A 72,089-nucleotide genomic window follows, 5' to 3' on the forward strand; every position below is an offset into this window, starting at 1 on the left:
TTTTGGCTAACTTCTGTAGCTTTTCTTGGTCATGTTATTACCGGCGATGGTATCAAGGTTGATGGCCAAAAGATTGAAGTTGTGATGACTTGGCCGAGGCCCTTGAATCCGACAGAGGTTCGTAGCTTTTTAGGCTTGGCAGGGTATTACCGAAGGTTTGTGGAGGGATTTTCCTCTATCTCTGCACCATTGACGAAACTGACACATAAGGGAGCTAAGTTTCAGTGGACTGAGGCATGTGAACAAAGTTTTCAGGACCTAAAGAAAAGGCTTACTACGGCACTTGTCTTGACTCTTCCGGATGGCACCGAGGGTTATGTTGTATATTGTGATGCCTCGAGAATTGGCCTAGGTTGTGTTCTTATGCAGCATGGTAAGGTTATCGCGTACGCCTCCAGACAGTTGCGAAAACATGAACAGAACTATCCTACGCACGATCTTGAGTTAGCCGCAGTTGTATTTGCCCTAAAGATTTGGCGGCATTATCTATATGGGGTTCATATTGATGTTTTCACCGACCACCAGAGCCTTCAGTATTTATTTAAACAGAGGGAGTTGAACCTACGACAAAGAAGATGGCTAGAATTACTAAAGGACTATGATGTTGATATTTTATATCATCCCGGCAAAGCTAATATTGTTGCTGATGCCCTTAGCTGGAAGTCCATGTGTAGTCTAAGCCATGTTGAAGCTGATAAGGTCAAGATGACCAAATATCTATGCCAGCTAGCTAGTTTGCAAGTGCGTTTGGTAGATACAGAGGGTGGACGCATTCTCGTTCAGAATACGGCAAAATCTTCTTTTGTTACTGAAGTGAAAGAGCGACAACACGAGGATCCTGAGTTTATAAAACTGAGGGAAAGTATTCCACAGCAGCGACAAACTTTATTTGAGCTAACTGGAGATGGAGTCCTTAGATACCAGGGCCGCTTATGTGTACCGTCAGTAGGAGAGCTCCGTGCCAAGATTCTTTCGGAGGCCCATTATTCTAGATATGCAGTTCATCCCGGAGCGACAAAGATGTATCGGGACCTTCGACAGATCTATTGGTGGAATGGAATGAAAAAAGATATCGCGGAGATGGTAGCCCAATGTCCCAACTGCCAGCAATTTAAAGCCGAACATCAGAGGCCTGGAGGCCTAACTCAGTGTATTGAGCTTCCATTATGGAAATGGGACATGATAAATATGGACTTCATCACTGGTTTGCCTCGCACTCCACGGAGGTATGATTCTATTTGGGTAATTATTGATAGGCTTACAAAATCTGCTCATTTCTTGCCAGTCAGGACGACATATTCAGCCGAGGATTATGCCAAGCTTTACATTCAAGAGATTGTTTGCCTTCACGCAGGGCCATTATCTATTATCTCTGATCGAGGGGCTCAATTTACAGCATATTTTTTGAAATCTTTTCAGAATGGTCTAGGCACGCAGGTAAATCTTAGCACCGCTTTTCATCCGCAAACTGATGGACAGGCAGAGCATACTATTCAGACAGTTGAGGATATGTTACGTGCCTGCGTGCTAGATTTTAAAGGAAGTTGGGATGATCATCTACCTCTTATTGAGTTCGCTTATAATAATAGCTTCCAAGCTAGTATTCAGATGGCTCCTTACGAAGCACTATACGAGCGGAAGTGTAGGTCGCCGATCGGTTGGTTCGAGGTCGGGGAAGCAGAGTTGCTAGGTCCTAACTTAGTCCAGCAAGCAATGGAAAAGGTAAAACTTATTAGAGACCGACTGCGTACAGCACAAAGTCGGCAAAAGTCTTATGCAGATGTTCGACGACGAGACTTAGAGTTTGATGTAGAAGATTGGGTTTTCCTGAAAGTATCACCTATGAAGGGCGTCATGCGATTTGGAAAGAAGGGGAAGCTCAGCCCCAGGTATGTTGGACCGTATAAGATTATTCGGAGGATTGGTAGGGTGGCGAACGAGCTTGATTTGCCTTTAGAATTGGAAGCAGTCCATCCTGTGTTTCATGTATCTATGTTGCGGAAGTGCATTGAAGATCCTTCACGTATTACGCCCATTGAGGATATTCACATTGCTGAAGACTTATCTTATGCATAGGTACCAGCAGTTATTTTAGATCGGCAGGTAAGGAAGCTTCGAACTAAAGAAGTGGCTTCTGTGAAAGTGTTATGGCGAAATAACAATATCGAGAAAATGACCTGGGAAGCTGAGGAGGAAATGAGGAAGAAGTACCCCCACCTATTTACGACTTAAGGTGAGTCGCATTTAAATAATTGCCAATTATTTCTTTACAGCAACTTAATTGGATTTTAAATGACTTGAAAGTGCAATTTAAATTTTTTTTATTGCGAGATAGCTATACGAAGCCTAGTAGTTGGAATCTTTAGAATTTGATTTATGCTTGCAAATGTAACAAATATAGCCTCGTAAATAACGTATTTGCGGACAAGAAATGAAACCAAGGAATTGACTTGACCTATTCGCGGACGAATGTTCTTAAGGGGGGGAGACTGTGAGACCCCGGGTGTTTCTCTCTTCTCTTACGTAATATATGTAACGTGGCGTGGTTATATTAGGTATATATGATTGGGTATAGCACATTGGGAGAATAAGACTGAAAATGTGTGGTAATATCAAGGAACTAAACTAAAGCTTTAAGTCAAAGGAATCCCTTAAACAAAGGTTCATGGTTAAAGAAATGGCTCGGGTAGCACCCCGCGCGTTCGGAAGGTTTAAGTTAACTTGCACCTGTGGGATAAGACTAAGAGTGTATAATATGCTAAGAATAATGTGTTATGAGGTATTATAATATCACACTGGTCACATGTTAAGTTTTGGAGTCAAGCAAGTTGCGAAATAAAGGTCGGCAAAAGTTATCGTAAATTTCTCTAATAAATTTTCTAAACTTTGGGTCAAATGTATCAGATCATTTCTTCTAATATATAAAGAGTTATGGGAGTCACAATCTATTAAATCGAAGTTCTACGAGTCTAGTTTGCAACCAAAGAAATATCACATCAAACCGACATTGGAGTAAAAAGTTATGACTGTTTTACCGCGGACTGTCCGGGCTGAAATCGGGTCGCGAACCGGGTCGGGTCAAACAAGTGGTATAAGTCGGAAAATCCGACTTTTAAGATCCCAAAACATTTCATCTTCGTCCCAAAACAGTGAGAAAGCTTAAGAGAGGGTTTCATGGTGTTCTTGAGTGATTAAGGTGCATTTGTAACGATTTCTATCGTTAAAGTTTGCCCCCGTGCCTAGAAGCGCAATCTCTACGCTTTGCAATCGTTTTCCCCTTCTATTAGCTGTGTTTGGAGCTATTTTTGGAAGATAGGAAATTGTTGTTCTTGTTGGTTCTTCAGGATTTATACTTGGTTTGCCAAGGTAATCATCTTGGGACTCTTTTATGATCGTTTTTACAAAGTTCTACGGGCGTTTCGTCAAATTAGGGTCATATGGAAAATCTGCCGATTTAAACTCATTTATGAACTATTTATAAGTGCATATAAGCTGCATATATATAGTGGTTTCGAAGCTTAGGACGTAAGAAACAACTTTTGTGAAGGAACTACAGGCATTCGGACGTTCGTTGGAGAGGTATGTTAAGGCTAAGCTTCGTCCTTCCTTTTAGCACAAATTTTGAAAAATTCCTAAGACGCCAAATGTGATATTTTACTATTCTGTTGCTAGAAAGACCTTCTATGAAAGGCATTGGTGTCGTAGCTGAAGTATTTTCATGATGCTATTAGGTTGATATTTCACTCGCTCGATTAAAAAGGGTATTCGACATCTATATATGCCATTTTGTCGGCTTTCTTAAATATATGTCCATATATATGAATTCTTATTCGTCTTTGGGTTGTGTGACTTAAAAATAAAGGCATTTAGTATTTGCGATCAGTCCTTCTTCCTTGTTAAAGTATATTTTAAAATCTCTAAAGTGACATGTCGATTTCAAAATTCTCAAATATAATTTTTATGTTTAAACTACTAAAACATTTGATTTTTTTTTGAAATACTTTCTTTTACTAATTATCAAGAAATCAGGTATAAGGACTAAGTGAAGCACCTTAAGCTTTTTATGAACATATTCAGAGTTAAGTTATCTTTCTAAAAGTCGAGTTAAGTTTTCAAACTTATTAAAAAAAGATATGAGGTTCCACGAGACATTTGTATGCGATACGAAGGTGATTATGAAATTATGAGAATAAGAGTACCAATGAGCCAAGGTTGGCTAAGTTCTTGTTATGGCCTATTATGTGCATTCAAAGTTCATATCATACATGACATATTATACATGGACTTCGAGCTATAATCGGAGGTAAGGGGCCTATTTGCCCGAAAGACTATATATATTGTACAGATGGCCACAGGTTGGCAATATGATACCGGTTAGCTACCGGGAGAGACCGCCATTGCTAGCATTTGGTTGGGTATGTCATGCATTTACATCAATATATATGTATTCACGACATACGATTACACGAGCATACCATGCATATTTTATTACTATGAGGTCGGATGTCGGCCATGGAGGCTATCAGAGTTTCAGTGTCAGGTGGTATCTTTATTACCTTTTTACATCAGCTATGTATGATTCTACTTTCTGCCTTACATACCAGTATATTTTTATTCGTACTGATGTCCCATTGCCTGGGGACACTGCATTTTGTTTCGTGCGTGCAGGTCCAAGTAGGGACTCTGATCGACCCCTCTGCTAGGATTTCGAGGTTCAGCTGTGAGTTGGTAAGCTCCACTTCTTCCTGGAGCTTTCATAGGATGTTTACTTTTGTTGTACAGTTTGGGTATAGTTGGGGCCTTATCCCGACAGTGTTTATGACACTCTTAGAGGCTATTGTGGACACAATATTCTGGGTTTCTTTTTTTTTTGCTGCTTTCAGTCTCCAGGCTTGGCATTTTTGTCGGGTCCAAACACACTCACGCAAGTATACGTGGTCGTCAAGTAATAAAGTAGTGAATAAAGTATCGTTCCCACGAAGACTTATGATTAACTTTTGACTAATTCAAACTCGAATAGCTTATTGATTCAAGATATTTCTAACAAAATATATAATTTTCTAAATTACTACCTAAAGACTATCAAATAATGAATTGCTAAGAATTAAACACAACACTTAAATAGTTTTGAATAACAATCAATAGGATATAATATTCCAGGGTCACGGGTCATCTAACATTCATGTTGCATTCTTAGTTTAAAATAACTAAATGATTTATCTGAATTGTTGATTCACAGGGTTAATTTCACTCGTAAGAATCTGTCGAGTTCTTACTCGCCTATTCAAGTTAACTTAATACCTATATGTCTATGGAATTAAGTTTAACAAGAACGCATTTACAATTCCTGTATTGCAACCGAGTAAGGCAATTAGGTATATGTCTATCCTAATCGCGAATCCGTTCCCCGATGCCCGGGTTTGAGAACTTACTCTATTTACTTCTATATGCAATCTAGGGTTCCCACTTTCGAGTTCAACTCTAGATTCGTAGATAGTATTTCACTGTTAACTACTCAGCAAAATAATTAAAAACAGAATTAAATAAACAACCCAATATGATAAACCCAACGTCGTCAAATTAAACTTCAAACATCAACATTCATGTATACCCATGACCCTAGAACAATAGGGTTCTTAGCCACTCATATTCAGGCAATCATCCAAAATTTCATAAGAGTGCATAAGAATCAATAAAAGAAAGAGAGAATAAGAACTCAAGACGAATTCCGTGGTTTTAGAACTTGGTTATAGCTTCTCCCCCTTCTCTGATCTCTCCCCCCTAAAAAAAGCGTTTTTTAAGCTTATATATTGCGTCCAAAAGTCATGGGCTAGAGTTCTCCTAACCCTAGTCCAAATCGGCTTCAGGGGTTGATGCTAAGGTGGATGCGACGCATCCACCTCGTCCTCCATTTCTTAACTTTGCATGTGAGGGTGGACGCGACGCATCCACCTTCTCTTCTACTTCCCAGTTTTGCATGCGAGGGTGGATGCGACGCATCCACCCTTCTCTTCTACTTCCCAGTCTCGGATGCTATGGCGGACGCTATGGGCCGACTTCACTGCTAAGGGTGCACGAAAGATGATGTTTTTCTAGGTTGGATGCGACGCATCCAACCCTTCTTCCTCTGGCTAGACCACCTTTTCTTCATATTTTGCACTCTAAACACCTTAAATCGTCACACATAACTTAATTAGTCATAAAACTAATAATTAAACCATGTTGTGAATTTTAAAGATCAATTAGCATCAAGAAGCGGTTAAAACATGGGTAAAGTAATATCAACACATATCGAAATATGCCAAACATCACTACCCCACACTTAAACCTTTGTTCGTCCTCGAACAAACCATCCTATAGTAGACGAAACAAAATTAAGCTCTTATCATTCAAAGCACACTGCACCTATGACCGTGGTTATTTGCAACAATTAGGCTCTAGGCTATGCATCACATACCCTTCCCTTTACTTATGCCCTTCTTCAAAAATATTCAAACAAGTCAGCATGCTCATAACAATCCTAGCCTCAAAAACCGACTCATTGTCACAATGTACTCGTGGCTTGAACACCCAACATCCTAGAGAAGTCTAATAATGTTACCTATCCCTCTTGAAACCATGTGCCCTCACAAAAACAAAGAAAGTCAAATCAATCCACACATTCGAATCTCATGCTCATATATCAACGAAAATCGCTCACTCTCACAAAAGAAATCACATGCATGTAATTGGTACCATAAGCTTGCCCTTAATGTAAATCTCTACTAATGTAAGCTCGCTCGATCTAAAATCAATTAGGACTTTTTCATGGTTGTAATGTGGGCTAAGGGACGGGTAGGATATATTTTAGGAATAGTGACTCAACCTCCTAAGCACTTTAACACATCACCAAATAACTTAAGCGCAAATTCTTCAACCCCACTTCAATTTCACAAATAATATCACCCTCAATAATATTTTCTCTTTCTTTAAGCATTACTTTAATTCATACCCACTAGCAAGAACAAAACAACAATTTATTCATCTATATTTATTCCAAATTATTATTATTATTATTATTTTTTCGCTAGTGGTGTATTATTTTACAAAACAAGTGCACCTTTCTTCCTTTCATTGGTTTCACTCAAAGGCCACCCCACACTTAGTTCCTTCTTACTTCTTTTAGCGCTCATCTAACAATTAAAGTGCTTTAAGAGGTAAAAGGATCAAAACAATGTCAATTCCAAATAAAAAGGGTATAGGTTTGTAATGTGGGTACCAAATAAAAGTCAATAGGCTCAAATTGGTTAACTAGGGATAAATTTTATTTATGATAAGTACTAAGCTCAAAAAGATCAAAGAAAGCCTAAAATCATTTTTCAAACCGAGCATCACCTAAAATTTCGCTTCAACTCACATACCGGGCAAGTTCTAGACACAAGTACAATACATGGACTACACAAAAAATCTCACCACACATGGCACATGACTCATTAAGGACAGTCACATTCCGACTCTCAAACAATGCAAGTATTCACGAAGCCACGAGATATTAAACATTAAGCGCAAAGTGAACATAAGTCATGTAAACGAGACATAGGTATCACAAACATGCTATCCAATACATGAAGGCTTCATGATCAATTTCAAAACATAGGAGAGGCCCTACATATGCCAAAGCCTGACTATGCTACTATCAAATAAGTCAGTAGCCCCCTCGGAATCTCATATTTCTTCCTCCATTTATTTTCTAACTCTAATCTATTCTAAAAGAAAAAGTTTCTACCCGGTTCAAAATACATCCCATGGAAAAGAACCGATGCACAAAGAAAAACCACAGGGGATTATTACTACCTACAAAGATACTATATAATTTTTTTTATTTATTTTTTTTTATATTTTTATTTTTATTTTTTTTATTTTTCTTTTTTAAATTTTTTTTTTTTTTTTTTTAACTTCAAGAATAAACTGAGAGTTACTCCATATAGATGAATTTACTGCTATTATATGCCATTAATCCAGTGAATATTTTAGTACATTCATCCATACAACAAAATATGAATAACCCTTTTTTTTTTTAACTTCAAGAATAAACTGAGAGTTACTCCATATAGATGAATTTACTGCTATTATATGCCATTAATCCAGTGAATATTTTAGTACATTCATCCATACAACAAAATATGAATAGCCCCCCACCCCACACTTAGGACTGTGCGTTGTCCCCAATGCACACAAACAAGGTAAAGTAGGGTGAGAAGAACTCCCTCAAGTCAAGGTGGAGGGCTCATCCGCAGTCTGTGGAAGAGCATCTGCATCCATAGCATTCATCATGACCCCCTCCGGCCTTTCAACATCATCCTCACGCATAGGGAGAGCTGTCATTGTCCTATCATCAACAACTGGAGCTGATTCTGTAGCAGGTGTTACAGCGACCTCAGTAGGCCTGTTGTGTGGAGCCTCAGTGACTATAGGAGGAACAGGAGTGGATGGTCTGGCAGTGGATGATGCAATCAGCTGTGAGATGTCTGTACCTGCACATTGAACCAGAGCTCTGAGGAGTAATGATATCTCCCTCATCATCGTGGCCTGCTCGGTCTGAACTCGGCTTAGATCCGCATGAGTCTGTCTCAACTCATCCCTGGTGGCACTCAACTCGACACGAGTCGCTATCAGCTCAGCCCTGTTCTCTTGCATATCTGCTTGCATCTGCTCAAATAATTGATGAATGGTGAGCTTAGAAGACCTTCCCTTATTCGGCTCTAGAACATGAGTGACATCGTATGGTCCTGGAGCTTTAGCCTCAATGTCGTCATTCTCCTTGTCCCATAGTACTCCCATCTCTGTCAAGAAAGCCGATAGGGTATTAGCAAAGAACAGCCTCCACTTGTAATTCATCCTGGTGCACTGCATTTGATCATGCATGATGGCTCCTAAGTTGAGCGGTATCCCCTCTAATAAAGCATATAATACTAGTGCGCGGTGACGAGGGACATCAGTTTTGTGTTGGCATGGCATCAGGCGGTTACATATGAAATTTAGAGCCACACGTGCTAACGCACTCATGAATTCCTTGGCTATAGAATGGTACTCCATACTCCCATGCTTCCATTCTGCATCCTTCCTGGTAGGGCATAGGACAGACTTAATGTGTGCATAATCTGGTGTTTTGCATATGGAGTCAAACCTATCTGTAAGTGTGTGTGGCACCCTTAAGAAGTTATTCAGAGCTTCAGCTGACACATTAATATCTACCCCTCTTACTCGCACAATGTTGCCCCTGGCGTGACGCCAATTGGCGTAAAGCTCTCTAACAATGGTGAGGTTGGCTTTGCCGTGACCTTTCAAGATGGGTCCCCATTGTTGCACCTCTCGAATTGATTTTAGAAACTCTGAGTACTTTTTCTTAAGTGTTCTGATGTTGATCGGCTTTTCCGGAATATACTTCTTTGAAACCAGTATCTTCTTATAGGCTCGGAATGCCTTCTCATTAACAAAGTTTTTCTCCCAAGCAACTCGGTCTATGGGTTCACCCTCATCTTCATCACTCATGTTGACATGTAGGAGGTCATTATCCGAATCGGATTCGGACTCAGATTCTGTAGTAATCTTCTCCTTCCCTTTATCAGTCGGATCACTCTTTTTGGAGGCTTTTCTTTGGTATGTCACAGGCTCTCTTATCTCTATTCCTTTGCTTGGTGTAATACCCTTCTTCACTGTCCTCCTGACTAATGTTTCCTCTTCCTCTTGCTCTGAATCATCACTTAACTGCCTAGGCAGCAGTTCCATTTCCTTCTCCGTCCGCTTCCTTTTTTTCTGTGGATTTGGGCCGCCTGCTGCCCTTCCGGTAGGCTTTTTGGGCGGTTGCTTGTTACCATCTTTGTCTTGTTGCTTGGACGGTTTACTCGTTGCTGTCATTTTACGAATCTAAGTACCTGCAATGCAAAGAAATCAACAATTAGCATATGAAACAGCGAAGTTCAGCTTTAAAGCAGTTGCAACAACTTGCACTTCCAATTATTCGTAAAGTCATGCCATTCAATACTTCATGGAATTATAGCTCATGGCTTTCAGCAAGTATGTGATTACTCTCTTCAATTTTTACAAATAAGCATTGCGCTATATAGATATCGTTATGCCCAACATGAGGTCTATCCTAGCGACGCTCACTAACCACGGTCAATTTCACATAGCACCTCACTCGACCCCACACCTATTCTCAAGCATATACCAATGTTGCTCGGTTACTCAGACTTCACCGACGCCTAAATTTTCCTCATGGACAATTCGTCGAACATGTGATATGCAACAAGTGTGCCTAGTTCATTCTATCAGTTGGGTAATGCGACTACCCTCCCAAAATTTGACGAGATGAAGGGAATTATAGTTTATCATCTCGCAACCATTACAACTACCAAGAACGATAGCCCTAAACCCCAGGCTTTGTCAGTTCCTTTCTTAATTACATATGTGATATTTGAAATTGCAAAACCTACTTGTTGCTACCATTGAGAGAGGGAAGAGAGAAGAATTAGGAGAGAAGCCAAAGAAAGAACGAAGAAGATGATGCGTACCTGTCGCGTTTGTATGCTTCGCAAGTTGAATTAAAGAGATTTGTATGCGTTTGTATGCGTCGCAAGTTCGATTAACGAATTTGTATGCGTTTGTATGCCTGACTTTTTTTTTTTCTTAAGATGTGTTAAATTATATAGTACTTACCTGTGCGTGCGAGCTTAGACGCGACGCATCCCCTCTTCTTCCGTCAAAATTTGTTGGACGCGACACGGACGCGATAGGCAGACTTCACTGCCTTGAGCAATTGGCCCGTCTTTTTTTTTCATGCTGAGGGGGATGCGACGCATCCACCTCGTTTTCTCATATCTGGACAATTTTTTTTTTTTTTTTATACATACAAGATCTAATTCCTACAAAACAATGAACTAACTAACTTGGGTGGCCTCCCAAGAAGCGCCTGATTTAACGTCGCGGCACGACGCAACATGTTCTTCATGCCTCCACTAAATCCATCGTGGTCTTGTGACGTGCAATGTCACCACCCCAATAGTGTTTTACTCTTTGGCCATTTACCAAGAATGTCGCATTGGACCCCTTATCACACAATTCTATCGCACCATGAGGTTTCACACTAACCACTTCAAACGGACCCGACCATCGAGATTTAAGCTTTCCTAGAAAAAGCTTTAGCCTTGAATTAAACAGTAGAATTTCTTGACTTGGTTCAAACTCACGATGTTGGATATGCTTATCATGCCATCTTTTGGTCTTCTCTTTATACAATTTGGCATTTTCATACGCATGCAATCGAAACTCATCAAGCTCGTTGAGTTGTAGCAATCTCTTCTCACCGGCCAAGTCCATCTCCATATTTAGCTTTTTAATCGCCCAATATGCTTTGTGTTCAAGCTCGACGGGCAGATGGCAGGCCTTCCCATAAACCAACCTGTACGGAGAAGTACCTATTGGGGTCTTGTATGCAGTGCGATATGCCCATAATGCGTCATCCAGCTTCCCGGCCCAGTCCTTTCTATTCATACTTACTGTCTTTTCCAAAATCTGCTTTACCTCTCTGTTGGAAACTTCTACTTGACCACTCGTTTGGGGATGATAGGCAGTGGAAACTTTGTGCTTAACTCCGTATTTTGCAAGAATATTATTCAGCAATTTGTTACAAAAGTGAGTTCCCCCGTCGCTTATCAACACTCTTGGAGTCCCAAAACGTGTGAAGATGTGCTTCTTTACAAAGCTTACCACTACCTTTGCGTCATTAGTAGGAAGAGCAATGGCCTCCACCCACTTAGAAACATAGTCGACCGCCACCAAGATGTATCTGTGCCCGTTAGAATATGGGAATGGTCCCATGAAATCAATCCCCCAAACATCAAAAAGTTCTACTGCCAGAATATTTTGCAAGGGCATCTCGTGCTTCCTTGTGATAGTTCCGGTTCTTTGGCATCTATCACAATTTTTAACGAAGGCATGTGCATCCTTAAACAATTTTGGCCAATAAAAACCTGATTGTAGCACTTTTTGGGCGGTTCTATCCCCGCCGTGATGACCTCCATATGGCGAAGCATGGCAGTCATGCAGTATAGCCTTCATCTCTTCCTCAGGAACACACCTTCTCACCAACTGATCTGCACACTGCCTATATAAGAATGGCTCATCCCACATGTAGAACCTTACATCATGTAAGAATCTTCTTCTATTGTCAGGTGTCCATTCTAGTGGCGTCACCCCACTTGCAATAAAATTCACATAATCTGCATACCATGGGGCTTCACCTGAGGTGACTGCTAATATTTGCTCATCCGGAAATGTTTCTTTGATTGACCCTCCTTCAGCTACATGGTCCCGACTTTCTAATTTGGACAAATGATCGGCCACTTGATTTTCTGTCCCTTTTCGATCTCGGATCTCTAAGTCAAATTCTTGCAAGAGGAGGACCCAACGAATCAGCCTCGGCTTGGCGTCTTTCTTTTCAAATAAGTATCTGATAGCTGAATGATCTGTGTAGACGATGACTTTGGTTCCCACTAGATAGGATCTGAACTTGTCAAACGCCCACACCACTGCAAGCAACTCCTTTTCAGTAACTGTATAATTCATCTGAGCTGGATTCATAGTTTTGCTTGCATAATAAATGGAGTGAAAGATTTTATCCCTCCTTTGCCCCAACACCGCTCCGATTGCTATGTCACTTGCATCGCACATCAACTCAAATGGTTGTGCCCAATCGGGGCCAATGATAATTGGTGCAGTCACCAATCTTCCCTTCAGCTCCTCAAATGCTTTCAGACATGCATTATCAAACTTGAAGGTAACATCTTTCTCTAGAAGCCTGCACAAAGGAGAAGAAATTTTTGAAAAATCTTTAATGAAACGACGATAAAAACCTGCATGACCCAAGAAACTGCAAATGCCTTTGATGGATGTCGGTGGGGGCAATTTTTCAATCATCTCCACCTTTGCTTTATCCACCTGTAGACCATCTTTTGAAACCTTGTGCCCCAAAACTATACCTTCACGTACCATGAAATGGCACTTTTCCCAGTTTAGCACCAAGTTCGTCTCTTCACACCTAGCTAGCACTTTATCAAGGTTCATCAAACAACTATCAAAAGAACATCCAAACACAGAAAAATCGTCCATGAATACTTCTACAAATCTTTCAACCATGTCAGTAAAAATAGCCATCATACACCTTTGAAAAGTCGCAGGTGCATTACAAAGACCGAAGGGCATTCTCTTGAACGCATACGTGCCATAAGGACATGTAAATGTAGTTTTCTCTTGGTCTTCTGGGCTATAGCAATCTGATTATACCCCGAATAACCGTCCAGGAAACAGTAGTATTCCTGGCCAGCTAATCTATCAAGCATTTGGTCAATAAAGGGAAGGGGAAAGTGGTCTTTCCGGGTGGCATTGTTCAGTTTTCTATAATCTATGCAAATTCTCCATCCAGTGACAGTTCTTGTAGGAATTAAGTCATTATTTTCATTAACTACTACGGTTATCCCCCTTTCTTCGGCACACATTGAACGGGGCTTACCCATTTACTATCAGAGATTGGAAATACAATACCTGCATCAAGCCACTTAATCACTTCTTTTCTTACCACTTCTTTCATGATTGGATTTAGTCGGCGTTGGAGCTCTACACTTGGCTTGTGTCCGTCCTCCATGAGGATTTTGTGCATGCAGAAAGCTGGACTAATGCCTTTAATGTCAGACATTGTCCACCCAATTGCTCGCTTGTGCTCACGTAGCACCCTTAATAGCTTTTCTTCCTGTAATTTAGACAAGTGAGAAGAAATAATGACAGGTAAAGTGTCAGAACTTCCTAAATAAGCATATTGAAGGTGAGGGGGTAGGGGTTTAAGTTCCAATTTTGGAGCTTTTTCAATTGACGGCTTTGGTGGGGGGCCACTTGGCCTATTCAGGGGCTCAAACGGGATTATTCCTTGCATGTAAGCACATGATGCATCTAGGATATGCATCATCTCCTCAACCTCATCATCCATCTCCAAGCTATCAAACATCATGATTGCTTTTTCTAGATAATCGTCTAGATATACACTCGTGTCAAGAAGTTTCTCATCCACCTCCACAACAGATATCATAGAGAGCTCCTCATAGTGGCGGGGAAGTTGGATTGCTTTGTAGACATTGAAGACTGCTTCCTCGTTGTCCACCCTCATAATCATTTTCCCTTCTCTCACTTTAATTATTGCATCACCAGTAGCCAAGAGAGGTCGTCCCAATATGATTGGAACTTGTTCATCAGCCTAGAAGTCTAGAATAATGAAGTCAGCTGGGAAGATGAATTTTCCAATTTGCGGCAGCACATCTTCAATCACTCCTTCGGGGTAGGCTATGGACCTATCAGCTAATTGCAACATCACAGTGGTTGGTCTCGGAGCTCCCAGACCCAATTGCTTAAACAAGGATAAAGGCATCAGATTTATGCTTGCACCCAAATCACAAAGAGCACGTCCCACGTCAATATTACCGATTCGCACTGGAATGGTGAAGCTGCCAGGATCCTTAAGCTTTTGGGGAAGCTTGTTTTGGACCCTTGATGTGCACTCCTCAGTAAGTGCAACCGTCTCGAACTCAGTCAATTTCCTCTTGTGAGCCACTATGTCTTTTATGTACTTAGCATACTTTGGAATTTCACGAAGTACATCCACTAATGGAATATTTAATTGAACCTGACTCAACATAGAGAGAAATTTGTTGAACATGCGATCGTCATTCTTTTTCTGCAATCTTTGGGGGAAAGGTGGTGGTGGCCTTGTAACCTCCATTCGCTCTGAACTTGCATCATTTTCCTTTGACTCTTGTATTGCCTTAGGTGTCAGCTCCCCCTCAGGTATAGGTTTTTCCTTTATCTTCTTTGGCACTTCCTCTAGTTCCCTCCCGTTTCTAAGTGTAACTGCATTAACTTGAGGGTTCTTCTCTGTATCACTGGGAAGTGAGCCTGTAGGTCTAGTATTTTGGTTTGCTGCTAACTGCCCCATTTGCCTCTCAAGATTTCTGAAATCGGTCCTGAGCTGTTGATTGTCTAGCAACAACTTTTTCAGCAAGTCATTCGTACTTTCTTCCATTTGTTGGGGTGGCTTCTGAGGTTGAGTAAAATTTCCTTGAGGCTTATACTGATTCTGATTCTGTTGATTTCCGCCCCATGAGAAGTTAGGATGATTCCTCCAGTTTGGGTTGTAAGTGTTCCCATATTGTGCATGTTGATTCATAGAACCTCTATTTTGTTGCCCCACATAGTATATAGATTCAGGATTCGTGGGGCACATGTCAATCATATGACTGTCTCCGCATAGTTCGCAACAAATAGACATCTGCTGTACATGTTGCATTTGTTGTGTTGTCATTCTATTCATCTGATTTGCCAATTTTGCTATATCGGCTCTCATGGCAGAAAAGTCATCAAGCTCAATCAACCCGGCTGCCTTCTGTTTAATTCCCCTTCTTGAATCCCCCTCTCCTTGCCAATTATGGTCATTAGCAGTGAAGTTATTTAGCAAGAGTTGTATTTCACTATACGGCCTTGCCATGCAACTACCCCCACAAGCTGAGTCAAGATTCATCTTTGATGCTTCATCTAACCCATCAACAAAAGTGTGACCCAATACCTCATCAGTTTGACAATGATGCGGGCAGTCTCTGAGTAGTTTCTTGTATCTTTCCCAAGCTTGACGAAGTGTCTCGCCATCCCGTTGTTGGAACCCAAGAATTTGGCTCCTCAGCGACTTTGTCTTCTTAGTTGGGAAAAACTTGATCAGGAATTTCCTTGCTAGATCATCCCTAGTGTGGATAGAGTTCGCGGGCTCCTTTTGCAACCATTCCTTAGCTTCCCCCAACAGTGAAAAAGGAAATAGTGTCAGCCTGACATAGTCCTTGGAAACGTTCGGATAATTGTAAGTGTCCGTAATTTCCAAGAAGTTCTGAATATGCCTCTGCGGGTCCTCATGAGATAGACCCACATATTGTCCTATGGACTGAATCAGCTGTACCATGTACTGTTTGAGTTCAAAATGCCCAGTGATATCAGGCTTCACAATAGCCTGAGTCATATTCGCAAGATTGGGCCTTGCGGCTTCAATCACCGGACGCTCTTCATTGCCTGCCATCTCTATTGGCTGTGGTTGAACTGCGATGTCCAACTCTCTTTCTATTGTCGTTCTAGCTTCGAGTTCCCTTCTCACTCTATGTAGTGTTCGTTCGATTTCTGGATCAAGAGGAATGAGGTTGTTTGCACTTCTACTCCTCTGCATTCGAGAGAAGATCCTGCGTTGACACAAACAAGGCAAACTGAAAATTAAAACTTGAAAAAATATCTAATAAAAGCTTAACTTAGTCACGTAGCTAATTTCTAAGTCCCCGGCAACGGCGCCAAAAACTTGTCGGGTCCAAACACACTCACGCAAGTATACGTGGTCGTCAAGTAATAAAGTAGTGAATAAAGTATCGTTCCCACGAAGACTTATGATTAACTTTTGACTAATTCAAACTCGAATAGCTTATTGATTCAAGATATTTCTAACAAAATATATAATTTTCTAAATTACTACCTAAAGACTATCAAATAATGAATTGCTAAGAATTAAACACAACACTTAAATAGTTTTGAATAACAATCAATAGGATATAATATTCCAGGGTCACGGGTCATCTAACATTCATGTTGCATTCTTAGTTTAAAATAACTAAATGATTTATCTGAATTGTTGATTCACAGGGTTAATTTCACTCGTAAGAATCTGTCGAGTTCTTACTCGCCTATTCAAGTTAACTTAATACCTATATGTCTATGGAATTAAGTTTAACAAGAACGCATTTACAATTCCTGTATTGCAACCGAGTAAGGCAATTAGGTATATGTCTATCCTAATCGCGAATCCGTTCCCCGATGCCCGGGTTTGAGAACTTACTCTATTTACTTCTATATGCAATCTAGGGTTCCCACTTTCGAGTTCAACTCTAGATTCGTAGATAGTATTTCACTGTTAACTACTCAGCAAAATAATTAAAAACAGAATTAAATAAACAACCCAATATGATAAACCCAACGTCGTCAAATTAAACTTCAAACATCAACATTCATGTATACCCATGACCCTAGAACAATAGGGTTCTTAGCCACTCATATTCAGGCAATCATCCAAAATTTCATAAGAGTGCATAAGAATCAATAAAAGAAAGAGAGAATAAGAACTCAAGACGAATTCCGTGGTTTTAGAACTTGGTTATAGCTTCTCCCCCTTCTCTGATCTATCCGCCCCTAAAAAAAAACATTTTTTAAGCTTATATATTGCGTCCAAAAGTCGTGGGCTAGAGTTCTCCTAACCCTAGTCCAAATCGGCTTCAGGGGTTGATGCTAAGGTGGATGCGACGCATCCACCTCGTCCTCCATTTCTTAACTTTGCATGTGAGGGTGGACGCGACGCATCCACCTTCTCTTCTACTTCCCAGTTTTGCATGCGAGGGTGGATGCGACGCATCCACCCTTCTCTTCTACTTCCCAGTCTCGGATGCTATGGCGGACGCTATGGGCCGACTTTACTGTTAAGGGTGCACGAAAGATGATGTTTTTCTAAGTTGGATGCGACGCATCCAACCCTTCTTCCTCTGGCTAGACCACCTTTTCTTCATATTTTGCACTCCAAACACCTTAAATCGTCACACATAACTTAATTAGTCATAAAACCAATAATTAAACCATGTTGGGAATTTTAAAGATCAAATAACATCAAGAAGTGGTTAAAATATAGGTAAAGTAACATCAACACATATCGAAATATGCCAAACATCATGTATATATAGGTATGTAGGCATGTATGTCTTCAGTCGCGGCCTCGTCAGCCAGCTAGTATTTTATTATTTTGGCTTGTCTACCTATGTTTATATGGCTTATTGTTATTCATGTCATAACCTTACGGTCCAGGCTTAGTATTTCAGATGTTGTGCTGCCCGATCTGTTGGGCCCCCAGTCTAGTTAGCTAGTATGTTTAGTGGCTAACTCGATCGAATACAGTATCGAGTGCCAGTCGTGCCTCCCTTAGTTTGGGGCGTGACATCTGTCCTTCATAAAATCCCACATGTCGTCCACTCTCCTGGCGCGGAGAGTCTGAGCCAGTAACTCTCCCATCTTTGATGGATGGATGTAGTCTTTTAGTAAAAGGCCAAATCTTCAAGTTGCAGTCTTTAATGCCAAGTCAAGTTGAATTTGTCTTGGCTGCTACGCCTTCAGTTTGAAGTATTCAAAGTCTGCCAAGTCTTTAAGTCCGTCGGTTTTCAAGCTCGTCGGTCTTCAAGTTGAAATGTTCAAGCCCCACTAAGTCTTCAAGTTCGTCAATTTTTCAAGTTGAAGTTTGCAAGTCTTTCGGTCTTCAAGTTGAAGTATTCAAGCATTCACCGGTCTTCAAGTTGAAGTATTTAATCCCTCTAAGTCTTCGAGCTGAAGTCTTTGAGTTGAAGTCTTCAAGTCCGTCGGCCTTCATATTTATCGGTCTTCAAGTTGAAGTATTCAAGCCTTCTAAGTCTTCAAGTTGAAGTTTTTAAGCCTGCTAATTTTTCAAGTTGAAGGTTAAAAGTCCACCGCTCTTCAAGATAAAGCATCGAAGTTGCCAAGTTTTCAAGCCAGTTAAATCTTCAAGTTTATTGGTCTTCAAGTTGAAGTTTGCAAAGTCCGCCAAATCTTCAATGTTTGCCAAGTGTTCATGTCGAAGTAGTCAAGTCCATCGAGCCTTCGGGTTGAAACTTTTTAATTTTCTAATTTTAAGGTGGATGTTTAAGTCCCTTTGCACCTTAGGTTGGCCTTTTCGCAGATTTGTCCTTAAAAGGAACTATAATTTTCCAAACTTAAGATGAACTTTTAAGTCCATTTGTACCTTAAGTTGGTCTCTTTGTGGGTTTGCCCTTAAAAGAATCTGTAATTTTTCAAACTTAAGATAGACATTTAAGTTCCTTTATACCTTTAGCCAATCTTGTTGTGGGTTGATCCTTCTATATAGTGATGAGAATTTGTCCTTCTATGTGGTGATGTGGATTTGTCCGTCTATATGGTGATATTGATTTTGTCCGCCTATATGATGATGTTGATTTGTTCGTCTATATGGTGTAAGGGATTTGTACTCCTATATGTTGCAGGGATTTATCCTCCTATATGTTGTGATGGATTTGATCATTCAATATTTTGTCATAGAATTGAACTTTTCTTTTCTCTTACCTGAGAAAAAACAAATCGCAGAAGAAAAGAAAAGAAAATTACCTCGAGCACTAGCACCGGTCGCCGAAACTAAGATTTTAAAAAAACGACTTGAAGATGTTGAAAATTGATACCCCTTTGACGTGCGCATGGGGTTTATATAAGTTCCGGAAGTTGGCGCAGAAGAGTCTTTTACCGGTGTGGGATCAACAAAAAAAGCGGCTAACAACTAGTTTCCATCACAAATTGAGATGCTATAATTTGATTCCTACTCAAACTAGGAAAATGCCAGCTGTGCATATTGGGTTTGGAATTTGACGATGGCAGTCTAAGAATGACAGACACGTCTCAAAATACATCTCGGATGAAGACGTTAATAGCAATTAGGATTCATTTCAATGTGATCACTGGATTTCCAAGCGTTTCTTCTTTATATGTTAAGTGCAGCAAATTATTTATGTGTTTCCTTATTGGAGACAATAATGGTGTATGCTTGCATCACTTCATTGGTATTTCACGTTTGAATTTGGACATTGGAAAAGATGAAGTGCATTGTCTTTAGTGGCATTGTCTTTATTTTCATTATAACATTCACAATTGATTTTGGATTTTATATGGGCATGTGGGATCCTGCATTAACCAAGTTGGGAAGTTTATCCAACTTTGCAATTACATTAACCTTAAATAAAATAAGTTTGAAAATTATGGAAAGCTTGAGAATTGATAACTTTCTTCTGTATGATAAGCAACTTGCAATTTGCACAAGCGTGTAAGTGTGGATACTTCAAGCCCGTCTTTCAAAGTTAATGCGTGTAAGTGTGGATACTTCAAGCCCGTCTTTCAAAGTTAATAAGTTGATATTTTGACAAATCTTGAAGTATGGGCTTTTATAGATATTTAAATTTTATTGGATTTAAATCTATAAAATTATTTGGACTGTACTTTAAATTCAAGGTATATTAGTCCAAATAAATATTACGGGCTAATATAGTTAGATTAATTATATTAGTCAAACACATATGTGTTAAATAAATGGGTCCAAATCTGCTGGGCTAGCCCATTCGATTGGGCTACAAATGATGAGCCCACTTTATTAGGCCCAATATGACATTTTCTTAGAGACCCAGTTTAGTATCATGTGTCAAATGGCATGGCACGCCAAGTCAAACGGAAGAGCCAATAGGATTATGCCACGTCTCAAAATGACAAGGCATGCGAAGTCACATTAAAAATCGCACCACGTGTGCAAGTGACATGTTCTGGCCAATCAAATACGGCCTTGTCACACTTCAATTTGATTGGTCGGAAAGAGTTTATTCTTATCATAACTCTTCCCTCCCACAACTATAAATATGGGTCTTCATAACCCAGAAAAGACACCAGAAGTAGGGGTGTTCATGATTCGGTTTGGGTCAGTTTTTTCCTAAAAAGAAACCAAACCAAGTAAGTCGATTTTTCAAATATTGGAACCAAACCAATTGAGTCGGATTTTTATCGATTCGGTTTTTGTCGATTTTTTGAGTTTTTCGGTTATTTATCGGGGATTTTTCTTAAATGTGAGACATGCACTACCAAACGCATATTCCGACGACTATATTTTTAATGTAACACTATCAAATCAATTGCTCTTTGAGAAATCTATCATTTTCAAGATATATTAATGATAATTGAATCAAATGGTGATGAATAATTTAAGCACTCAATTAAAAATTAATTATTTTTAACATGAAATAAATTCTTGTGCTTAGTAAAAGAAAACTACCAATCAAACTAGAATGTAAAGGCAAAGAATTAGATTATTATAATAGCAAAGAACTAGACGAAAAATACAAATGACTAATATGTACCATAAAATTTTAAAAATTTTATATAAAAATATACATATATGTAGGTGTAATAATAAATTTAAATAGCTACTTTTATAGTCGGTTTGGTTCGATTTTTTCAGTTATTTTTTGATTAAAACCAAAACCAAACCAAATTTGATCGGTTTTTAAAATTCAAAACCAAAACCAAACCAAACCTAAAAAGTATCGATTTTTTGGTTGGTTTGGTTCGATTTTGGGTTTGGTTCGGATTTTCGGGTTTGCATGAACACGTCTAGAAGTTATAACAATAAGTAAGAAAGAGCTCGTGGATCAAACGCTGCAAATTCCTCGACAAGATCAAGCAATCAAGCTCAAAAACGAAGAACAAATCAAGTTCAAGCTCAAGAACGAAGAACAAATCAAGATTCAAGGAGTACGAGTTCAAATCAAAGTTCGTGCTAGTTGAATTCAAGATCATCGTTTGTGGCAACAACTACATATTCAAGATCAAGCTCAAAGACCCTTGGATTTATTTATTATTGGGAAGAAGAATCAGAGATTGTATGCTCAAATTATTTGAAGTCAAATACTACAATTGTTATAATATTTTCAGTCTTGATTTTATTTTCTTGATGCAATTTATTGTCTACACTAGTTATTACTAATTCATGTTGTCTGAGTTTGGCATGTTTTTTTGTTGTGTACACTCGGGAAAGAATGCACTATCAGAAACTAAAAAATTGAAGTAGTTATTCAATCTTGTGGCGTTGGAATATTTTCATGCATGTTTATAGCCATCTCATATTCTTCAACTGATTTGGAAGACGAAGATAGAAAATTAAAGTGAGAGGAAAAGATGGTTGATTGGGAGAAAAAGAGAGAAAAGATGTATATGATCATCTTGACAATTATTAAAAAACAAAATTACCCTATACCGTGAAATGCTTTATACATCGGGTTGCTTTTTACACATAAAAAAAAAAAAACCTTGACGAAATATTGGAGTAGTTAGATCTACCAAGTAATGTGGTGAAGCGATTTTCTCAAAATATTTGCTTTTTTGTCCATTTAGTGTTATCTAAACTCAATGTTCATTTTCTAAATGGAAAATTTCAGAAGTTCATTTTAAAACAATTTTTAAAATTTTTTATATGTAATTTAAAAGGTCAAATATGGCTAAAATCTTTTCTCTAAATCTTAAAATTTTATATTCTCAGTTTTCTCTGAAATCTGGCTGGCCATAACAGGCCACCGAATTTCAAAGTTAAGGTATTTGACCAAATTTTTTGAAGGAAAAAAAGTGCTTTTGAGTAGAAGCAGAAGCAGTTTCTGAGAAGCATAAAAAAGTAATTTCTCCTCAGAAGCACTTTTTTGAAAAGTATTTTTGAGAAAAATACACTAATAGCCTGTTTGGCCAAGTTTCTTTTGAGCCAAAAGTACTTTTTTATTTTTGTCACAAGTATTTTTTTCTAAAATTAAGGTGTTTGGTCAAACTTTTGAAAGGAAAAAAGTAATTTTGAGGAGAAGTAGAAAAAAGTAACTTCGCTCCAAAAGCACTTTTTAAAAAAGTACTTTCGAAAAAAATCAGTTTTTTAAAGCTTGGTTAAACACTAATTGCTGCTCAGAAGTGCTTTCCAAATTAATTAGCCAAACACAAACTGCTTCTCACCAAAAGTACAAGTACTTTTGGGAAAAAACACTTCTCAAAATAAGCTAATTTTTGCAGCTTGGCCAAACGGGCTATTAGAAACACTTTTTAAAAGCTTGGTCAAACACTAATTGTTGCTCAAAAGTACTTTTCAAATTGATTAGCTAAACACAAACTGATTTTCACCAAACGTACTTTTTTGAAAAGCACTTTTGGAAAAAATATTTCTCAAAATAAGTAGATTATAGAAGCTTGGCCAAACATGTAGTCTTGTATATATGCTATTTTTGTTATGACATACAAGGGCGTATGCACCATATTGTACGTGGTGTCATGGGACACCGCTTCGTGAAATTTTTTACTAGATATGTATAAGAAAAATAAAAATATTGAGGATAAATATAAGATATGACACCGCTTATCGGTATAGTGATTTGTTCATTAGTCCACTTCTTTAAATTGTAACACCGCTTATAAAATATCTTGGATGCGCCACCGACAAAATACCAAAGCTCGAAGTAAGATCTAGTGTAGAATATTCAATGCTTTGGAGCAAATAAGATACATAAATTTGGAAACAAATAAAAGAACTTGTTGCATAAATATTGATGTAGAGTAAGTCATTGAAGAGGACTATATAAAAACTCACTAAGTTCATCCCTCATACTGTAAAATCAAGTAATTATAAATAAATCTTTATGATAAGCATTAAGTGTTAAATTAACAAAAATAATAACTAACCTCCTATTACAAATTAAGCTACACCATTTTACACAATCTATATGTATAACTTATAAATTTTTACAAAAATTGCAGGTGCTCATTTTGGTTCACTTTTTTCTTTTTACGGCTTGTTTGGATGGTTGTTACGTATTGTATTGTATCGTATTGTTACTTTAAATACGATGTATGTTTTGATTGTTACTTAAATTTTATTGTATCGTATCGTTAAATTCGTCGTTATGTAACGACAAAATTTGTCACTTTATGTAACGATCGATTTGGTGTAGTTATGGTGTTACCTTGTCTTTTTCTCTCATCTCACCCTTTATTATTATTAAATAATTTTATTTTATCATTTACCGTACCTTTTAATATAATAAATTTATCCCGTATCATAATTTTTTTTATAATATTGCAAGTTTATTCTTCATATTGCTAGTGCATGATATCATAAAATGACGATAAACAATACAATCTATCTAAAAATTATATTTATCAAATGATACAATACAATACAATACGATACGATACATTATGAAATGATATTTAACAACCATCCAAACAAGCTATAGAAAAAGAAAAAGAAAAGAAGAGAGAGGCAATCACATTTTCTTTGTTCTTCTTAATTAATTTCTCTCCTATTTCTCATCAAACTTAAAGCTGCGTCTAAAAGATAAACAAGAAATTCATTTATTAATCAGCCATAGTTTGGACTGCCTGCCTATAGTTAGCAAGTCAGGATTAAGGGAGAAACCGGCAACATCTGTAGAGGTGTTTGCCTGATTATGGTGTATTTTCTGCCTCTATGTTATAGCGAGAACAGGTATTACTCTTCTGCTTTTCCACTTGATAGAATGTTGAAAGAATATTGAAATGTGTTTCATGAATTGCAATTTCTATATAAAGTATTTTCATCTCTCCCACGAAATAAGTATCTGCTAGTTATTTTCCCATTCTATGCCTGTTCCCTGTTCGATGTTATTCCAGAATGAATACATCAAATGTTTTCTGCTATTTCATGCATTTTGCTATATCATGTGTCCAGTTGCTGCAGACTTTTTACCCCTCATAACCCGCTACCCCTTCTGCAGGTGGAAAATTCAAGCATTATAAGCATTCTGAGGCTAAGGCTAAGCTGTTTATCTGAAGTAAGAAAATAAAGAACATCTTTTCGGTATTAGTTCCTGTTGTAACGTAGCCTTGCAGGTTTTGTCAGTGTCCAGATTAAACGCACCTCTACTAATTTTGCTTACGCTTAGAAGTTAGAACTAAAATAAGAAGAACTCGGATAGGGTGATCTGGTGATGGCAGCTTCAAAGCTGCATTTGTCTGTTCGTCCCATTTGTCGTTCTTTTGTATCTTCAGCAAAACTGCTTGAAGAATCCATTAAAGCAGTGGTGGAAGCAAAAAGATATGAACATATTCCTGATATTTTGAGCTCCTCTAAAGGGTCTTACCACAATCCAAATCCCTTTTCATTTTTATCCACCTTTCCTGAGAACACAAGAATCCAAATTGTTGACGAAATTTTACAATCTTTTATTCCAGTCAGGCCTCGTTCTCGCTCTCGAATTGCATATTCCTCTCTCCTTTCCTACACCCTCCAAAGCTCAAATCCTCTCCCACTCGCTCTTGCCATTATCCAGTGTACCCTTCGCTCTGGCTGCCTTCCTGTACCTCAAACTCACCTCCTACTCTCCACTGCCTGGCTTGAACATCGGAGTAAATCTCATTCTGTTTCAAGCATATTGTTGGAAATGCAGGATATAGGATATAGCCCTGATTGTGGCACTTGCAATTACATCATTTCATCGCTTTGCAAGGTTGATCAGATAGATGAAGCAGTTAATGTATTGAAGGGCATGGCCCGGGCTGGTTGTATCCCAGATTTGGATAGTTACGGTGCTTTAATTGACAACTTATCCGAGCTAAGAATGACGCCTGCTATCATAGAGATGGTGAATGAAATGGTTGTGAGGTTTGGCTTGAGCCCGAGAAAAGACACTTTGGTGAAAGCATTGGCAGCAATACGAGCTAACAAAGAGATATGGAGAGCGATTGAAGTAATTGAGTTCTTACAAAATGAGGGTGTCCATGTTGGGTTCGAGTGCTACGAGTTAGTCCTTGAAGGGTGCTTAGAGAACCGCCAGTTTGTTTTAGCTGGAAAATTTGTGATAGAAATGACCAAGAGAGGGTTCATACCGTACATAAGGTCAAGGCAAAAGGTTGTTGAAGGCCTGGCAAATATTGGTGAATGGGAACTTGCCAATGCTGTGAGGCAGAGATTTGCAGAACTAAGGTCATAGTTTAGTGCATACATGTGAAACAATAAGCTTTATAAAAAAGGGCAGCCCGGTGCACTAAGCTCCCGGTATGCGCAGGGTCCAGGGAAGGGCCGGACCACATAAGTCTATTGTACGCAGCCTTTCCATGCATTTCTGCAAGAGGCTGTTTTCAAGACTCGAACCCAAACAATAAGCTTTATAGAAAGGCAGAAAGAACCTGTGTTGGTGGGGATAGCAAATACTAGGTGGAATAATCGAGGTGCACCCGAGCTTCCAGACACCACCATTATATGTAATAAAAGAAATGGACCTACATCATTTTCCAGATTGAAGGAGCATGTGGTTATACTAGTATGAATGCGATTTCGGAACCTCGATTAAGAGTCTTCTCACAACCCATGTACTGTTTATCACTTTTTTGTTTATTAATTAGTTTACGAAACTCAGAGCTTTTTATGCATTTTCATATGCTTTAGACGGCAAAACACTTTCTGCCTCTGTGGGAGTATTATTCATTGGCATCTCCTACCTTATCTAAGTAAAACTTGGTTCAATTGTTAATGAAAAACACAAAATTTAGTTGAATTCTGTTACAAACACCTATATCCTGTATATAGTTTTGGGAAAATTGTACTTAATTACATATTATGAATGTTTGTATGTATGCCCCTGTCTTTAGAGTAGAAAATTAGAATTTGCTTTATTTTGTTTTTTGTTTACTTGTCTAATTATGATGAATCCTTTGAATGTCATCCTTTGAAGTCTACTTGATAAATAAAACCATGAAATTGGAATGTCTGCATGTCCCTTTCCAGCATTTCCCCAATATAGAAATAGTTTGATAAAAGTAGAGACAGTGTTAATACACTGGGAATTAAAAACAAAAAGGATATAGAAGAATTGATTTGAAACTCAAAGTTACTTATTCGATTCTTATTTTCAAGAATATTCCATTTGCTATTGTAATTATAATATTCAAATTCTTTCTAACGGAAGTTACATATTCTAACAATTTCTTATAGTGCTAATGTCCAAAGAATTTAGGCAGTATCCAATTAGGGTGTGTTATTTTTAGGAATCCATGACAAAGACCCTTTTTGCTATAATTAAAAGGGAAATAATTAATTCGAAAAAAAGAAGAAGAGAATAAGCTTTTATCACATGGAAAGTTAACTAGCATAAGAGTATCAACTTTGATGGTTCTTTAAGCATCCTCCATTGGACTTGGGAGCATATTTATTTGCTAGCTTGACTAGCTAAAAAGTTATCATTGAACTTCTAATATGGTGTCTTGACACTTTCTTTACTTACCAAGTAAAGTTTAATGACATAATCTTTAATTATTTCTTTAATGTTTAAAATTAAAGTTTCAAGAGTTTTTAAATGTTGAAGTTAAGACCTTGTAACAAATTAAATCCAAGAAAAAAAACGAGGAAAATATATACACTCTTTGAGTGTGCTAATTTTAAAAATGACCTAAAATTGGATTAAGAAAATAGCTAAATGCTTCTCATTGTAATTGGAGAACATAATAGGAAATTACCACAATTTGATGTGATGGTCTAATCCCAAATTGGTAATTCTGGTGAAAAGAAGTTTTAGAGGTGAAGTACGCAATAATAATCATTTAGTATAAGAAGCTTCTAATTTAATTTTCGCCATTGACATTTCCTTCTAAGAGCTGCTACTCATCTTAGGTGAAGTAAAGTTTGAACATAACCACCGACTAACCGACACTTATCGTTTGGTAATATCGATGGAAGATATTAGAAAGAGATATTTTTAATATATTAGATATTATCAATATTAGCAAATTAGTTATTTGTAGCTAATAAAATATTATTTTTTTGCTTTCTTTTGAGACATTTTAAGGAGTTTAAATTTCAGTTTTGGGATAATTTGGTAGAGTTTAAGGTGACTTGAATTGAAATTCGAAGTAGAAGATGAACATGGAAAAAAATGATATGTGTATCACATATGTATCATATTTGTATCAAATGTGTATCACATGTATATCCATATATACCTGTTTGTGAGATACATGCGTGATACATTTTTGATATATGTGTCGCATAATAATTTTTTGAACTCGATTTTAACTACAAATTTTGATACCAAATCGGTCCAAATCACCTCCAATCTTCCTCAAATTTTATATATTGACTCATCTATATGTTTTTAATGAATTTCAACCATACCCATTGAAAAAGAACCCTTTTTGCTTAAGTAAGTTAGTACAACCATACCCATAAATATTATTTTTTGTATTTCATCATCTTGTTTGCTAACTCGTCCATGAAATTTCTTTTCTGCCTTGCATCTAATGTTGCTGGTCACGCTTAAAAATATGGAAGAAGATCTTTTCGTATAATTTTTGGAGAGGAAGAATCCTTATTTATTTGGGTTTTTAATTTTTGTATGTGTTTGGTTAGTTTTGGTAAGTCTATGATAGCTAGAGGTTGGTAAGTTATGACTTATTTGTGACACTTTCGTAAGATTTCCTTTTTAATATACTAGACATCTTAAATTCAAAAATTCAACTAAATGCGGGATAAAATAATTCGCATCTAATCTCGGGATTATTACCCATTATCCCACGTATCAAACGATCTCATATAGTTAGAGGCGGATCCAGGATTTGAGGCTTATGGGTTCCTACCATAATTTCAAATTAATATGCAATAATAACTGGGTTCACAGTTAAATATTTATAAATATTTAGTAATTTTTTAAATATAAATACAGGGTCTACGCAAGAGTTACTGGGTTCTCGAAAATCCGCATTCAATGTTCTAGGTCCGCCCCTGCATATAGTTTAGTAATATTGATGAAAGTTTGTAATATATTAGGCATGCCTCTAATTCTTGCGATATTGTTTTTCTTTTTCAATGATCCTTCAATATAATCGAAAAATAGTTTTAAAGGAAAAAGGTTCTCCGTAAATTCAAGTTTAGCTTCTTTCGACAATTTATAATGTGGTGTTAATAATTTTTATTTTGAAAAACCGAGCTTAGGAAAAAGCTAAACATGCCCTTTCTCCACATACCATTAAAATAAAGATATTAGCATATCTTTAGTTTACAGCAAAAAGAAGAAAATAAAGGGAAATAAACAAGTGTAAAGTACCTATCATGTAGTCATGAGCATAAACAGAATTTTAATTAAAAACGAATGTAAGACATTTGAGATTGTCTATTTGAAGAATGAACGGTAGCTCGCAGATTTATTTTCTTATTTTAGGCTCCGATTCTCGTACAATCACCTTTATTTCCCCAACCAACAAACCACTTCCAAAATTAATAAACAAACACTCCTATTTAAAAATACACTCTTTTTTAGTTTATGCCAAGAATGATGTATATGGTTTTAAAAAAACATTAGAAAATATTGTACTTAATTTAAAATTTGAGGTAGATTCATGATTTAAACTTGATAAGTTTGATTTTTTTAACTCATTATAATTTTAAAATTTGATTCGGATTTAATATTTATTAAATTTTAATAATTTTTTACATATTATATATATATTAAAAATACTAATCCGGATAAACTCGTTGCCTAAGAGTTGCATCCGCCACTAATCATGATATATAAAACAGGACTCTCATTTTACATCACTCAATAACTTATTTTCTACTATTGTTTTATAAATTCAAAAAATGTCTACTGCAAAATTATAGATTAGTCAATTTACCAAAAAAGAATTAGAAAAAAAAAAAAAAAAAAAAAGAGGGGAGAGAGAGAGTAAACAAATGGACGCAACATGTGGAATATAAGAAAGAAAAAGGGAAGAGAGTTACCATTCAAAATTGGTTCCTCCAATTCTTCAGCTACTACTCATTTCTTTTGGGCTATAAATAAATCAGAAACACGCTCGCGAGCTATTCCCATCACATTCCCTCCATATTTCTGCCTCTCCTGATCTCTATTTTTCAAGCTTCTTCTTCTTCTTCTTCTTCTTCTTCTACCTTCGGTAAGCTTCAGATCTCGCTTTCACCTATCCACCCTTTCCCGATCTATGCTTTGATTGATTTAATTACTCATTCATCTGGTGAATTTCAAGCTTGCATTGCTTAGTTTTCGCTGTTTTTTCCTATACTTTATTTAAGTTAATTACGTGTTTTTTTGGCTCTGATCCGCGTGGATTTTCGTTTGTGTACACTTGATTTGAGCATTGGTTGTTTTATCTAGCTTAATGTTCTTCGTTTCGGAAGTCTTGAGATTAGCTTTTGTATTTTGGCGCTATTTTTGCTTTGATCTAAGTAGGAATTTGGTCTTTTACCCTTCTAATTATGATTTTTGGTTTTACTTGAATTGATCTCTTGCAATTTGCGTGTGCTTGATTTTGCTCTGACTGTTTTATTTAGCTCGATGTTGAAAGTTTTGATTTTTGTCTGAAAATTTTGCTCCTTTTTCAATTTTTTTGGCTTTGATCTGGGTAGGATTTGGTTGTTATGTCAGTAATGGTTTGGGTTTAATTGAATTGATCTCTTTGAATTTCAATGGTGGAGTGTATCCAACAAATTTTGGTGACTCTTGTTCTAGGATAGTGCTATGCCATTTTATCGAGGCTTGTAAAACATTTAGGCTGGTATTTGCGAATCTGTGAGAGCGAGAATAAACTCATGCTAAAGCGAGTGCATGTACCAAAGCATGCTTAAAGCTTCAAGCTTTACAATGTTACATTTTGTGGAGACATTGTGGCTGACTGCAAAAGCTTCTCTTTTTCTCTTTGTCAATTGGATCTTGTTTTAATTAGCCGCTGTAGTATCTGAAAGCCTATTAATGTGAGCACGTTCTATTTTTCTTTTGTGATCCGGCACTGGAATATATTAATTGATGTTGGCCAAAGATTCCAGCACCCGATCTCTAACTCTTATTGTGATAAGAGAAATGAAAGCAGGCTAATCTTGCATTTCTAGTTCCTCCGACATAACCCCCCCTCCTTTTTTTTTTTTAGGGTCAGTATCATCTTTCTTTGCTACCTTTTCCTTTGTTTTGTGAGGTCCTATTCACTTACTTCAAACATAGAAGAATGTACATATAACATTACTCTTCTTTCTGCAGACAATTTAGTAAGACCAGTAACCAGACATCCATGGGGACTGTTGTCGATTCTTCTAACCAGGTAGGTTTCTTCACAAAGAATATTCGTACTACCTTGATTATTGGTGTTAGCTCACATTGTGGATAAGTTCTGATTCTGAAATTATCTAAGCATCTGGAATCTGAATAAAGTGAAATTCTTTCTTTACTAGCATACATTATTGGAGGGATGCTTGACATTTAAGCTATAACTATCTTCTGTATTGTCTACCTGGAGTTCAAAAAAAAAAAAACTACTATATTAGTAAAAGCTGTCATAAAAAATATGAGATTTAGAGGCTTTAAATAGTATAGTTGTGTCCATTTCTGGTGTCTTACAATATATGGGGCTACAGCAATTGCACTGTGAATTTAGATACCGATTTTCTAGATTTGCAGCATGCATGCAGCAACACCGACGCCAAGAAAGAGCGGAAATAAGGGTCCAATTCCCATTCCTTCTCTGAAGTTTTAAAATTTTGTAAAGAGTTCTCATATACTTATATGGATTTTTGTCGATAGGAATTACCACCTCCATTCTTCGTAAATAGTATAATTATCCATGAATTCTGCTCTTGCATAGTATCATGCAGATGCCACCTGCTCCTTAGATTGATATTCTTTTTTCCAATGATGAATTGCAGGGAGCAGGAAGCCTGCCAACCAACAAGAAGGTCTCTGTTATTTTTGTTCTAGGTGAGTTTTTCAACATCAACATCACATGATCTTATGGCATCCCCGATACATCACCTCATAGTATGGCAAAAGTATTTTGCCTATATGTAGTTGATGTGAGGATTAGAGGTGGAACTCATTGGACAATCGTATCTTTGCCATTGTAGCAGTTATCCGATCAGCATGTTGACTTAGTGTTACCTCTAATACCAATTAATATGCAACCTTTAGGTTTTAACTATTAGGCGGTAAGAGCCACAAGTGTATAACTCCTTTTGTTCAAACCACCATAATCCATTTATTATATTAATTCACAAATGGCTGTACGACCATTAGGATCCTTTGGGCTTTTACCTCCAGTTTTGATCAAAATGAAACAGGAAGCTATATTGAAGGATGGTTGTAAAAGCCATATCAGATTGACTGGTTGGAATAGTTACTACTCTAGTTTAGGTTGTGATTATAGAATTGATATTCGGACGTAATGGGCTTCATTTTTGTGATTATTTACATACAAGTTAACAGAAGGAGGGTTTTGTAATTATTTGACACGTGAGGGTTACGGAAGAAAACCTGTAAGGAAGCTATATCCAGTTCACCCTAAAATTTAATACTCTTTGCTAGTTGCTCCACTTCTTCTTTATCTTCTCGCTCGAGAAATAATTTGTCTGTGAATTATGAATAAAATTTTATTAGGAAATTACCCAGGGGGACGCAACCTGTATGGATTTGTGGATCCAATACACATCCTCATTGGACATAGCATATTTGTTGATGCTATCTGCACCCTTGATATGGGATTTTTATCTTGAGCTAAGATTTGTTTTCCCTATTAACATGGACAGGTGGCCCAGGCAGTGGTAAGGGCACCCAGTGTGCTAATATTGTTGAAAACTTTGGGTACACCCATCTAAGTGCTGGTGATCTTCTCCGAGCAGAAATAAAATCTGGTTCAGAGAATGGGTAGGATATCTGTGTTTTGATTGTGTTGCTTTATCTTTCTCCGTACTTTTTACCCTTTGTAGTTTCAACCAGCATTTTGTATAGTAGATCAATAGCCGTTTGTTAAGTTGCATTATCCTTTTGTTTTTAGTTCAATAGCTGGTTCAAGCAATGTTTATTGCACACAAAGGATTACTCCTCGGCACCATGGTTTAAATGTGGTGCATAGAGTTTAAACTGTCATAGTTTTGTTTGTATTTCGTCATATTCCGAGGATTGCTCATTGTATCAGCATTGTAAACTGTTCATTTCACATATGTACAGGACGATGATTTCAAACATGATTAAAGAAGGGAAAATTGTACCATCAGAGGTAACAATTAAGCTTCTCCAACGAGCAATTCAGGAAAATGGGAACGACAAATTTCTTATTGATGGTTTCCCTCGCAATGAGGAGAACCGTGCAGCTTTTGAGTCAGTTGTGAGTTCCTCAATACACCCTCTTTTAGCTGCATCTTGATAATTCTCCTATTCAGTTGAGAGTTGTTAAACTTTGACTATCACACTTCTAATGTCTTCCAGACTGGAATTGAGCCTGAGTTTGTGCTCTTCTTTGATTGTCCTGAAGAAGAGATGGAGAGACGCCTTTTGGGTCGGAACCAGGTTAGACATATAATTTCTTGGTAGAAGACCTCTCCTCATGTTTACAATTCTTTGAACTTTTATGTTATTCTTGTTTCTTCTTTGTTAATTTTCTTTTCTAGCTTTTTTTTTGTTTGGTCTTCTCATGAACTTTGATTTCTTTCTATAGGGAAGAGAAGATGATAATATTGATACAATAAGGAAGCGATTCAAGGTTTTCCTGGAATCTAGTTTACCTGTTATTGAATATTACAACTCCAAGGGGAAGGTTCGAAAGGTACTGTTTTATTTTTCAGTGTCTTTACTGCCTTCCAGCACACACACACACACACACACACACAGAGAGAGAGAGAGAGAGAGAGAGAGAGAGAGACCCTGCATATTAAACTGATGATGACATCTTTTTTTCTTCAGATTGATGCTGCAAAACCTGTTGGAGAAGTATTTGAAGCAGTTAAAGCTGTTTTTGCCCCAGCTGTTGAGAAGGTAAAGTACTAACATGATGGTATACCAAAAGTTACAAGGATGTTAAGACCTTCAACTTGCATGGAAAAGGATATCCAGTGTACATGACGTAATTTGGGAAGTAAATGTCCTGTGATGCAAATACTAGGGCTTAAGCCGAACTAGATATTTTTAACGTTATGAGATCAGTGTGAACTAACACAGGTAGTGATAATCATATGAACTTGTTTAACTGATGCTGGGGATTACTGTTAATTATATATGATTCTTGTCATACAAATGTTCAAACATTTTCTGCAGTGTTTTGATTATGTGGAGCATTATTTGATTTATAATGATTTGTGGTTAAGTTTGCTCATAAACTTTGCCTTATCTAGGACGAATCTCTCCATATATAATCGAGTAAGCTCATAATATGAGCAGATTTTCAGTTTATTTGTCCAAAATAATTAAATTTTGGTTCTGCATTATCTTTGGAATTTTATACAGATCCTTTATCTATGTTACAGGTTGCTGCCTAGGAGTATATTGGTAGAGCGGCATCATGCTTACGTATTAATGGTAATTGAGAACTCTAAAGTTGGACTTTATTGTGTTACTTGTTTATCACCGCTTTTTCCTTACTTAGATATCTAGAGCTTTGCATGGGTTGCAATGTATGATCTGTTTCTAATCTGAATTGATTTTATTGTTGACTAACCTTCTCTTATTACAATGTTCCGTTTTCTCCAGGTATACCAGTATTGTTTGCATTTTGGTGCTTGCTATAAGGCGATGTATCTTTATAGATTCTACTTTTATACAAGTTTATGGCAAAAATTTCTTTTTCTTTCTTCCTATTTTTTGTTCTTATGAAGGAAACAAATGCTGTATTATTTGGCTTATTGCCTCTGTATTATCATTGTCGAGACTGAATTTTTATAAATAAGATTATGAGTTTCTCTCTCTCTCTCTCTCACACGCACACGCATATGCACATATTTGGGCCTTTCGCGAACAATTAAGAATTGAGACTTAACGTGTGGTAATTAATGACAGACAGATCTAACACAACACAAAATGCTTTTACATCATCCCACTCCCCCGCTAGAAATAATAAGAAATGTTTTTCTTTTATACAGGAGAACATATTGTAGCGTCTGGTGTAGAAAAAATGGGTTTTTTTCATGGAAGAATTGTTCTTAGAATATAAAATTTTAGTTTTGGGAAAACAAAAACTACTGTTTTTTTAGCTTTCTAGAACGACGAAGTTCTTAAAACTCAGTAACATTAATTGGCTAACTGGACGTGCACCATTCTCATTTGCTCAAATATAATGCTATTAGTCCCTATAAAGGTCAAATCCGCGAGACCTCTGGTACCACAATAATAGAACAATCTTTTGGCAAATAACTCTATCACATGCTATAAAGACGAGCTCTGAAGAATACAGAAGACGTATGGGTCTAACAGTTGGGAATAACTGATACTAAAAAAACCTAATATAGCTAGTTGCAAGTAACAAACACAAAAGGTGAAATATTAAACAAATATGATGCCATTTTCTTGGATAGTGTCGAGAATAATCCCAAGTCTACCTTCAATTCGTTCATTCCTTCCGGGCTCATATGCAATGGCGTAGACATCAGCTTCTTTTGATCGCTCTGCAATCAACTTGCCTATCACCCTGGCAGCATTGTTGTCAATAAGGGAAGGCAATGTGTTCCTTAAGTCTTTCGCGTTTGTGGTAGCTACAGAGATCACCTTGCTGGTTCCTCGATGCATGACTTTTGCATGGATAAATCGTTTTGAAAAGAAAATGTTTAGTAAAAAAGGTCTCAAATACATATCCGTCCTTTGTTTCCATGATTTCCTGTTGGGCCTTTTTGCAGCTTCACTCCGAGATCTTCTTGTCCATGCAGCCTCAATGACAAATTTCTACCAAAAAAGGAAAAACAAGTACAATCTCATATACGCATGAAACATCTATTCATGCTGCACTTTCATATACCTCACATTTTGATCGGAACTCATCTCTTGTTAGTACAAGTATATTATCCAACCAACAATAACAAAAAATCCAGTGCAATTCCACAAGTGGGGTCTGGGGAGGGTAGTGTGTACGCAGACATTACCTCTACCTTGAGAAGATAGAGAGGTTGTTTCCAATAGAGAATTATGTTTTTCACAGATAAGAAGCTTCACAACTTCAAACATTCTTGCCTTATCATATCTTTATTTAAACAAAACGAAAAAGCAAGAATCTTGACTGCGAACCATGAATGATTCAAAAAGATATGTGCTTGACTAGTCGCAGAAAAATATCAAGTAGCCATGTTCTAGGTTATTAGGTAAGCAATGATGAAACACCATTGAATACATTTCCGAAGTCCATTACAGATTTTTTAAATAGCCAGATAAAGAATATTCAAATTTCCCTCACTATCGTATACTCAAATCTTAGAAGTTACTTCCCAAAAATCAACGCATCTGTTTAAAAATTAAGTAATAAAGAGAATAGAGGCAATAATGTGTTGCCTCCCTTTTCTCCAAATCCATCCAATACAGAGAACAAAGGTAAGTCTTCCATACTCTATTAAGAATGTGACAGCCGAACCATTCCTATAAAGTTAATGTGGTTTTAGGTTTTTCATTCCCCATGCTTGATTATTGGGGAGAGAATTGTTTGTTTGTATGATCCAAATGCATGAGAATCAGCACATCTGTTCAAAAATTAAGTAATAAAGAAAAGAATGGCACATGAATCCGAACCAAGTACAATATAAGTACAATGAAGAGATTTAATACTGGGAAAGGAAACCTTTGCATGTTAATACTGCTTTCCGGAGTATATTTGCAGGTAAAGATGACAGAAATATAATGCCAAACAAGTTAAAGGTGAGATAGTGAACAACACTACCATAAGGTTTCCACAAATTGTCTCTATCCTAAAGCAATTTCAACAAAATTAAGTTGCCAATTCTGAAACTCAAAGTATGAGAATCTTTTACGTTAACAGCTAAATCAAATGCAAATGCAATACCAATATAACGAATTAACCTTATGTCAAGATACATTAAAGAAGCGGTAAGCACTAAGCTACAATTTAAAAGGGTCTTAATAGATGAGGCAGATATATATATATATTCCACGGTGAGGAACTTCATAAACACTATATTCAGACTGTTAAGAGTGCAAATAGCTGATGCTGAAAAGAAGGAAGATATTTAGCAACTGTTCAATAAGCCCTCATTCGACCACCTTCTTTTTCCCCTTCCACAAGGGAGGTGCTAAACTTAGAAACCATAAGGGGCTCAATGTCTAATTTGCTCGGAACAAACATTAAATATCTCTCCTTTTGCTTCAATTCTTCTCAAATTGACAATGCAGAAATGTGTCAAAAGTCCTAAATTTCATAAAAATCCAATCGGTCAAAAGGAACAGTGTCACCTCATCTGAATTTTAAACTGAACAATCATATGCCTACTCCTCAGCTAAGCTCCAAAAGACCAAAAGAGGAGGGGGGTGCAATCAGGATAAGGTCAATAATATTCACATTTCAATGCAACCTATTTAATAATATGGAATTCAAAATTTTATTTCTCAAGCAGTTTGATTTTTTTGCTGTTTAAAGAAAATCATGAAATGTGTATACATATTGATTCTAATTAGAGCAAGAAATTGATAGAATTAATTACAGGACCAAGAAAATCTCTAACAAAATAAATACTAGAAGAAAATAGAATAAACCAAGAATCATATAGAGGAAAGAAAAGGCTAAAAATTGCAAAATAAGATGAAGAAGATACCTGGCGGAGAGAGAGATTAGAAGGGCATGGAATGGAAATGGAAGAAGCAGAAAGTTTGAGTTGGGGAAAAGAAGAAGACCATGAAAGGGAATTAGGTTTCTCTCTACAGTCAGATGGAAGCAATTCGGAGGAAAGGGAGAAACAGAGAGATGCTACTGAAGAAGAAAGGGAAGTAGTAGCCATTGTATGTTTGTTGGTCTGAACAAGAATGACAGTTCTAATTCTTCAAAGGGACTCAAATTGTTCCAGGAGGATAGGCCTATTCCTGTCGAAAGAACAAAATCAAAAAACCAGAAAGGATAGCATAATTATTACTCTACTTAACTGGAAATATAGGTAATTTCATTGATTAGCATATAGTATTACGTAAAGATCTTGGTATCATTATGCTTTTTTTCTTTAAAAGTCTATTTCAGTTGATTTTATGCAAATAATTCAAAGTACAACATGTTGGAGGTTATATGGGCCTCTCCAGTGGCCTACAAGGCCCAACTAAACCTGCATAGGCCCAAATATGCTGCTACTGGGCTCCTCTATTGGACCTTGGTCCTTTACCCTTTCTTGATGGGGCAAGTACATTTTCAGAGATGCTATTTAGAAATTAGCCAGCACTTATTTTGTCCTGAAATTTTAAATTAAAAATGTTAACTTAGGACAATTCAGGACACTTTTGTCCCATAAAATTGAAATTCAGGACGCACTGAATAATTCCTAAATAACAGCCCTTTAGAGTGGCTACCTGGTGCCATTTCTACTTTCTTGATGGACGTTGGTGCTTTGCAGTTTGCACAATACACAAGTCTGAGGACAAATCTATTTTCTTTTTCTTTTTGGGCTTTTAATACATTTGGTTGTTCATTCATCGCTAACAAGTCACTGGAAGCTTGCTATATAGCTGCCAGTCAATATACATATGTTATACACTTGTGGCATTGGCGGTGTGGCACATAAAAGTTGGAAAGAGTACATAACTAGGCTTGCCTTTCTATACTTTAGAGATTTGAGTAAAATGTTCCATTTCGATCAATATTCTGACTTTGGTGGAGTACCTATTCCTGATAAATTCAGGTCATTAAGTGGTTTAGATTCAAGAGAATTAAGTGAAATGATCATGACTGGGATTTCAATATTGTCCATGATCTACAACATTAATCTAGTCTAGTATTAAGGAGACTAAAAAACTTCTTTTTGTCCAGACAGAAAAATCATATCATCATGAGATTAATAAACCAAATAAGAGCAGTGAAGAATGTATCAAAGCAAAGATTGGATGCAAGTTCTAGCAATTGTCGAATATATCTTCTGAGTAAGTAGGGCAGAAGCAGTTATATACTGCACGAAAGCTTCTTAATGAGTGTGACAGGCTTGTTCCAAAACAGGAAATCTCATACAGAGATTGGTATACTGTTTATCTCAAGCAATTATTCACAGTATTTATTGGAAACCAAATGATTATCATATACCGAGATTAATTCATTGATGTTAAAGCCCTATATGATTGCAGCACAAGATTTTGAGCTAGATCCCGAGGAAGTCATGGATGTCTTCACGCGATTCATCCTCACGAGAATGATAGCACAACCAGAGAAGCTGAACTCTTTGATGAGAGTGATCAAAGGTATTAATCCTCTAGTAATATATGGTCGTGTTAGGACCGAAAAAATCAAGTGTCATGCGTAAGCTAGCAAAACAAACCTTGAATGACGATAAATCAGACAACAAACAAGAAATATCATATTTGGCAAGAAAATCAGGACAACACCTAACATGCCGTTCATGGTGTGGAAGCAAACCATAATTCCCCTGTATTCGTGAGTTGATTTCTTCTACGGTACGTTTTTCGACTCGTTAGAGGATTGCATGAAGCACGGCGAAGGAAACAGGATGGCGAGCAGGGGCGGCCCAAGGGTCAAGCCACTAAAGCAAAGGCTTTAGGTCCCCAAATTTTTCTTTTATTTTTCTACTCGTATTTGTATTGAGACCCCAACTAATCTAGATTCGTACCGCGTAAGGCCTAGTAAAAGGGAGAATACGTTTTAACATGATTTTTTTTAACCACATGACTCGAACCCAATACAGGGGATGTAACCGTTAGGGTCTAAATATATTGGGTATGGTAAAATAAAAAATAAAATATTTTATAAAAAGTCAAGATAACTTTTAATTTAGTAGTGATGTAACCGTTTGAGCAAAAAATGCAGAAAGAGAATCACTCCCCCTAAACCCTTGTCGCTAATATAAAACTTTTCATTATTGAAATTTTACGAGTGACATCACTAGTGAGATATCTATATGAATTTGGTTCTATTATCTAAGATCAACAATATCTTAGGAGAGACTAAATTATTTGTAAAAGAAACTATTAACAACTGATGTTAGGCCAAAATTCTATACTTTTAGCACATTACTCGCCCTATATTTTGTTGGTTTAAGTGAGTTATTGTGCGACAATTGCGCTAAATTGTGTTGTTCTATGTGTAGGAACATCGGAATGAATCATCGATGTTATGATAATTTATTTTTTTTCTTTTGAAAGGCCCCAAATTAAAAATTGACTTTAGGCCACCGATCTTCTTGGGCCGCCCTGATGGCGAGAGAATTAGAACGTTTGAGCCAGGGGAAAAGGAGTATTATGCAATCTGAGGATAAGGAAATGGCCACCAGAAACGTAAAATTGATGTGTGGAAGATGTTTTTTTGGCGTTATTTAGTATGGAGGAAGTCATCAATGTATCAGGCGGACCATAACTGCCTGCTCATTGGATGGAAAGGAACCCCTCCTCTATGCCCTTTTTGCTTAGAAATTTTCTTGATATGCACTTAGTTACCTATATTATGAATGTTATACTACCTCTTATACTTGTAAAATTAAAGACTTTGAGCAACTAAGTCAAAACCTAATGTTATTGATGGAGTAGTCTAAGACCATTTAAAATCCTTTAAAAATCGTTGTGCTACCAACAAGGGACAAATGTAGCCTTGCTTTATAGCTTTCCTCGAACGTGTAACTTAATTGGTTCTTGAGACTATAGAAAGAGGAGATCAACAAAGTACATATTAAATTCAAAAGGCTAACGAGTGGATCTAGAGCGATATTAGTAGCTCAATAAACTGAATTATTTGCGTGTATGAGAGAGAGAAAACACCCCAGTAATTCGATAAGTCATAATATTTGTGCGATTATAAAAGCTTTTTAAACTCGAGGTCTTTTATAATTCATAGTATTCGCATTGCTATAAATACTTAACATTAAAAATAATGGGAATATGCCAATTTTTTGGAACGGAATAATAAAAAGATAGTGGCAAAAAAAATTGAAATGGATGGGGTACTAAAATTTGAACACATTATTTTAAAGGTGTCATTGGTTCAATAGTATGAACTTGAAGGTTACCACCAAATAATATGGCGAGATGGATGGGATTGTTATATCCTTCCCTTTAACCATAGATTTTGAGTTAAAACGCTGATTCAATTTCTACTTCTAAATATGAAGAAGTTACAAATTTATTTTTCTTCCCACAATAGTAAAATATTAAAATAACTTACATTATTTTTAAATATTCCTATATTTTAATTTAAAAGCTATTAGGAGTAACTAATATCAAAATTTTCAATTACCATTTATTTGTTTCTTTTACGTGATAAATAAATTTAATTTGTTATATAAGTGTAATAACATAGTAGAAAAAAGAAAACAAAAATATCATACTATTGGAAACTTTTTAAATTTGAGGTTGATAATTTAGAATTTTAGATCATATTCTGCCAAATTGAATGAGGACAAAGGTGAGAAATGTCTATGCATTAATATTGGTTGAGCAACTTGGACAAGTGATTTATAAGACAGATAGATCGGCTAGTAAAAAACTATAGTCAATTCGACAGATATATCCACTTATACTTTGTTCTGAAACACAGACACAGAGCACTTGAGAAATTCCTAATCAAAAGGCCATGTACTTTCACTTTGATCTATTAACCACAGTTACAGCTGCCGCCACAACCGTTTTCTTGATTTGCACTATCAAATTACAGTGGTTCCGCCCTGACAATCACTTGCCGCCGCCGTTCGCCGTCGAGGATGACGGTTGCGACGGAGGCAGATGCTGTGCGGTGTGCCTCAACGACGTGATCGGTGGCGAGAGTTGCCGGAAACTGCCGAAATGCGGCCATATTTTTCACGTTGGGTGTGTGGAACGCTTGGCTACAGTGCAATTTGACATGCCCACTTTGCAGAAGGCAAGTTACTGATCAGCAAGGAGAAAACACCATTTTCTCTTTTCTAATTTCCCTTTGTAAAGACTTTCTGCTTAAGATTTGTAGTCCTTTTACTGAAGAACTTATGATGGTTTTGATCGAGAGCGTAATTTTGCCCCGTCCTTGAATATATTTTTCTTTTTTTGGGTTTTTAATTATCAAGGGATCGATGATTAAAATTTTCTTCTCATTTTTTCTTGCCTAGTTTTCATAGGTTAAGGAGATTTTTTATTTTTGTTTAACTATGTTTCAAATTTAGCATTGTAATTTAACTATATTCATAGGAGAAATTTATTTTCTTTAATTCGTGAAAAGAAAGATTGTGAAGTTTTGGGTTCTTTTGCTTTTACGTTCTTTTTTTTCGTAAAAATTGCATGGGGCGCCCTATTTGGTCGCCCTTTTTTAACCTATACCCGTTTTGTTTTTCTGTTGGCATCCGTACCCGTTTTTTTTGTTAAAAGCCTTTTAAAAAACTGATTTTGCCCTTTTTTATTAAAAGACTACTTTCTCTCCAAATATACGCCATTCTACTGTCTCTGCCTCTCTTCTCCCGTTATTCGCGTTTTTTGATTTGTTTCTTTCTGAAATCAAACGATTTTCGATTCTTCTTCATTTTTCAACTGTTTGTTCCCCAATAACATTACGTTTAATCACAGGTACATTGCATTAACTTTTGGGTTTTATTTTAGTATTATTTTTACGATTTAATTTCTATTTTTTTATTTATAGTCATCTTAGTTGAATCGTTTCTCTTTTCTTCTTTTTTTATGATAAAATAGTCTCTTAGATTTTACTTTGATTAGTGCATTAGTTTTCTAGGTTTTACTTATACGATTGTGTTTTTAGGTTTTTTGAACGTGTGTTTGTGTTTTTGATAAAAATTCTATAAATTCTTTAGTGATTTTTGGATACTTTGATATTTTTATCAATTTTGAGAGTAAAATAGATGATGCTATTAAAGTATGAAGTTAATAATACTTCAATGATAACTTAATTCTAGGAGCTGAAGTTTTGTTTTGTGTTTTATGTTTTTGTTATATTATTTTATGAACTTTAACATTATTTGGAGTTGAATTTGTGTTCTGTATTTGTAACTTCAGCATTTCTAGGAGCTGAAGTTTTATTTTTGTGTTTGCTGAACTTCGAGTTTTTGCTGAAGTTTTTATTTTGTAAATGTTGAACTTCAGCATTATAGTCCTGAAATTTTTGTTTTTGTGTTTGCTGAACTTCGAGTTTATGCTGAAGTTTTTATTTTGTAATTGGTGAACTTTCAGCATTCTAGGAGCTGAAATTTTATTTTATATTTGCTGAACTTCAGCATTCTAGGAGCCATGCCAAGACTATTACAGTTTTTGCTGAAGTTTTTATTTTGTAACTGTTGAACTTCAGCATTATAGTCCTGAAGTTTTTGTTTTTATGTTTGCTGAACTTCGAGTTTATGCTGAAGTTTTTGTTTTGTAATTGGTGAACTTTCAGCATTCTAGGAGCTGAAGTTTTATTTTGTATTTGCTGAACTTCAGCATTTAGGAGCTGAAGTTTTTATTTTATATTTGCTGAACTTCAGCCTTCTTAGAACTGAAGTTTTAACTGATATTTTTGATAATGTTCTGACATTATTTTTCCTCTTTTTTTTTTTTTGAACAGATGGCATCTACGAATCCTAAAGCACCTAAAGCACGTAGAATACACAAATCTCCTTCAGTCCCTATTGCTCTACCTACAAAATCAGGGGACAGATATTATGAGTTTGGAGATTAGTTTATCTGTCGTGCTTACCGAAAGGGGAACAAAGGATTGAAGCATTATATTGCAATTTTCTTGACTCCTACACAATAGGAAAAGCTGAATAATGGTACATTTCGGTATACCATGGCTATGGAGAATTTCCATTGCAGCATGAAATTGGTTCATTATTTGATTCTTTCTCGTGTATTTACCAATGATTGAGACTCCATTAGTTTCAAGATTTTTGGTCATAATGTGTCGTTCAGTCTTGAAGACTTTCATATTATGTGCGGTTTGAGGATCACAGCACATAATGTTGAAAAAATAGTTAAACATGAGAGCAAGATTCCGAAGCGCTATTTTGGCAAGTCTAAGGGTATGACCTTGAAAGACATTTGAGATTATATGACCCGGAATAAAATTCAAAAGGATAATATGAATTTCAAACACGTATGCGAGAGTAATGAAGATGCTGTGAAGCTTATGGAAATTCTTGTTGTGGAGTCTGTTTTGTTTGAAAAAAAGAATGAATCAACTGTGTCGGCGGATTATACAGCTATTATTGAAGACGATAAGGTTTATTCTGATTATCCTTGGGGTAATGCGTCTTATGAGAAGCTCATTACCTCAATGAAACATTCTTTGGACAACCAGGACAAAAAAAACCAACTGAGTATACTGTAGGTGGATTTCTATTTTCACTATGTGTTTGATTCTATGAGCGCTTCTCAGATATTCAGGAGAAGTATTTAAAAGAGGAAGTATTTAAAAGAGAAGTATTTACGTTATGTATATTTTGGAGAGCCTAAATATAAAGAACTTTATGAGGATTACTACAGTAATTATGGTGTAAGTTAATGTTTTTTATTTTTCCTTTTTTTCTTTAGATGTGTTAATATGTTGACGTATCAGTTTTATTTTATTTTCATAATATACTTTTTTGTATTAAATAGAAATATCGGACATTTAGGATAGTGGATATAATTCCTACCGAAGAGGAATTGAATTCAATGTCTTTAATTGGACAATTATCATGCAACCAGTTTCGTTCAAAGGTACTGAATCTGGTTCCATCAACTGGTGAATCACCATGTAGTCGGAGTCGATCAAAAGAAGCCAATCGAACTCCTGTAATTGGTGAATCATCAAGGAGTTGGAGTCTATCAAAATAAGCCAATCGAACTCATATAATTGGCGAATCACCTTGTACCCAGGGTCGTTCTAACCGTTCTACAATGGCATTTGACAATGATGAATTAGTCAACACAATATGTCGTGTAAGTTTTGAGCTGAAATTTTTTGTTTTTGTGTTTTATAAAACTACAACATATTTTATCTAAAGTTCTTTGTTATGTTTGTGATGAACTTCAATATTCTAGCAGCTGAAGCTTTGTTCTGTATTTGCTGAACTTCAGCATATTTTTAGCTAAAGCTTTGTTTTGTATTTTACTGAACTTCAGCATGTTTTAGCTGAAGCTTTGTTCTGTATTTGCTGAACTTCAGCATGTTTTAGCTGAAGTTTTGTTATGTGTTTCCTGAACTTCAGCATTCTTCTAGACCTGAAGTTTTGTTCTGTGTCTCTATACTATAGGGTAACTAGGGAGGTTAAAATACATGCAGAAGAAGAAAGACGCATGATCGGAAAAAAAGTTGTTGAGGAGTTTCAACAGGATGAGCGATCTTCTATTGTGGATGAGGTTATGATAAAAGTCAAGGTAAGCTTATTTATAGAGAAGTCTTTTTTTCTGCTAATGTTATTCAGATTAATCATTGTTAGTAATTTTTTTATAGGAATATTTTGATGAGAAGTTTGAAAAGTTGTTTAAGATTGTCGATAAATCAAAAAGAATGGACGATGGTGATGATAATTTTGATTTGATGAACTATAGACAATATGATAGGATGAACGACTCGTTCGAACCTCTATCAAATATTAATGTTGCTCATGATCCACTACATAAAGTCGTAGATAAAAATATAACAGGTGGGGAAGCGGCTCTTGAAGGCGATGTTCAAGTATTCGAGGAAGTTCAACATGTTGAACAACAAGTTGAAGAGGAATGTACTAGTGTTGATAGACTGAGCAAAGATGGATATGATGAACAGTTATCAACCGAGAATATAGGAAGCAAGAAAGGTGCAACTGATGAAGTTGTCAATACTGAAGAACAATCACCGAGTTATGCTTTGGGTAGTGATATTGCACAAGGCAATGTGTGTGGTGATGGAAATCATGAACCTGTTGGTACTGAAGAACTGACACTGAGTGATGTGTGTACCACTATTGGGAAAGGCAATCCGTTTGCGGACGCAATAGCTATTTGCCAAGAAATTTTAGGTGTCGAGACATAGAAAGTTTTCACTACAGGTATAAATATTTTCTATGTTATATATACATATATCATTGATCCCTCCCCCATCTTTATGAATATGCAGTGGAAGTTATATATATCATTGATCCTTCCCCCATCTTTATGAATATGCAATGAAAGTGAAAATAGCGATGCTTCAATTGATACAACTCAAAAACTCTCTGATGATGCTACATTGCATGAAGATAGAGTTGAGAAAATCCTTCCAGAGAATACTCAAGTGCTCCTCGACGTCGTTGCTGCACAATTGAATGAAGCTGGAGCTGCTGAGATTGACAAAGGCATGCAGTCTGGCGAAACCGCAGTGGAAGACAAACGACAAGGTATTCTATAGATCACGAATTTATTACATTTGATCCAATTATATATTTTCAGTTTAAAATTTTACATACTTTCTTTTCCTTTTTATGCTTTTTGATGATTATTCAGAAAGACTCAATGCAGCTGAAAAAGAAATTGGTGAGATCATTCGGCTATATGAAAAAGGAGAAATACATCTATTCACACGTGTTGGCTCACAGACAGGTGTGAAGTGTGTTTGTATTATTTTTAAAATTTAGTCATTATTATTGAGTATATTGTTTTTTTGCATGAAGATATAGGCGTATCTGAAGGTAATGGAAGTGGATCTGTTGGAATGCAAACACCATCTGTGTCGCAAAACTTAGACCAGGTAGTTATTTTCTGCAATTCGATTATAAGGTGTTTTTTTGCCTAATGTGTATTTTATGTCAGTTATATTTTATGTATATATTTTCCTTGCTTTTGAAGATCTCATCTGATGCATCACAACTTCTTCCAAATCCTAGAGAAGGAAGATATCCAGTTCTCCTAATGTTATGAGTGACACAAGTGATATCCCCAACTTCAAGTTATGTTCATTTTCGCAGGGTAGTACAGAAGGTACTGGTTCAGAAGGTAATTCGGTTGCTATTGTTGTTGGTGAAGAGAGACAAGAACATCGTGAATAGGAGGGAGTTGGTCAAGTATCTGTTACCATGGCTGTGGATTTTACCCTTGCTGCTGAACCGCAACAGTTAGTTGTGACGGAACAACAGGAAAATCAAGCAAAAAGAAAACCATATAAAATCGGGAAAAGGATTCGTATGAAGAGTATTTGGTTGAAATCTCTTTACGTCTGTAACGACCCAACCGGTCGTTTTGACTTTTAGAACCCCGTTCCCTAAAATAAAACTTTTCGTAGGTGCTTGTAATAATTTATGACTTGCGGGGATGGTTGGTTCGGGATTTGGAAGTGTTTGAGGTGAAACCGGAACACTTGGTTCCTTAAGTTGACCTTAAAGTGTTAAGTTTGACTTCGGTCAACATTTTAAGAAAACGACCCCGGAATAGAATTTTGATGATTCCAACAGGTCCGTATGGTGATTTTGGACTTAGGAGCGTGATCGAAATTTTTTTTGGAAGTCCGTAGTGAAATTAGGCTTGAAATGGCTAAAATAGGAATTTAAAGTTTGAAAGTTTGACCGGGGAGTTGACTTTTTGATACCGGAGTCGGAATCCAGTTTCAAAAATTTTCATAGCTCCGTTATATCATTTATGACTTGTGTGCAAAATTTGAGGACAATCAGAGTTGATTTGATAGGTTTCGACATCGAATGTAAAAGTTAAAAATTCTTAGTTTCCTTAAGCTTGAATTAGGGTATGATTCGTGGTTTTAGCGTTGTTTGATGTGATTTAGAGGTTTGACTAAGTTCGTATGATATTTTAGGACTTGTTGGAATATTTGGTTGAGGTCTCGAGGGCCTCGGGTGGGTTTCGGATGGTTAACGGATCACAAATTGACTTAAACAGCTGCTGCAATTATTATTTCTCTTCTGTTGGAAATTCTGGGCTATGATCGAGCCCAAGATCGAGGCCCAAAATCGAGCTCCCAAGATCAGCTCCCAAGATCGAGCTCCCAAGATTGAGCTCCCGATATCGAGTTCCCGAGATCGAGTTCCCAAGATCGAGCTCCCAAGATCGAGCTCCCGAGATCGAGCTCCCGAGATCGAGCCCCCGAGATCGAGCTCCCAAGATCGAGCTCCCAAGATCGAGCTCCCGAGATCGAGCTCACAAGATCGAACTGGGCAGATCTGTAAGTTATAAAAACAGAGGCATTCAACCCATTTGCCAGTTATAAACACGGATGAATTTTTATTAATTTCGGGATTTTTATTTAAAATGTAGTATTTTCTTATAAAATTAATTCCTATAATTTTTAGTGATTGTATCAAATTATTTTGGCTAGATTCGAGCCAGGAAGAGTTGGATTATTGTGGAAAAGGCCTTATAATGGATTAAATTAGAGCAAGACGAGGTAAGTCTCTTGTCTAATCTTGTGAGGGGGAAATTACCTCCTAGGTGATTAAAAATTAAATAATTGTTGCTAATTAAATAATTGTTGCTAATTGTGGGGGGCTACGTACGCACGAGGTGACGAGAGTCCGTGCGTAGCTACTATTAAATGCTAAAGTCCGGGTAATTTAGGACTCAAAGCATGCCTTACTTGTGTAGATTGTATTCTTTGATTTATTTATATTAATTGATATCTATATGAATATATTGTGAATTGTTAGATAAAATATTAAAGGATGGAAATCTCATATGTTTAATTTTTGTTTAAATCAATTAATTGTTAAAAAAAATTATTCTCCTCCCAAATTTATCTTATATTAAACATACTATCCTTCCGGAGGCACATAAGAAAATGTCCTCCTTTCTTGTGGAGCGGGCCAAACACCTCGGCAGGATAGATACATCTATGGATCGCGCCGCACGTCCCTCGACAGTGTACACGACACTCTGAATTGGGTCGTACGTCCTCGGCAGAAATCGTGCTTAATAATAATATTAATTACACGATACTTGGACAGTTCATTACAAGTTGTAAAGTTATTTGATAAATTGGAAATTTATTAAAATTAAATTGTAGCTTGTAAAGCTATTTGATAAACTGGAATTTTTATTGAAATTGAAGGATTTACTTAATAGATTAGATATTATTTGAATTGAAGGAATTTAATTATTATACTGAGAATTATTTGAATTGAAGGAATTTAATTACTTCTACTGGTTCAATAAATTATTGTTAGTTATGTGAATCATCGTTGATATAAATACTTCTATCTTCATGATTATTTAATATTATTGACCCATAGTGAGTGTCATAGTCGGCCATCTCGTCTCTACCTCTTCAAGATTAGGCTTGATACTTACTGGGTACACGTTATTTTCGTACTCATACTGCACTTGCTGCACATTTTATTGTGCAGGTACATATATGTATAGCGGCCTTGTGGGCGCAAAGGTGTTATAAAAATTGTGGGGACATATGTGAGCTGCATTCTATATTACGATCCGCAGCTAACAGAATCTTCTTCAGAGTTATTATATTTTCCTGTCTAATTTGTATTCTGGACAGATGCTGTATTTTATTTTAATTCCCTAGTAAATTCTCATGCACTTGTGACACCGGGTTTTGGGAATGGTTGTGAATTGTTTAGAAATTTAGCTACAAAAATATTTATCATTTACTCTATGAGTTTTTATCTCTACAATTTTATTAAAGAAATTTTTATTTCAAAAATACTTAAATGGGTAATTAAGTTAATTGATTATGGTTGGCTTGCCTGACATTGGTGTCCGGCGCCATCACGACCTTTTGAATTTTGGGTCGTGACAACATGGTATCAAAGCACTAGGTTCACTTAGGTCTCACGAGTCATGAGCAAGTCTAGTAGAGTCTTGCGGATCGGTACGGAGACACATGTGCTTATCTTCGAGAGGCTACATGGCTGTTAGGAATACTTCCCTTTTTTATTCTTCACCGTGTGATTCAATTCCTTTGAGGCTTATGCCTACATTTCCTTCCTAATCAATCTTATGCGACGTGAAGCGCTTGTTATACATTGAGGATCGAGAAAATTTTTAATGCTACTACAGATGTAGTACAAGATACTTCTCCTTGTGTAATTAATTGGGCTATTGTCATTGCCTTGCGAAAGGCCGCTCTGTCATTTCAAATTAAATATCAGTACTACCTAAGGTTTGAGATTTGGCATTGATTGTTATGACGATTCGTGTGTTGTTATCGCACAGTGTTTATGAAATGGAAAAATGCTTGTCTATGTGGCAGGGCAGTAAACGACTTGAAAGAAGGTTTTCTCAGTACATGATTCAGATGTTCCATATTTTAATTCCAGCGGAGAAAAGGCAACCGGACTATGAATGTTCATGTTGGGGGTTGATGGAGTAACGAAGCTTGATATTTTCGAGTGTGGTAGAGTTCTCAATTTTGATGTGGTGTCATCGCCTTGTAAAATGTGTTAAGGTTCGCCAGTGTTATGGTTTTCTTCAACTCACCTTCACGACAGGGTGTTAGGAATTGGTATAGGGGAAGCAATCGTTAGAGATCGTGGTGTGCAGTAATTCAGGATCGAAGCAGCATTTCTAGTATTGATGTCTCGAGAAGGATGATCGTCAGAAAGGTTTAAAGCTGGTAACGAGCTATTGGTTCAAATGCTACAGAGACGGATTTTGAGTTAAAGCAATAACTAGGCAGCGAAGGATGAGGAAGAACATATGGAAGGTGCCTTGCGGTGGTTAGGTTCCGAAAAGGCCAAGTGTAAGAAAACAGAAGCAGAGTAGTTGCTTAAAGGAGATGGTTGACCAAAGTGGGAGAGTGGCAAGGTAGCACATGGGTTACGTGGTAGGAAGATTACATGTCTTGAGGAATAGTTTGAGTGATTTGGGATGTGAAATGGACAATGACTAGGTCTACGGACTTAATTTAGAATAATGGCTGCTATATTAAGGAAGATTGGATAAAACAGGAGGGAGTTGCTTGATATGAAGAAGGATACAACATGACTTTGGATTGGAATGTATTGTCGCACCTTTAGTTGACGTCAATGAGGAGTGAACGGACTGGTGCAGCTTGTGAATGAGCTCGGACTCAGGATGATCTACTGATTTCGTAGTAATTGCACCCAGTGCAGCAACGTTGGAATATGTAGGCATGTAATTTCCACAGGTGGGTTATCTCCTGTGAGCAGGTTAGCAGTCGCGTGGTGTTGACGAAGCTTCTGCGAAGGATTCTACTGCCTACCCGGTAAGAGATTTAATATGTAAATGTGGCTAGTGGTTCAGAGTGTTTATTAAAGGTTAATTAAAGGATTTCGAGAAAATTTGGCGAGTTGCGTATGCAGGATCATGTCAACGATAAAGAAAGAATCTCGGTGGATTCCAGAATTTTGTAATTGTAGCTTCAAGCTAAGTGGGAGAGCCCCATCGTCTATGATTGGATTGCGTAGTGTCAAGTTGTGCGGTTTCTGGCTATCGATGTATTGGTGGGTCATTGCAACTAAGGAAAGAAAACATCAGTGGTAATTTGAGCAAAGGATCGGATTTGGGGAATGCGTTCCATATTTTGCCTTATCAATTCATATTCAGGTTTTTGGAAGGCTCAAAGTTTATGCTTCGTATAGATGTAATGCACAGGAAAGTGAGACAGTCGGATGTTTCCTTGATAAAGTGCCCATGTGCTAGCAGGGCCTTGGAATTGATCATGTTTGGGAACATGTCAGAGCAAGTGACTTTCAATAACGGTCTTAGCGGGTTCAAAAATTTAAAGTGCGGTGTCTAAGGATCTCGAATTCGTAGTATGGTTGAGTATCGAACTTTTGCAGCAGATTATGAAACAGGGCTTGGAGTACTCTGCATTATATTTAGGTTATGGTGTAGCATTTGAGAAACGGAAGAAAATAACTTCGGATTCATAAAAGAAGTATCAGAATGGGTGTAACAGTTGAAGATGAAAAAGTGCGCATAAGGAGGGGTAAGAGATGATTTGTGGATTTTGAAACAACGTGGTCTCGTGAAATAAGGTCACTTGGGATGAGTGCGAATTTGAGTTCGTGATGTAATAAATGAAGCTATTATTATTTCTAAGGCAAGTTGAGAATAAATTGAGAAAAAGACGGGTCGGCTAACAATGGTTGAATCGGCATGATGGTGGCAATGACCAGTTCCTTCAACGCATAGAGTTATGCATGCAATTTATGGTGGTACGTGCGAGGCTTGGCGGCCACCGTAATTGATTTTATCTGGAGGAATTCAAGTATTATGGCATGTTATGTGTAGAGGGATCCCAGAAAAGTTATGGTGTCTTAGACCACTACTTTAGGCCGGTATGTTCTACGGATATGGGAATTCAGTCACGTGTTGCAATGGTTCTCTTGAAATGAGCTAAGAAGAAGGTTTCTATATGATGAAGTGTTTACTCTATTAGTGATTCGGGAGTTATGATGGAATTCTTATACTCCTGCGCATTGGCGTGGTTAAGTGCACTAAGTAGCATGGGATTCGAAAGTTGAGGATTTAAGATTTCAGTTTGGTGTTGACAAGGATGTCATGAGCTCGGATGAGCAGGAAAGGGATTTAGATGTTTAAAGTAAGATGGTATTGTTTTTGGCATCATCTAAGGTCAATGTTTGGTGTAAGAGACCTTGTGTATTGATTTGTGGATTTTTGATATGCTTTACAGCATTAGTGTAACCAGTAGCATGGATGTGCAAACTTGTTACCTGGTGCGAAAGGTCGTGGGAGCGTGTCTCACGAAAATATTATGTAAGAGTGACATGTAGTCACTTGATTGAGTGAAGATTGAAACCAAGTATGAAGATTGTGGTAATATCGCTGATTCAAGAATTTATGCCTGGAGGGCGCTCTGTTCATTTGGTTGTGGACTGTGGAAGTTGTTCCGATTATGATGGCTATTCTTGTGTGTTATGGGAAAAAAGGGTTATTATGGATCCTTGAAAGGTTATTAGCCTAGTCCGGTGCGATCAGAATCGGCTTGAGGTATGTGGATGGATTTAAATATGAATACCGGCTCTATATCAAGCCGGATGTGTTCATTTCAGCATAAAAGCTCCCTATGTTGGAGTATTCAGACGTTGGATGGCTTTTTGTCGTCGGTAATTTCATGTAATACTATATTGTGCCGTGTGAGTTATGAAACGGCTTGATAAATTTCTTATGTGATGAGGTTTCGCGTAGCGATGTTGTTATGTGAGCAAAATGGCTCTCGAGATTCAGATCATATATCGTACCTTAGTTGTGCTTGAGTTTTGTAGCGTATGGCGCTATCGGTCCTTCCAGGGATGATATTATGCACTGAGCGTGCTTGTGTCCGAGATTCGAATATTTTGTAGTAATTAGCATTTTAGCTCGGTAAGTATTTTCTTATAGATTCTTTTTGTGCGGATCGGGTGGCACGCCACCACGGGTATGTTGTTTGGATCGGGTTGCACACAGCAACAGTATCATGTGTGGATCGGGTTGCACGTCGCAATAATGTGATGTTGAGTACAGTCTCTTATATTCTATTTTGTGTGTTTGTGTCCTTTTTTCTAATGAAGGTTCATGACACCTTTTCAGTTGTCTAATTAGTCACGTGGGTTGAGAAATCCTTTACAGAGTTCATTTTTCTTATGTATTGTAATCGAGTCTGTAGCTTATTAGCTCATTATGGCGACATATGAGGCTTTTTGATCGCGTTTGAGGTGGTTTATTGCCTGAGCAGCTTATACTTGGTAAGACTAGATTATTGGATTCAGGATCAGTGCGATCGGATTATATGAAGTGTAATAAATAGCAAATACCATTATTTGGTTATAATGAGGCAATGGTTCTTGTCGGAAGGAGAAACTCAATAATTGTTGACTCGGCAGTTGATTATGAATTTCTACACATTTCTTCCATCGTGGAAGCATTTCAAGTGTTGGAACATCACTTATATGTATCATGAGGTGTGTTGTGAACATCAGATTCATGGAATTTTGGCTAATGTTATCGGAGGATGTTATTATAGTCATGTGAATGATGCAGTACATGGTCTAAATTCAACAAAGGTATGCAATCCTGTATTAGTGCATCGTGTAGTGATTGTTACGACATTCATAGGTTGGAGACAGGCATGGTGGAGAATTCTGGATGTCAGAATTGGACTCTAAGGTTATTTGCCTAAATAAATGGGAGAATTTTAAGATTGGCTCGAGTTAATGTGTTCAACTGGGTGTGGTAGCACGGGTAGGTGCACGAGGTGTTCAACAGTAATTTTGGATGACTCCGGAACACTCCTTAGCACGTTCGAGGACGAACGTATATTTAAGTGGGAGAGAATGTAACGATCCAACCGGTCGTTTTGACTTTTAGAACCCCGTTCCCTAAAATAAAACTTTCCGTAGGTGCTTGTAATGATTTATGACTTGCGGGGATGGTTGGTTCGGGATTTGGAAGTGTTTGAGGTAAAACCGGAACACTTGGTTCCTTAAGTTGGCCTTAAAGTGCTAAGTTTGACTTCGGTCAACATTTTAAGAAAACGACCCCGGAATAGAATTTTGATGATTCCAACAGGTTTGTATGGTGATTTTGGACTTAGGAGCGTGATCGAAATTTTTTTTGGAAGTCCGTAGTGAAAATAGGCTTGAAATGGCTAAAATAGGAATTTAAAGTTTGAAAGTTTGACCGGGGAGTTGACTTTTTGATACCAGAGTCGGAATCCAGTTTTAAAAATTTTCAAAGCTCCTTTATGTCATTTATGACTTGTGTGCAAAATTTGAGGACAATCGGAGTTGATTTGATAGGTTTCGACATCGAATGTAGAAGTTGAAAATTCTTAGTTTCCTTAAGCTTGAATTAGGGTATGATTCGTGGTTTTAGCGTTGTTTGATGTGATTTAGAGGTTCGACTAAGTTCGTATGATGTTTTATGACTTGTTGGAATATTTGTTTGAGGTCCCGAGGGCCTCGGGTGAGTTTCGGATGGTTAACGGATCACAAATTGACTTAAACAGTTGCTGCAATTATTTTTTCTCTTCTACTGGAAATTCTGGGCTATGATCGAGCCCAAGATCGAGGCCCAAAATCGAGGCCCAAGATCGAGATCCCAAGATCAGCTCCCAAGATCGAGCTCCCGAGATCGAGCTCCCGAGATCGAGCTCCCAAGATCGAGCTCCCGAGATCGAGTTCTCGAGATCGAACTCCCAAGATCAAGCTCCCGAGATCGAGCTCCCAAGATCGAGCTCCTCGAGATCGAGCTCCCGTGATTGAGCTCCCAAGATCGAACTGGGCAGATCTGTAAGTTATAAAAACAGAGGCATTCAACCCATTTGCCTTTTTTGACAAACTTGAGCTTGAGCAGAAGCGACGTTTGGCGGATATTTCAAGGAAAGACATTTGAGGTAAGTGATTCCAATTCGGATTTGGTCTATATACACAAATATATCATTGTTTTCACCATTTAATTAGTGTTTTGAGATTGAAATTTGGAAAATTTTAGAAATCTCATAGAAATGAATTTTTGAGATTTCGATATCGATTCGGAGTCGGATTTGAGTGAAACTGGTATGGTTGGACTCGTAATTGAATGGGTTGTCGAATTTCATAACTTTTGCCGGATTCCGAGATATGGGCCCCATGGATGAATTTTTATTAATTTCGGGATTTTTATTAAAAATGTAGTATTTTCTTATAGAATTAATTCCTATAATTTTTAGTGATTGTATCAAATTATTTTGGCTAGATTCGAGCCAGGCAGAGTTGGATTATCGTGGAAAAGGCCTTATAGTGGATTAAATTGGAGCAAGACGAGGTAAGTCTCTTGTCTAATCTTGTGAGGGGGAAATTACCTCCTAGGTTATTAAAAATTAAATAATTAGGGATTGAATTAAATAATTGTTGCTAATTGCAGAGGCTACGTACGCACGAGGTGACGAGAGTCCGTGTGTAGCTACTATTAAATGCTAAAGTCCGGGTAATTTAGGACTCAAAACATGCCTTACTTGTGTAGATTGTATTCTTTGATTTATTTATATTAATTGATATCTATATGAATATATTGTGAATTGTTAGATAAAGATATTAAAGGATGAAAATCTCATATGCTTAATTTTGGTTTAAATCAATTAATTGTTAAAAAGAAATTGTTCTCCTCCCAAATTTATCTTATATTAAACATATTGTCCTTCCGGAGGCACATAAGAAAATGTCCTCCTTTCTTGTGGAGCGGGCCGAACACCTCGGTAGGATAGATGCATCTATAGATCGAGTCATACGTACTCGGCAGAAATCATGCTTAATAATAATAATAATTACACGATACTTGGACAGTTCATTACAACTTGTAAAGTTATTTGATAAATTGAAAATTTATTGAAATTAAATTGTAGCTTGTAAAGCTATTTGATAAACTGAAATTTTTATTGAAATTGGAGGATTTACTTAATAGATTAGAAATTATTTGAATTGAACGAATATAATTATTATACTGAGAATTATTGGAATTGAAGGAATTTAATTACTTCTACTGGTTCAATAAATTATTGTTATTTATGTGAATCATCGTTGATATAAATACTTCTATTTTCATGATTATTTAATATTATTGACCCATAGTGAGTGTCATAGTCGGCCATCTCGTCTCTACCTCTTCGAGATTAGGCTTGATACTTACTGGGTACACGTTGTTTTCGTACTCATACTGCACTTGCTGCACATTTTATTGTGCAGGTACATATATGTATAGCGGCCTTGTGGGCGCAGAGGTGTTATAAAAATTGTGGGGACATATGTGAGCTGCATTCTATATTACGATCCGCAGCTAACAGAATCTTCTTTAGAGTTATTATATTTTCCTGTCTAATTTGTATTCTGGATAGATGCTGTATTTTATTTTAATTCCCTAGTAAATGCTCATGCACTTGCGACACCGGATTTTGGGAATGGTTGTGAATTGTTTAGAAATTTAGATGCAAAAATATTTATCATTTACTCTATGAGTTTTTATCTCTACAATTTTATTAAAAAAAAATTTATTTCAAAAATACTAAAATGGGTAATTAAGTTAATTGATTATGGTTGGCTTGCCTGACATTGGTGTCCGACCCCATCACGACCTTTTGGATTTTGGGTCGTTACAACGCCATCACACCTACACGAAGGTGTCCCTTCCATTATGTTAATCAAGACAGTGCATTGATGCAAGAATTTACAGACTGGTTGAAGACAGATGCTAGTGAATATAATTCCAAGCCATTCAGATTAGCTGGAATTGATATTTCAAAGTTATTTTTTACTGAGCTTGTGGATCCTACCTCTGATCTTTCGGATGAAGTAAGTTATTAAGTTTATTTTTTGAATTGGTTTTCAACTATATTTCCTAAAACTTCAGCTTATTTTTGTTTTAAATTTTTTTTACTATAATTTGGTAAACTTCAGTTTTATGCATGGTAAAACTGCTAAAGTTGTTTAGCTTATTTGCTAAAACTTCAGACTAAACTTGCTGAAATGTTTCACATGCAGTCTCTAATTTTTTTTTTCTAAACTTTAAATCAAACATGCTGAAGTTTTTTAGGTTATGTCCTTACACTTTATACTGAATATGCTTAAGTTTTTGTCATGCAGTTTGTAGTTTTGTAATGCGTTTTTTCTAAACTTCATACTTATGCATGCTGAAGTTTTTTATTTCACATATTTTCTTTTGTTATTGTTCATTTGCAGCATATTGAAGTGGGTGTATATTTCTTGCGCAAAAAATATTGCTATCACTTTCCAAGTTATCCAAAATCAAGATGTGCAGTAACAACTTTAATTTTTGATCAGTATATGACTAAGTTGGCAGTGTTCATCCTTCAGATAAACAGAAGGAGAAAATTAGAATAAGAAAAGAAAAGAGAATGGAGGAGGAAAAAAATGGAAGGGAAAAAGAGCAAATCAAAGAGAAAGAGGACTGCCAAAAAACAGGAATGTGAGGATTATAAAGAAGAAGAAGTGGAGATTGAGGATCTTACCAAGTTTACTTGGCTTATTGAAGAATCAACTGGTGAAAAGATGGCCAACTACGTAAGAGGCATTAACCTTTCATGTGGTATTCTGCCGAAAAAGTATTCTTTCCATTTCGACTTAAGCCAAGGTCGGACCAGATATCTACGCATTACCTTTTTTGAAATTTTGCACTTTAAAGATAAAACTATATATGTGTATTATTCCATGAGCAATACACCATATGAGTGTGCAGTTGAACATATCCAAAATTATGCCCAGTTGATCCCACACTGTCTCAAATGCTTGGATTATGGCACACATAATAAAATTTATGGGAAAAATCATGTGGAAAAAATTATAATTAAGTGGATAAACACACTCTTACAAGATAATAAGTATGTGTTTGGCATATGTTTATCATGCATCTTATGTTTATTATTTTTTCTTCTTGTGTTAACTATTCTTCAATTCTTTTTCATGTTCTTTTTAAAGTGTTGATTGTGATATATTTGCTCTTAAGTTCCTTGATATGCGGTTGAAGCAAGAAGATGTGTTCAAATTCAATCAAAGTTATGCGTTGATATTCAGGAGAGAATTGGCTGCAAATCTTTGGGCTCATGGAAAGTGGAAACAAGATAGCGATTATGAAACTCCAGAAGAGCAACTAGGACATAACTATGGAGAATATGAAGACACTCTATGTGAATTTTTTCGATAGAGAATAACTTGTAAATGAAAAATAATTTTTTTTCTTTTTTTACAAGGATGTAAGTGAAAACAAAATAGGATTTGTGAATATACATTAATTTTTGTGAATTATGTGATGTCTGTATTTAAATTTTTGTTCTATTCGCGTTAATTAGTCTTTTAGTTGTCTTGGATTGTATCAAATACTTTTGTCTCTTTTATCATGAACTTAAGTATATTTTTGTGAAAATTCAACACACTAAACTTCAGCATGAACTCAATAACTTCTTGTTTAGGCTGAAGTTTTGGATAAAAAGTGTCGACTGTAGGACAAAAAGTTCATTAGCATATTTAGCATATTAGGATATTAGCATGAAGTTTTAAGTTCTGCATGTTTAGTGTGAAGTATTAGGAAATGAACAAAAGAACTGAGCATGTTTAGTCTGAAGTTTTAGCACATGAACTAAATAACTTCAGCATCTGTAGAATGAAATTTTAGCAGATGAACTAAATAACTTCAGCATATTAGCACATGAACTAAATATTATCATATTAACATGAAGTTTTAACTTCTTCATGTTTAGTGTGAAGTGTTAGAAAATGAACAAAAAAACTTCAGCATGTTCAGTCTGAAATTTTAGCAGATGAACTAAATAACTTCAGCATCTGTAGACTGAGGTTTTAGCACATGAACTAAATAACTTCAGCATATTAGCACATGAAATAAAGATTAGCATATTAGCATGAAGTTTTAACTTCAGCATGTTCAGTCTAAAGTTTTAGCACATGAACTAAATAACTCCAACATTTGTAGACTGAAGTTTTTATGGGAAACTCATTGCTAACCCTCAAAACTTCAGCATGTTTTGGTATTTTTTATAACTTGATACTTATCTTTTTTGCATTTACTAGCTACTTTTTGTCTTTTATTACCTACTTCATCTATTTTGCATTTACTAGATACTTATCTTTTTTGCATTTAAATTTGTCTGACCATATAGTAAATGAACTGAGAAGTTAATTTTGAATTTATAAATAATAAATAAAAACTTTTTAGGCTGAAGTTATTTTTTTACTATAGAAAAACTGTGGAATTATTAGGCTGGAGCTACATTTTTTTTTTCATTTACCGCCTACTTGTTTTCTTTACTACCTACTTATCTTGTTACATTTAATTTCTCTGAACGTAAAACATTAAATAGACCTGAAAAGTTACCTTTGCATTTATAGATATTAAATTGATTAGGTGCACTCTTTGGCTATATTAACAATCTCTTCACTTGAAAACTTCATAGTCATCCATAGACTTCTATCATATTTCTTTAAATTTATATTCATCCTTAGTCTTTTAGCTTTTTAAAAGAAATAATGTCTGGTGTTAACGGAAGTAGGAAGGTTATAATGGATGAACTTATGCAGAAGTGGGAGAGTTCAAAATCTAATTGGAATATTAACGTACCAATGGCTAATCTTATGCAGACGTGAGATAAAATAAAGTTTGATTGGGAAAGAATCAGACCACAGGTTTTTGCCGATGAATCATTCCAGAACAGGCTGAACCTAGAACACAGTTGTGAAGGTTATTCAACCTCGTTTGACAAGCTTGTCCAGCAGTTTGATTGTTTTAAGTTTCCTATCTGGAACGACTATGCCAAGCTGCAAAACAACTTGAAGAGTCTTCCTTATCTTATGGACAGAGTATTAATTGAACAAAGTCAGTTGCGTGATGAATTCAATAAGTTGAAGTGTGATCTCATTGGACTTTGTGGTCTTTTGCCCGAGTATCCTATAGTTATCTCTGATTCGGATGATGATGAGATATATCGAGAAATTAAAGATTATTGTTCTGATGATGGTGATGGTGCTTAATTTTTGTAATCCTTTTTTTATGTTTTTCGTCTGTGTTTTTTGTTAATATTTTTTATGGCTCTTATTTTTGTTTTGTCAATATTTTGATGATGGTCGTGTTTTGTTAATGTTTATGTTGTTATAATAATGAAAATCTTGTTACGTTTTTTTGTTTATATTTTTAAAATTTTGAAGGCTACATTATGATTTTAATGTAATAACATAGTATGTCAATATAAAACTTCATGACTTATAAGCTAAAGTTAGCAAATATAAGTTAGAAACTTGAACCTTTTTTATCCAAAGTTTATAGCTTTTGATAGTCACACTTTATAGGCTGTAGTTTTTTTTTGCATACATTTTTCCGTTAATAAGCAATCTTTTAAGAGGCAGACTTATATATGCAGAAATATTTTTGTTCATTTCATAAAACTTCACAAAAAACATGCTTAAGTTTTGTCCAACAGCCTGCAATTTTTGTAATGATTTTTTCCAAATTTCAGAGAGAATATGCTGAAGTTATTTAGTTCATTTTCTAAAACTTCAGTCTAAATATGCTGAAGTTTTGTTATACATATGTTTTTTTTTTGTGTGTGTGTTAAAGATATATATTTCACTTATAATTTTTTTCTCGCTGAAGTCATTGCATACTTTTTTAAAATGCAACCAAACCTGTAAGTCGCGCAACAAAGATAAGTGGTTTGTACTTCAAGCAATATATAAAAGAGTATTAATAGCAGCAATTGCGTATGGACATGGCAATTCATCAAGTTGAAATTCCAAGAAGTCACAAGTTCTCTTCTTTAAGTCCACAATGAATTCTATTCATTCACTATTTATTCTAAACAATATTGAATCAAGGTTGAACATCTAAGAAGGAATAAAAAAGTAAAAAAAACTATATTAGTGTATTATTGCTTCAAAAAGAAAAAGTATGAAGTTTTTTATATGTAACCAGTAAATCACTGCAGCAGATATAAAAGGCTGAAGTGATTATGGATTAGTTAATTACTTCAGAGAAAACACGTTGAAGTAAATTCTGAAGTTAATAAATTGTCACGACCCAAAATCCTAACCTGTCCTGATGGCGCCTATGTCGATATTAGGCAAGCCGATAATCTCAATAAACCAAAACTTCTCTTTAAGGTTAAAAATATAATATTTAAATACAATACAAACACTCTCCAAAATCTGGTGTCACTGAGTACATGAGCATCTAATATGAATACAAAGTCTAGAAAATATGGTCTATAATAGTTTGAGACCAAATACGGTAAACAAAGAGATAGAGAGGGAGAGACAAGGTCTGAGGAACACGGCAGCTACCTCAAAATCTCCTGAAAATCAATCGCGCGAAAGGATCAACACCCGCTATGTCCGAAAATACCTGGATCTGCACACGAAGTGCATGGTGTAGTATGAATACAACTAACTCAGCAAGTAACAATAATAAATAAGGAACTGAAGATAGTAACGAGCTACACAGTTATGGTTCATTTCGAGTAATTCCAGCCAAGAATAGACATGCTATCAAATCTGGCAGATTAATGTCAAATCAATATTTATACAGTTCATGTTCATGTAATCCGTATATCAACAATCTTTCAGATATTTTCCAACAATGACAGATAGCAACTAAGTGCAACAATAAATGGAAATCAAGTACAACCTCTTAGGACAACAATCACTCACTGGGCTCCCAACCCTCATCACTCTCTCAATGGGTACCCGCGCTCACTGGGGGTGTACAGACTCCGGAGGGGCTTCTACAGCCCAAGCGCTATAATCTGCATGGACAACTCACGTGTTGCACGGCCAACTCACGTACTATAGTATAATATAAGGATTTGCACGGCCAACTCACGTGCTATAGTATAATATAAGGATATGCACGGCCAACTCGCGTGCTATAGTATAATATAAGGATCTGCACGGCCAACTCACGTACTGCACGGACAACTCATGTGCTATAGTATCAATATCTCACAATCAGGCCCTCGACCTCACTCAGTCATAAATCTCTCCAGTCTCTCGGGCTCTCAATAATCATGAAATCAGCCCAAACAACAATGATATGATGTATTAATAATAATAACAGAGACTGAGATAAAATATGCAAGTAAAAACTGATACTGAGTACATATAGCATTTAGCAGGCAATTCAAGAAGTACACGACCTCTGTGGGTCTCAAAAGTACTATCACATAGCCTAAACATGATTTCTAACATGATTTATAGTCAATTTTTATCAACACATAGAGAGCATATAGCTAACAACAAATTATTCAACTTTACAGTTTTTCGGGACGGACCAAGTCATAATCCCCTCGGTGCACGCCCACACGCCCGTCACCTAGTATATGCATCACCTCCAAAATAATCACATGATACCAAAATCTGGGGTTTAATACCCTCAGGACCAGATTTAAAACTGTAACTTACTTCAAGTTGTGAAATTTTTATTATGCAATGTCCTTTCCTCATGAATTGGTCTCCAAATGCCTCGAATCTAGTCATAAATAATTTGTTTCAGTCAATAAAATTCATTGGAATTAATTCCATAAGAAAATAATAATTTTCCATAAAAATCCGAAAATTAGCTAAAAAATCACCTGTGGGACCCACGTCTCGGAACCCGACAAAAGTTACAAAATCCGAAAGCTCATTCCATCACGAGTCTAATCATACTAATTTTACCAAAATCCGACATCAACTCGACCTCCAAATCATCAAATCTTATTTCAAATCCCTAAGTTCAAAACCCCCAATTTACACCTCAGAAATATGTAATCTAGTCGGATTATTCGATGATAATTCAATATTATAGAGTAGAAATGATCACAAGGAACTTACTTCAAGTTTTCCCGTGAAAACCTTGCTCAAAATCGCCCAACCTAAGCTTGAAATGCCCGAAAAGGGCAAAATCTCGGAACCCCTCTGTTTTTGTACTGCCTAGAGGTTTTAGCACCTGCGGCAACTTGGCCTCTTCTGCGCCAACTGCATGTGCAGAAAAAGTCCTGCATATGCACTTTTGACCGCATTTGCGTGCCTATTTGCGCTCCTACGCAAGCCGCTTCTGCGCGCGTGCATCCGCATCTGCGTTCACGCAGGTGCGGAATTTCCCTTGCACCTGCGACCACTACCCCACAGTCCATTTGCGCATCTGCGCTTTCCAGGCTCGCTTCTGCGAGCTCGCACCTGCGATGGAATTTCCGCAGGTGCGATTGCAGCACAGGGCAGAAACTTCAACTATTTCTTCTAAGTCCGAATTTGATCCGTTAACCATCCGAAACTCATCCGAGGCCCCCGGGACTTCAACCAAATATACCAACAAGTCCTAAAACATCATACGATCTTAGTTGAGCCTTCAAATCGCATCCAACAATACTAAAACATGAATCACACATAGATTCAAGCCTAATGAACTTTGAATTTCTAATTTTTACAAACGACTTCGGAACCTACCAAATCACGTCTGATTGACCTTAAATTTTGCACACAAGTCATAAATGACATAACAGAGGTATTCCAGTTTTCAGAATCGGATTTCGAACCCGATATCAAAAAGTCAACCCCCCGGTCAAACTTCCTAAAAATTTAACGTTCGGTATTTCAAGCCTAATTCCACTATGGACCTTCAAATAATATTCCGGACACACTTATAAGCCCAAAATTACCATACGGAGCTATTGGAATCATCAAAATTTAAATTCGAGGTCGTTTACACATAGGTCCATATCCAGTCTACTTTTCTAACTTAATTTTTCAATTATGAGACTAAGTGTCTTGTTTTATTCCGAGTTCTTTCTGGACCCAAACCAACTAACCTGATAAGTCATAAATCAATTGCAAGACATTTTGCAAGCCAAGTCCATCTTCTTGTTCATCCGGGGTTATAATATTCAAAATGATCGGCCGGGTTGTTACATAAATATACTCACAAACATTTTGCAAGCCAAGTCCATCTTCTTGTTCATCCCTTCTTCTGCCCGTATTGATACTTTGTGAAAAGTTTTATGTGCTTTTTTTCTCCGTTCGTAAAACCACTCTCCCAACTTTTTTTTGGATAAAATCTAACATTCTTAAAATAGGCATCTCTCTCGCTTTTAGTAACACGAAAATCATTGATTCTACCATGTTTATTGTCAGCATATCATAACGTCGTCGTGGGAACCACAATCGAGCCCATCTCTCTGGCGGATCTTTTATTATGTAATTGTATGTTTTCTTGTCAACACTTTTGATTTCGGATAATAACTGATTAAAATCTTCACATTTGTATGACCTTGCAGTGCTTTGAAAAAGATTTATTACCGTGGCTTTTGCATGTCTTTGCTTTAAATTTTTCTCAAAGTGATAGAGGCAGATACCATGGTGAGCTTAGGATAAAATTTTCTAATCCCATTTGCGATCGATTGGTTTTTATATGATAAGAAAACCAGTTCACGACGAACTTGAATTGCTTTTCTCATTTCCCCGAAGAACCAAATGTATGCATCATTGTTTTCTGAATCTACTATACCAAAAGATAGAGAAAAGATTTGATTGTTTGCATCCTTTGATACAGTAATAAATAGAACGCCATGATATGTTGATTTTAAAAATATTACATCTACTGCAATCACGGGTCTACAGTAGCACCAACCAGCTATTGATGCCGCATGAGCAAAGAACATGTAAGCAAATCTGTACAGTGAAACACAAAAAAATAAATCATAAGGTGTGAAGTTTTTCATATAGGAACATTTGAAACTTCAGGCTGATGGTTAGTATTGTTTTGTTTACCGATTCTTCTCATCTCTTTTTATGCTAGTGTACGTCCCTGGGTTTCTATGCACCATCATGTGTAGGTATGAAGAAAGAATCTGGTAGTTCTCTTCTGGTGTTCCCCTTATGGAAGCAATAGCTTTTTGAATAGCGCGCCATGCCTTGTGATATCCAATGTCAATTCCAAATTTCTTTTTCATTTCACTTTCTACAAAGGCTGGTGTAACCTCAATCTTTTTATCTCGAACATGTTCTAAAATTTGTTCACTTATAAAATTTGATGTAGCATGCTTCTGATCTGATTTTCTTGCATCAACCGAGCATTCATGGTTGTTATAATATTTTATCACCCTAAAAAGTGAAGAATTTTTTATTCTGGTAGCACGTACATTCCAACCATATTTCTCCACGATGCATTTCAGCTCGTATCTCTTTGAACATGATCTAACAGCAGTGAATTCAACTTTTTGGTTTATCTCCAAGCTGCAGAAAAATTTAGTCATGTTATTCTTGTTGTCAAAAACTGATCCTACTCTTACTTTCTCAGGCAATGCATCGTGCCTAAGTATTTTACATGGTGGAGATTCTTTCATCTTTCTCCTCACTCTTTTTCTTGATTTCTTAGAAGCAGTAGAAGTTTCAGCAATTTTTTCAATTGTATCTGATGTTATCGGTATAAATTCCCTGTTTTCTTCATCTTCATTATTGCTTGTCATTGCAAAAGGTAACAAAAAACTTTGTTGGATCGTGTGTTGGTTGTCTATTTGCATTATTAGTTGTCCTTCTTCTTCTTGGTCGTCAACAAACTGGTATGAATTTATTGTAGCAGCATGTAATTATTGCAACATTCCATATTCTGAAGTAGTTGTAATGTTAGAAGGTTGTTGCTCGTTGTCTACTTCCATTATTGGTTGTTCTAGTTCATGTTGATAATCAGCAAATTATTCTGAATTTATTGTATATGCAAGAGAGGGTTTGAATGTTGCAGATTCTGAAGCAGCTATACTGTCAGAAATGAGTTATATTTTTTCGACGACAAAATGGCAATTCTTGTAGGCTGAATTAATTGTTAGCAAATGTATACAAGTTCTGAGTTCTTCATCTGAAATTACTAGCATCCATTTGCTTGTATTTAGTTTGATATCAAATCATATCTTTAGTGAATATTTGGTTGAATCAATATCTGTAACTTCACTAATTTTCTTTTGGAAAGTTTTATTAAGCAGAACAAGTTTTGTATCATGATCCAAGTATTTGAAATCAAAAGTCCACCTCCCATTGAAAGTAATAACAAGGTAAATCGAACTCATCCTGCAGAAATATATTTATTGTCAAGTATTAGGAAACTGAACAAAAGAATTTAAGTGCGAAGTTCATAAAATATTCATTAAAAAATTACATATTGCAGGAGAAAAACTTAAGCACGTTTAAGCTGAAATTTTAGCAAATGTACTAGAATACTTCAGCTTGTTTATTCTGAAATTTTCGAAAAAAAAGCTCATAAAAAAGTTGTTTAATGCTGGACAAAACTTAAGCATGAACGAGATTTAACTTTAGCATGCAGGAAAAAATTACATAGTGCAGGAGAAAAATTTTAGCAGTTTCGTCCGGAAGTTTTTACAAATGAACTAAACAACTTCAGCATCTTCTACTGAAGTTTTTGAAAAAAGCTCATGACAAAATTATTGAATCCAGGACAAAACTTCAGCATATTGAATGCTGAAGTATTAGCAAATGAACTAAAAATCTATAGCTTGTTTATACTGCAAGACAAAGACTTCAGCGTTTTAGTGTGAAGGTTTAGCAAATTATATAAAAACTCAGCTAGTTAAATTCACTAGAAAATTACATAGTGCAGGAGGAAAATTTTAGCAGGTTTGTCCTGAAATTTTTACAAATGAACTAAACAACTTCAGCATCGTCTGCTGAAGTTTCGGAAAAAGCTCATGACAAAACTATTGAATCCAGGACAAAACTTCAGCATATTAAATGCTGAAATATTAGCAAATGAACTAAAAAATTTCAGCTTGTTTATACTACAAGACAAAGACTTCAGCGTTTTGGTGTGAAGGTTTAGCAAATTATGTAAAAACTCAACTAGTTAAATTCACTAGGAAATTACATAGCGGGAAGAAAACTTCAGCAGGTTTGTCCTGAAGTTTTTACAAATAAACTAAACAACTTCAGCATCGTCTGCTGAAATTTCGATAAAAGCTCATGACAAAACTATTGAATCCAGGACAAAATTTCAGCATATTGAATGCTGAAGTATTAGCAAATGAACTAAAAAATTTCAGCTTGTTTATACTGCAAGACAAAGACCTCACCGTTTTGGTGTGAAGGTTTAGCAAATTATGTAAAAACTCAACTAGTTAAATTCACTAGAAAATTACATAGTGCAGGAGAAAAATTTCAGCAGGTTTGTCCTGAAGTTTTTACAAATGAACTAAACAACTTCAGCATCTTCTGCTGAAGTTTCGAAAAAAGCTCATGACAAAACTATTAAATCCAGGACAAAATTTCAGCATATTTTAGTGCTGAAGTATTAGCAAATGAACTAAAAAAATTCAGCTTTTTTATACTGCAAGACAAAGATTTCGGCGTTTTGGTGTGAAGGTTTAGCAAATTATGTAAAAACTCAGCTTGTTTAGTATAATGTTCTAGCAAACAAACCAAAAACTTTAGCATGTTTTGCCTATGTGTCATGCATTTAATAGTATCCAGAAATAAATTTATTCTATAACTCCATGCAAGTGTGATTAAAATATATGGGTTGATTGAATTAAAACTTAAAAAGCATGATGAATTCATGAAGATCAATCAGTTTCAAAAACTAATTTGAATTCTGAAGATGATTTGCAATACTTACAATGTATTTTGTAATTTGGAATTTGGAATTTGAATCTAGTTCAACTTTCTGGTTTCGTGATTATGGCAGATGCGAGAGAAGATCTGAGGAGGGATGGAGTGATGGAGGAGAATCGTAAAATGATTTATGTGTGATGCATCTTTTATATGTTTTGTCAGGGGTATAATGGTCATATTATTACGGATATTTTGTCAACCGGGTACCAAATCAATAATTTTTAAAAATAAGGTACAGATTAAAAGATGGCACAAATACAAGGTAGGACCAAATCGCCCTTTTTTTTTTTTCCTCCCTAATGTTTGATTGGCAGAACGAAAGGGAAAGGATGTGAAAAGTCGAAGATGTTTCGAATTAGCTTTCTTTCTTTGTTTGAATAGTAGTAAACTTAAAAGAAGATATTTTTTCCTAATGTTTGTTTTGCCGTTATTGTATTTGTGACAGTTGTAGCATTATAAATAATTCATTTAATGTTACTGACAATTGGAAGAATGTCTGAAGGGGAAAGAATAGCAAAAGAGATGGAGTCAGTGTTATTTACACATAGATAGAGCTAAAAGGATCTTATATTATAAAACTAAAAAGACAGTCTAAATTACGAATTTATATATAAGTCTCCTCCAATTTTGATACTCCCACGATCTAAAAGCATGCCCCTTTTGTGCTTTTGGAGAGTAATTATAAGCTTTTCCAGCGATTCTAGTAACAAATTTTGTTTCTTTCCTAATTGGTATTTAGAATAAAAATGTGACAGGCTCCAAATACCCATATTTATACAAACAATTTAAACAGCTCTTTGCCTTGTAATCTAGCATGAAGAATAAAGTAAGGGAAGCCACATTAATAACTTTATAGAGATGGACAGTAGTCCCATGCTTGAAAAGAGTATATGGAAGGAAATTATTTTTACCGTATGCATTAGATAGTGTAAGCGATTCTCGGGTTGGAATTGTCATAAAAATGGAAAGCAAGAATTAAAATGAAGAAAGAAAATATAGAGAAAAAAAAAATCAAGTTTCATTCAACATAACTTGGCAAAAAGCTGACTCCATATTGTTCTAATTTGTGTAAATTTATTTTACTGAACACAGAGTTTAAGAAAAAATAAAGACTTTTAAAATATGTTGTCCTAAATAAGTATAACATTTGTGTGATATAATTTTTTGAAACTTATGGTCTTAAACATATTATAATATTTATACAACAATTATAATATTTCCAATTAGAGGTAAAGAGGTTGTTTTGCTTTTGGGGTGACTCGAACTCACAACCTCTTGGTTGGAAGTGAAGGGTGCTTACCACTAGAGCAACTCACTCTTTATGTTATAATATTTATATGGTTTTAAAAGTTTCTTATTAAGAATATAATGATAAGTTTAGGTTAAATTTTCTAGATTCATTAAAAAAGTTTCATTCTTTATAGAACAGAATAAAAAGAAAATAAATTCATATAAACTGAAACTACTGGAATGTATAACCGATTCTAACAACTCAATACGTGTCGATCACAATTGTGTCCAACTTTAGGGATTAAAAAACAAAAACACAAAAGAATAAAACAACAATAGATAAACTTTGAATACTAATGCATAAATAGAAATAAACCGACGCAGCACGTAACGTTACTGTCTTAATTGGTGAAAAAGTTCGAATCGATTGTTTAATTTTTGATTTTATAGAATTGAAAATCGATCGAGTTGTCATTTTGCATTTTAGTTTCCAAGAGAGAAAAAGAAGTGAAAAAGAAAAAAAAAATCCAAAACCAAATCTGCTACCTAACACCGTAAGGAGACTAACGGATAAAATACTCGGGTTTCGTTTGGTAATTTGGATAAACAAATATAATTTCGGAATTAAAAATTTAATAGTGTCTTATTCCTTGTTTGATTACTAATTCTTGAATAACTTATCTCAAGATTAAAAATAATATCAGGATAACTTATACCTTGTCAGAGGGTGAAATAGTAATCCCAAGATAAGTTATCCCAAAATAAAGCAGTAAAATTGACAAACTCAGGATTAATATACCAAACAGTCAATAAAAAATATTATCAGAATAACTAATCTCAGCATAATTAATCTCAATATAACTAATCCCAACATAACTTGTCTTTCAACCAAACGACCATATAGCCATCAGGAGTTGTTCGGTAGAATTTATAAGAATAATACTGAATAAGGTATATTAGTAATGATGGGATTAGTTATGATTTGCTTATTTCTTATCGACTGTTTGATTTGGTGTATTACAGATTTTCATATATTTTTTATATTTTTAAAATTATTAATTATTGTAACTTATAATTGTTATAAGAAAAATCAAATCATGGTGGATGTCTACTCTTCCTCTATGATCTTCTCAAATGCTTAATGACATATTCAATGACATATTTCTATGCTTAATGACATATTCAATGACATATTTTTCTTCACTTTTCATGCATATATAAAGGCCTTGTAATAGATAGGAAAATACACACAATTGAAGAAGAAAATCTCTTCCTTCTCTCTATCTCCATTTCTTGTTCATGTTTTACTAAATTGCTTTTATTTCATAACAACATGTCTTGTTCATGTTTTACTAAGTTGCTTTTATTTTATAACACGTTATCAGCACGAATTGCTCATTTCATGATCTTCTACGTCAAGACTATGTAAATTATAAACAGACAATGAGATCAAGTACAATGAAAAATGTCTTGGATGATAATACAAAGATAAGTTTTACATCCATCTAAACCCATTCATACTTTCATATCTTTGCATTAACTTTATGTGCAGTGTTTAGTTAAAATATTTTTTTTAATTGTATCCAGTGAAATAAAGAACTGGAAAGGTATGTCTTTATTTGCTACATCACTTATAAGACAAAGATAATATTCCAACGTATATATATGTTCTGACCTTTTACATACTATGATAGATAATTATTAAGGTAATTTAGTAATAATATTTTTACCATAACATGATGTATTTTATTGAAAGCAAAATTGGCATATATCCTAACTAGCATTTTTGTTGCAGAGGAACTGTTTCAAGATTGAAATAGTTATATGTCTTCTTGAAAGTTAATTTACTTATGCCTATAATTATGAAGTAATAATATTTAAAGGCTCAAGTGCGAATCCTAGTAATTTTGGCCTATTATGCTAAAGATTGAGGGTAAGACTATGGGTTCAAGTCCCAACGCACTATGTTGATGAAAAAATATTGGATTCAAGCTCCAACGCATTATGGCCTAGCATGCCTTTATATGGGTAAGGCATTGGGTTTGAGTCCTAATGCACCATATTGATAATAATAATAACTAAATAAAATAATGTATTTTTCTTGAAAAGGCATGAAGCTTGTTCCACTTGATTTGCTCTATTCTTGAAGTGAATGTGATAGCAGTGCATGATAAGTCTAAATAAAGACAAGTGGTTGACCAATGAATGTGAGCGAGCGAAAGGCCAAAATAATAATAGTTATCACTATGGTAATTATAAAAAGGGAGAAATTCTTTGAAGAGAATATGACTTGTGCTAAACATTGAGATTGCATACTCATTCCTGAAAGTGAATGTGAAAATATATATATGATAAAGATTATGCATAATAATGTACTTGTGTATAGTTGGATAAATACTACAACTCAGCTCTAAGGGAGGTTTGAGACAAAGAAAGATAATGAATATTATTGTGTAGTTACATTAGTCGCATGCATATGATACGCCAAAATATATTTTGTCATGCCTTATGAAAGTTATTAAAAGCAAAATTAAAGCAAGAAATTATTTTGCTTGTGATGATTTTGAACATTACAATTATTATGATATAATTCTCTTTGTGAAGGAGACATTCATTATATGGATGGTGTGACAAAAGATCTTGTAGTACAAAAATAGTTAAGGGCTCTGAAAGAACTAATTTGTTACTACCCGGATGAATGAAATTGTTCATAACATTAATATTGTAGTAAGTCTCAAAAGAAATATTTTGATTTACAAATATATTAGCCAAAGTGGTTGGCATATTGAGACTATAAATGAAAAGAAGATTGAATATCTTTATATTACTATAATCATACCGGGTAAATATGAAAGGTTACCTGACTTTTCTTTTATTTGTACTACACAAGTATGAGCATGATGATGCAGTCACAAGCCTCAAGTAAACTAGAGGTTTACTGAAATAAATATTAGTTGGCATGACCGGTTGACCATCTCGATTCAATTATGATGCGAAAAACTTAATTGAGAATTACATTGGCATATATTGAAAAAATATAAGATTCTTCAAGAATTCTCTTGTGCTGCTTATTCTCATGATATACCAGTTAAAGTTGGGATTGAATCCCTTGATTTCTGGAATGAATAAAAGGTGATAAATATATGGGCTCAGTCACCTTCCATATGGACCGTTTACTATTATATGATTTTAATATATGCATCTATTTTATGGTCACATGTGCATTTGT

The 72,089-nt window shown here is 35.9% G+C and overlaps 4 protein-coding genes across 5 annotated transcripts; 2 read left to right on the forward strand and 2 right to left on the reverse strand.

Moving 5' to 3' along the window:
* Positions 1-23,997: 23,997 nt before the first annotated feature.
* Positions 23,998-26,331, forward strand: LOC107831857 (pentatricopeptide repeat-containing protein At1g06270-like). The gene is made up of 2 exons (XM_016659652.2): positions 23,998-24,223; positions 24,492-26,331. Exon 2 carries the CDS (start codon positions 24,705-24,707, stop codon positions 25,704-25,706), a length of 1,002 nt encoding a protein of 333 aa, XP_016515138.1. The 5' UTR covers positions 23,998-24,223; positions 24,492-24,704; the 3' UTR covers positions 25,707-26,331.
* Positions 26,332-29,485: 3,154 nt separating this feature from the next.
* LOC107831858 (UMP-CMP kinase 3) lies at positions 29,486-34,441 on the forward strand. 2 transcript variants are annotated; one of them, XM_016659653.2, is made up of 10 exons: positions 29,486-29,658; positions 30,753-30,813; positions 31,415-31,466; positions 32,291-32,408; positions 32,712-32,868; positions 32,970-33,050; positions 33,199-33,306; positions 33,444-33,515; positions 34,004-34,055; positions 34,227-34,441. In XM_016659653.2, the coding sequence occupies exons 2-9, from the start codon at positions 30,784-30,786 to the stop codon at positions 34,013-34,015; spliced, it is 630 nt and encodes a 209-aa protein (XP_016515139.1). In that variant the 5' UTR covers positions 29,486-29,658; positions 30,753-30,783; the 3' UTR covers positions 34,016-34,055; positions 34,227-34,441. The 2 variants fall into 2 exon arrangements, with proteins under 2 accessions (XP_016515139.1, XP_075094925.1); XM_075238824.1 differs by lacking the exons at positions 29,486-29,658; positions 30,753-30,813 and adding an exon at positions 31,035-31,213.
* A 432-nt stretch (positions 34,442-34,873) lies between these two features.
* On the reverse strand, positions 34,874-37,610 carry LOC107773519 (uncharacterized). Its single transcript, XM_075238825.1, has 2 exons — positions 37,283-37,610; positions 34,874-35,411 (listed from the first exon to the last, which is right to left on the reverse strand). Exons 1-2 carry the CDS (start codon positions 37,463-37,465, stop codon positions 35,016-35,018), a joined length of 579 nt encoding a protein of 192 aa, XP_075094926.1. The 5' UTR covers positions 37,466-37,610; the 3' UTR covers positions 34,874-35,015.
* A 26,725-nt stretch (positions 37,611-64,335) lies between these two features.
* On the reverse strand, positions 64,336-65,481 carry LOC107831016 (uncharacterized). Its single transcript, XM_016658728.2, has 2 exons — positions 64,784-65,481; positions 64,336-64,684 (listed from the first exon to the last, which is right to left on the reverse strand). The coding sequence occupies exons 1-2, from the start codon at positions 65,479-65,481 to the stop codon at positions 64,336-64,338; spliced, it is 1,047 nt and encodes a 348-aa protein (XP_016514214.2).
* Between the last annotated feature and the right edge of the window lie 6,608 nt (positions 65,482-72,089).

This window comes from Nicotiana tabacum, chromosome 19, assembly GCF_000715075.1.
Source record: "Nicotiana tabacum cultivar K326 chromosome 19, ASM71507v2, whole genome shotgun sequence".
Taxonomy (NCBI): Eukaryota; Viridiplantae; Streptophyta; class Magnoliopsida; order Solanales; family Solanaceae; genus Nicotiana; species Nicotiana tabacum.

Coding starts and splice junctions, on each gene's coding strand:
- LOC107831857 (XM_016659652.2), top strand. CDS start 24,705: ATGGCAGCTTCAAAGCTGCATTTGTCTGTTCGTCCCATTTGTCGTTCT.
- LOC107831858 (XM_075238824.1), top strand. CDS start 31,115: ATGGGGCTACAGCAATTGCACTGTGAATTTAGATACCGATTTTCTAGA. Junction 32,409..32,711: donor AAATCTGGTTCAGAGAATGG/GTAGGATATCTG, acceptor ACATATGTACAG/GACGATGATTTCAAACATGA. Junction 33,051..33,198: donor GCCTTTTGGGTCGGAACCAG/GTTAGACATATA, acceptor TTCTTTCTATAG/GGAAGAGAAGATGATAATAT.
- LOC107773519 (XM_075238825.1), bottom strand. CDS start 37,465: ATGGCTACTACTTCCCTTTCTTCTTCAGTAGCATCTCTCTGTTTCTCC. Junction 35,412..37,282: donor CTAATCTCTCTCTCCGCCAG/GTATCTTCTTCA, acceptor CTTTTTTGGTAG/AAATTTGTCATTGAGGCTGC.
- LOC107831016 (XM_016658728.2), bottom strand. CDS start 65,481: ATGACAAGCAATAATGAAGATGAAGAAAACAGGGAATTTATACCGATA. Junction 64,685..64,783: donor AAAAGAGATGAGAAGAATCG/GTAAACAAAACA, acceptor TTCACTGTACAG/ATTTGCTTACATGTTCTTTG.